The following is a 71052-nucleotide window of genomic DNA, read 5'->3' as shown; positions in this document are numbered from 1 at the left end:
ATTTTTTAATAGAAATGTTTTCTAATGGCTTAGGCCCCCCAAATAGGGTCCCTTGCTCCTTAAAAAGTGTTCAGCTTTTTTTGAAGTAGTTCATATGCTAATAAGAACTACTGACCTCATAATTCCACTGCACTTTCTGATCCGTTCATGTCTAGGTATTCCTGTGTCACTAGAAAAGTCTTCAATGATGGAATTTGGGCTAAGTGTTGAGAAGATACTTCTGTTTTCCTTTAACTTTGGTTAAAAATAGGTCTGCTACTAATGTGCTGTTTTTACAGATGATTTCTTTCTGAATATAGCGTCACAGAGAGTCATAAATTTAGTTCCTAGCTCTCTCTTTCCACACCAGAGAGCCCAGGAGTTGTTGCTATTGTTAAGTTTTGATGTCATGCCTGAGTACTTTGCAGAAAAAGGAGATTGTATTTTTTTGTTTTTAACATTTGCTTTACAAAATAAGGAGACTTTTGGTGAGGAGGAGGTATGCATCGCTTACCGTTTTATTTTTAAAATATTTAAATTCCATTAGAACCGCAAAGCACTATGTATTTGTATATTTCCTTTCCTCTAATAGAGAAACAGAAATAAACACCTTGGGGCCTTTGATGTTATATTTAACTGGCAACACATTTAAAGTTTTGACAAAAGTGTAAACAGAAAAATTGTGTGTGCGTACCAGAGGAGGGTAGAGAAGCAGACATTGTCATGAAGAACCGTGTTTTTGGTCATTGTGGCTTCGAGAAGGAGGAAATGCTGAAAGGCATTGAAAACAAGCACATTCGCCTTCTACCCGGAGCAGCCAGAAAGGAAGTTTGGCTCTAGCGATAAAAAGACGAGGCATTGCCTCGACTCCAGACACTGATTCCAGCCAGGCGATCTCACCTGATGTCTCTTCTGGATGCAAAGTACATGGTTTCTTTGCTGTGTGCTATCTCTAATTTCTGAACCTATTGGCTCCAAACCATAGCCTGGAAGTGGTTAAGAGAACGAGGCTGAGCAGAGACCTCCAGCTTGGCTGCCTTCAGAGCTACGAGGATATTATAGGAGCTGATGACTCAGAACGGTTTTGAACTCTCTGAGGGATTCACGTCTCCACACCTTGCCCTGCGCTTGGCACAGTTAATCAGGCATTGGCTGGAATCGCCATCATGATAATGCGTGGAGAAGTTCCGCATCTCTCCTAGTGACTGCCCTTACAGAGGCATGAGGCAGCACCCGCTTGGTGTGGATTTTGATGCTTCTAGAAATGATTAAACTGAACATAATCCAAAGTTCAAAAGTCATAGGTACAATTTAAGATAATTTTCTTTCTCTCCTTTTCTTTATTTCTGTCTCTCTGTATCTTTCTCTCTCCTTCCTTCCTTCCTTCCTTCCTTCCTTCCTTCCTTCCTTCCTTCCTTCCTTCCTTTCTTCTTTCCTTCCTTCCTTCCTTCCTTCCTTCCTTCCTTCTTCCCTCCCTCCCTCCCTCCCTCCTTTATTTATTTATGTTTAGTTATTTTTCAAGGAAGCCCCATAGGGATCTTTCATAATATTGAACTTTAGACCTGGAAGGAACATTATCGGTTATTTTCTCAAATCTTTTATTTGTGGCATGGAATAAAAAGGCCTGGGATTTAGTAAGTCCCACCACCTGCTAGGTGTGTGTCTTGGTAAAACACCATCCTTTGAGCGCTCATGTTCCCCTCTGTAAAGGGAGCCAGCCCCCCGGGGACAGGATGCCGTTCTCCCGGCCGTCAGCCCGGTGCTCCCTGTGTTTGCTCCAGGAGCCCAGTGCCACCTTCCCATTTGCCTCCAGAGTCCTCCCCCAGGTGTCCTGCTGCAGACCCTGGACCTCCCCCCACCCTGTATCATCCGCGTCCCCTCCAGACCCGTCCCTGTGATGCCAGAAGATAGCTACTCATGTGCCAAGAACCCCCCAAAAACCACTAGAATTTAGTTCTTCTAAGTTAGCAGCAATAAATTTCCTGATTCTCCAATAGGTCTTACACCAGAATAGATATCTTTCTCACTTCCTGCTTCTGTCTCAGGTCCCACCTCCAAGTGGTCAACCCTTATCCTTGCAATGTCTGCAACCATGTCTGGTCATAGGGGAGACTTCTTTGAGCTCTTACATGATCGGGGAGTCCCTACTCTATGACCTTACAGAGCATTATTCCTTCAGGGGACCTTTCACAATGGCCATCAGAAATGCGTGGTCTTTTTTGGCCTTGTCATTGACACACCCCCTTTTTTATAGTGCCTGATTCAGAAAGTCAGAACATATCTCTGTTTGGTTCATCACTGTATCATCAGGACATTGCTTCGAGTCTGTTTTCTCTATAAAAATGTGCTGAATGAGTGAGTGAATGGATTGAACTTTCTGGTGAATTTTTTGTTTTGTTTTTTTACAGAGACAGAGAGAGAGGGATAGATAGGGACAGACAGACAGGAACGGAGAGATGAGAAGCATCAATCATCAGTTTTTCGTTGTGACACCTTAGTTGTTCATTGATTGCTTTCTCATATGTGCCTTGACTGTGGGCCCTCAGCAGACTGAGTAACCCCTTGCTCAAGACAGTGGCCTTGGGTCCAAGCTGGTGAGCTTTGGTCCAAGCTGGTGAGCTTTGTTCAAACCAGATGAGCCTACGCTCAAGCTGGTGACCTCGGGGTCTCGAACCTGGGTCATCCGCATCCCAGTCCGACTCTCTATCCACTGCGCCACCACCTGATAAGGCTCTGGTGAATGTTTTAACAACACTCATCATCTATTGAGAGCATGGTCTGTGTCAGAGCTATAGATTGATTGTTTGGGTCCCCCCCAAATTTAAATATTGTAACCTAATCCCCAAGTGATGGTATTAGGAAGTAGGGGGGGGGTCTTTGGGTGATTAAGTCAAGACTGTGGAGCCCCCAAGAATGGGACTTCCTTTACATAGGAATCCCACAGAGCGCCCTCGCTCCTTCCACCATGTGAGGACACAGCAAAAAGACAGCCTTCTGTGAACCAGGAAGCTTACTCTGACCAGATACTGACTCTGCTAGTGTCTTGATCTTGGATTTTCTTTGCTCCTGAGCTCTGAGAAATAAATGTTTGCTGTTGATAAGCTGCCAGTCTATGGTATTTGAGTATAACAGCCAAAAGGGACTAAGGCACCTGGTTTTAAACTAGGCATTTTACATAACTTAGCTTACCCAATTTTCAAAACAACCTTCTGAAGAAGGTATCACTAGCTGTGTTTTATAGCCAAGGACATTAAAGCCAGTGAAAGCACCAAGAATGGACATTCAACTCAACTTCCAGAGTCATGAAAGGTCTTCCAAAAGGTGACAATGATGACACCCCTCTTAATTCCTTCCAAGTCCTGCTATTAATAAATTTAAGTGGCTGAAATTATCTGGCAACTTAGCATCTCAACCGGGAGCAATCACAGATAGATATCTCACATGTACGATTGCATAACCGATGTTTAGCAAGGTTCTGTTAGCTATGGGAGATACCAGTAAATATGAGGCATAACCATCTGCAGACAGACCCGGGGTAAACTGGCTAACTATGGAGGGTGTGGGGATTTATTCTTTTGCTCTCCCTTCTCTAAGCCACAAATATAACCCCTTTTAAATCAAGAACTGTCCCCTTCTGGCTCTCTTAAGCTACTAAGGCCAATCTGCCAAGCACAGTTTCAGCTGTGTTACAGCCCCAAAGACGTGGATCTCTTTATTATCTCTTCTGTCATACCACAGCATTGTGAGGCCCGTTCTTTCGCTGAATCACACACAAAGCGACACTATGCCCTGATATGAAAAGTCACATTTATCCTCATTCCGGATGCTAGCTCTGTGGGATTATGTAAGTGAATGCCGCTGTCATCCCCACTCGGGCTCAGTCAGCTGAGTTAGAAGGGATTTGTATTTGTTTTATTTTTTATTTTATTTTCCTTTTAAAGAAAAGAGATTAGTGACTATATGCCTGTTTGAAAGCAAATTCCTTTTTGAGCAAAAACACCGGCTCTCTCATCATCCTGTGAGCCCCTGACCAAGGGATGAGAATATTAGATAAGAAAAGGTTTATTTAAGGAAGAATCAGAGATAAAACTCTACAATTCCCTCATGTCACAAATGCACATTTTTCTTCTTCTTTCATGCTCTTGTGTTACATCTTTTTGGAAGCTGTTTTCTCATTCAAACAACCCCTACTGGGCAAGCCTGTCTGGAAGAGCTGCAGGTGTCCCCGGTCTGCTGCATACAAAGCCTACTTGTTAATCAGCCCCATCACGTGTCTTTTGACCCCCTTCCCACCCTGCACTCTCCATGGCTCTCCCAGCCAACCACCAGTGCTACTTCTAAAAGCGAAAAAGCTGAACAGCCAGTTCAAAGAGCTATTATCCTAAAGACTCCTTAACAGGCCCGAGGCTTTCCAGTAAATTATTTCAAGCTCTTGCTCCCATCCCCCTTTCTAGACATGGTGCCCTTTTCCCCCATTCATTGGTTGCTACAAAGCTTGCTGACTGCTACATTCTGTGATCACTGGACAGTCTATCAAGTGTCTCTCTGCGAGCGTCTGAGCCACCACCACTGTATGTCAGAACCAGTCAGGAATGTAAACCCACAGGCAGACCACCCTGACTCCAGCAAGGGCAGCCCTGGCCAGACTGTGCACAACACCCTCTGGGAGTTTACACAGAGGGTCTGGGAGACGGATTCATCTTCTTTCCCCTCCAATCTTTTCTACTTGATTATCAACTGGCTGGACTATGCAGATCACTTTATTGAGATTTACAAGGAGGATATTAATGCTCATGACATTATAGGCTTGGGGAGAAGTCATTTGCTAAGAAAGGTCGGTGTTTGTAGAAGGCTCTGGGCTTGGCATAGATAGGTTATAGATGATCTCTGTCAATTGTGTACTGTGGACCTGAAAGTGAAGGAAGGCTGCCTGTATCTGCAGGTCCTCGATGCGAAGGTTTGTTCGTTCCCATCGGCACCCTGCCCCAACCCATGGAGAAATCAGGCGACATCTGCCCCCTGGTTTCATGCTCTCAGAAACCTGAAAGGAGGAAGCAGGTTACAGTTTTTGTGGTTGTTATTTTGGGGGTTTTTAGGGGAGGGTCAGGAGAGTTTACCATGTGGTATACGTGGAGAGAAAGAAGACATTTCCCCAGAGTTACTTATGCTGTGTCAAAATGGAATGTTACTCCTGGAAAGAGCCAATGCTGATTATTAGTAAAATGCTGTAAGTGTCCAAAAGAGTGTCTTGAGATCCTTTCATGGTATATTTCCTTTGAGAACTGCAATAAAAATAAGCAAAAGAAAAAAAAACCCACCTCACTTCAAGGATGAGTAAACAAGAGAAACACTTTGTTTTTCAACAGGTTTATAAAACTTTACAACAGATGGCCAATGACATGTTCTTTTTTTAGATAAATAGAAACCTTTCTTTTTTCCAGCCATTGAAGAGTCCTCAGTAAAACTTGATTTAGAACCCTGGTTTACCTTTGTGAGTAAAAGCCCCTAAGATATGGTCCATGTAATGACATTCACATGGCTGGGTTTTGGCATACGCTAACTAGGTCTCAGAGGTAACATTACTCAGAAGGCTTCCAGGAGAAGTCAACAAAACAACACAAAGGTCAGGACTCTCGGAAGCCTACTGACCTAGTAAAACCGAAACCACATTTGCTTTGAAGAAGAGGAAGGGAAAGAAACGGGACTGTTGAGCACAGCAAAGCATGTGATGTTCTCTATCCATAATTGATCAGGCAGCAAGAGGCCTGGGGTTTCTGTGATTTTTATAGAAGTATGGATCGATGTACTTCTTACGGGGTTTGATTACAAACGGCCTTTGGAATGACTACGGCTCATTGACCCAAAGAGAACATGAGATTTCTCAGACCCGTTTTGTCTTTCAAAATAGGGGCACTTCACTTACAGAAACATAGGTGGTTTCTCTCTCTGTTTCAGTCGTGAACAAATATGTCTATAACATAAAGCTACCTCTTGAAGGTTTTAAGCGTATAGCTCTGTGGCACTGAGCCGCTGCGATCTTCATTCTTCTCGGAAACTTTCTTTCCAAGCTGACTCTCGGCCATTGAACACTAACTCCCCATTCCCTCTTCCCCTGGGCCCTGGCAACCACCATTCTACTTTCTGTCTCTATGAATTTGATTAGTTTAGGTATCTTATTTAAGAGGCATTCTACAGTATTTGTCCTTTTGTGACCGACTTATTTCTCTCAGTATAACACCATCAAGGTTCGCCCGTGTTGCAGCATGTGTGGGAATTCCTTTCCTTTTCCAGGCTGAATAGTACTCTATTTTTTAACGGACAACTTTATTGAGGCATAATTTACATTCCGTAAAGTTCAACTATTTTAAGTGTACAAGTCAATAATTTTTAGTAAATTTGTCGAGTTGCTCAATCATTGTCACAATCCAATTTTAGAACATTTTTATCATCTCAAAAAGCTCTCTTACGCTTAGTTGCAGTTCATCTTGTTCCCATACCCCATACCCCCTCAGACCTAGGCAACCACTAGTCTACTCTCTGTCTCTAAGTGTTGCCCTGTTTGGATATTTCATATAAATGGATTCAACACATTAAGTAGTCTTTTTGTGTCTGACTTCTTTCACTTAGCATAATATTTTGGGAATCCATCCACGTTTTCACAAGTATCAGTTTTTCAGTATCTCATTCTTTATTAATACTGATAAAATATTCCATTATATAGTTGTATTAACATATTGCTTACCCATTCACCAGTTGATGGATATTTGAGTTGTTTCTACTCTTTAGCTATTATAAATAATGCTGTATGGACTTTTGTGTGCAAGCTTTTGTGTGGCTTCTCTTTAGGGTAACTGAACAGATCTCTCAAATGGGTTTGTTATTTCTTTGTGACCCTTCCTAATGTAAAATATTCTGCTTCTTTCCAACTCTGACCCCAGCTCAGTCAACAAGCCAAGCAGTGGGGCTTATGAATTAAGTCCTCAAATATTTCTCCTTTTCACATCCTTAACACACAGCTGAGTTCACTTTAAAACCAAACAACCTTGAAAGTTCAGAAGAACGGGGCTATAAAATGTCCTATGAGACTTTGGACAAGTCACATTGGTCACTTAAGGCCTCAGCGTCTGCATTTGTCAGTGAAAGAGTTGACCTAGGTGATCTCTAATGTCCACTAACGGCACCTCTGCAAATGCACGTGGGTCCAGAACGACCAGCTGATGGGCTTTGAGATACACCTTAGCTCACACAGCGTGTGTGAGGAGGTAAAGAGGCTGTTAAGTGTGCAAATGCCAGCTCAGTTAAGGAACTGGGACATCTCCCTAACCGTAGACCCCAAAAACTGGAGAAGAGGGAACTCTAGCTGAGAGAATGAGCATTCTCTTCCCAGGGCAGGTTGAAGGGACACTCTGGCCTTACAGCGAACTGTCTGGCACTCCATCCACAGTGGGGGCATCGACTAGCATGTCTCCTGTATGTCACCTTCTTTTGTATCAATTTTTGAAAAACCTTTATTTTCTGTCCAGAACCAATATATCACTCATCGGAACATGTGCATTTCAGTAACTACATCAGTTTCCTAATTATTATATCAGCCACCTTAACAAAGTGCCAAACACTGGATGGCTTAAAACAGCAGCAGTGTATTGTCTCACAGTTTGGACACCACAAGCCCAAAGTCAAGGCATGGGCAAGGGCCCGGCTTTCTCTGACAGCCCCAGGGAAGACTCCTTCCCCGTGTCTCCTTGCTTCTGGCGTAGTCTGACAATTCTCTGCATTCCCTGACTAGTCGATGCTTCTCATCAGTCACGTGCCCCCTCCTTCATTATGTCTCCACGCTGCGTGTCCTCTGTGTATGTCTGTCTCTGGGTCCAAAGTCTCCCGCCTTTTCTAATGACCAGAGTCACACACACAGTTAAAGACCACTTTAATGACCTTATTTTAATTTTACCTCTGTAAAGAGCTTACTTCCAAATAAGGTCACATTCTGAGGTATTGAGGGTTAGGACTTCAATATAGTTTTGTTTGGTAGATGAAGGACACAGTTCCACCCATAACCCGTAACATTTTGGGGAAAAAGAAATGAAGTTCACAATGAGGTATCTATCACTGAATGCACATCTCACTGTAATTATATTATAAAAGGGGCAAAAACTGTTTTCCTTTCTCAACATTTGCCATCTGAGCTCTATGGCACTTGATCCCAAAGAAAGATCATACCAATCTTGAACCCTTGGCCCTCAGTCCCATGCGGTTTGAGATTCTGATATCCTGCAGTTATTTAAACAATAACTTTCAGTTTGGGGAAATAATCTATTTGGTGCTTGGAATGTGATACTGTAAATTATTTAGAATATTTCATCCTGTGGAGAACTGCCCAGGACGAAAGTCAGGGGGAATGGGATGTTGAAAACATTTTCTAAAAGTTTGGGACACAGGACAGGGATTAACCAATAAGATTGCTTGAACTTCCATACTGTGGAGAAGGAAAAGATAAAGCTCTGAAGTGGCAACAAAAAGAGCTGATTTTCACTGGGGGGAGGGGGGGAGGGGGGCTGTGTATGCTTGTAGGACGACCTTTGCTGAGATCACCTTCTAGAAAGAACCCAGAAGGGCTTCTCACAACAAATTTTTAAAAGACCTTTTTCCACTTCTTCCCACACTCCCAATTCTCTCCATGGTGGTTTTGGGGTCCCAGATGCCACCGACACGGGTCCAGCACATGCCCATGGCCTCCAGGTGTTCCATCGCCCCTCCCCCCTGGTTAAAGTCCCCTGGTCCCTACTTGCACCCCTGTCAAGCCCACCTTTCCCATTCCATCTGTCCTCCCTGTACTTTCATCCTTCCATCGGGTCCTTTGGACCCCCCTGCTGTTATAAGCAAAGTCCCCATGAGCTTAAGCTGGTCTCAAACACTCCCCACCTCAGGCAATGAACTGAAGCCTGACTTCCCTGGACAGCCCCTCCCTGCCTAGCCTCTCCGAGACACTGTTTTTCATACCGCTCTGGATTTAAAAGTTTGGAAGAGATGGTCCACATACTCTTTTTCTTCATGGCTTCCTCTAGATTCCTGTGTCCCCCAATTTTTTTACCTCTCCGAATCATCTTTGCTCTTTCTTCACCATACTCCTCCAACCTCTTTCCTTTCTCCTCTGGCTCCAAACACCACACCTGGCAGGAGAACTTCATTGGCTGGCTGGCTCCTGCACACGGCAGACTTAGGAGACCAGACTAAACCCTCTCACTTCCTGGTTTTCCCCAATACCCCATCATTAATGCTGCCAGTCTCTGAGGTAGAGTTCTGCTGGTCACCTTTGATTCCTCCCTCTCCCGCAGTAACAGCACCTACCTCAGAGTTTCTGTGAGGTTTAAGTGAGAGGAGGCATATAAATCATTTAGCACACAAGGCTGAGACAGGGTAAGTGCTCCCTAATGTAAACTAGGATAAATGAATATCTTATTGCTCATAATGAATCAGTACGTACCCAGTCTCCATACCTCCCTCTTCACAGCTTTCAAAACCAGCCCTCCAACATCTGTTCTTCCATGCCCCCTGTCACCTCTCTTATCAGGGCCCCTTACCTCCCATCTGGACCAGAGACAGAAACTCGAAGCCAGTCTCCCTGTCTCCAATTTCTCCGCCCACTTCCTAACCCATCTGAGATATAAGATCTAGATAGAGCTAATGAAAAAACCAACTTGGATAACGTCATTCGGCTGCTCAGAAATGTCAGCGCTCGCCTGTTGGCTCAGTTGGAAAGTAAGCCTGTCCAGTGTCACACTGCATTCCCAGCCTTGTCTCCAAAACCATGCGCCAGCCAGACTGGTTAGCAAATCTCTGAAAAAGTCTCTGCCTCTCCCACGTCCATTCCATGGTAGATACCATTCGCTCAGTCTGGAAAGTCCCCATTGTCCACAAATTAAAATCCTTCTCATCTTTCTAAGTCCCCTTCCTTCATGAAACTACTGTTTGTCTTTCTGCCTTTTAACTCCCTTTCCTAGAGCTTATATTTGGTCTCTTACTCATGCTTTTTCTCTCCCTATAGGACCTCATCCACGGCTTCATAAGTAGAAGGCACTCAATAAATGTTTGCTAACTAAAATTGACCACCTTTCTTACTTTAAGGTGAGAGACTCCTCTATATTTTTTGAGTACTAGTGCCCAACTGGGGACATATCATGCATGGGATCACTTTGGTTCATTCTTCACTCTGTCTAAACCTTCAAATATCCCAGCTAGCATTTTCTCAGTATAGTCATGCGCCACTTAACAATGTTGATGTATTCTGAGAAATGCGTTGTTAGGTGATTTAATCATGTGAACGCCACAGAGTACACTTAGGCAAACCTAGATGTTACAGCCTACACACTTAGTCTACATGGTCTAGAGCCTACTGCTCCTTGGCTACAAGCCTGTACAGCAGGTTACTCTACAAAACAACACGAGATTAAATCAAGCTCTAGAGAAAATGATGCAATCGAGAGATCGTTTGGTAAATATGATGTGCATGAGGAATAACACAGCATACTGTTTTACAGCAAAACTTTTTTAGCAGTAGAAAGAGTATACCCTAAAACAGCAATTTTCAAGCTTTTTCTTCTCATCGCACACATACACTAATTACTAAAATCCTGCAGCCAACCAAAAATTGTATATTTTGCCAATCTGACAAAAAAAAAGGTATAACATTGATTCATTGATGCCAGATGCTTATTGTTGTATTGGCTGTTGTAATTTTTTTATTAATTTAAATTTATTGTGCTCACATGGATTCAATTGTCCCACTGAATATAACACCCTCACTCCCCACTCCCATGGCCCCATTTGGCTGTTGTAATTTTTTTTATTTGACAATCTAAGGAAAAAGAAGTCAATGCCCCTGACTAAATAGTCAGGTATTGCTTGTTTTAAAAATTCCTATAGACACCAACATTCCTGCCTTGGCACGCTGGTTGAAAATCACTGATCCAAAATAATGATAAATAGCATAGTATAGTAGATGTGTAAATCAGCAATTTAGTTACTTATCACCATTATTGAACACTATGTATGTACTTACATGTGCTAGACTTTCATATCACTGGCAATGCATAAGTTTGTTATGTCAGCCAGGCCACAGACACACAAGTAATGCGCTGCCCTCACATTACGATGGCTACAATGTCACTAGGCTATAGGAGTTTTTCAGCTCCCTGATCATCTTGTGGGACCACTGTCACCTAGGTGGTCTGTCCTTGACAGAAAGGTGGCTGTTATACATACAGCACATGACTATGATTTAATGCTGTGCATTTCCTCATTCTGCTTGTTGCCTTTCTAATTCTGAACAACTTTACCTTCCCCACACCCAAGCCCCACTTGTCCCAGCCTGTGTCCTTATTTCCTGAAATGTGACTGCTCTCTTGTACGGTATGGTTGCTGCTCATGGACTAAAACCCCGAAGGGAATCAGTCTTCTTCGAGATCTGATCTGGATCAGGGAACCCACGCCCTGCAGTAAAAAGTGTCATGAAAATGGACTGATAAGCAGGTAGAAGCAAAATGCTTTGTATACACAAATTGCACTGCATTGCAGGGTGCAGTTTGGAAGTTCAAGCCAGAACTGTTTATTAAAATGCATGAGCTTACTGTCGCTTTACTGAAGAGATAACATACTTAACGGCCACTGGTGGAGGACTGCATAAAGAAACGGGCATTTTATGTGGATCTAAGGAATCCTTGGGAAGTTTTTTTTTTTCTTTAGGCAAGATAAAGCCATCCTAAGGCCACATTGCTGGCATAAAAATATGCACATTACACGTCAGCAACTACAGGATAATGCATTTATTTTGTGTGAGCACAGCAAAACACTTGAGAGCAGTTTATTTTGCAGAAAACTGAATTAACTCTTCAACTGCTGTTCCATGTCACAAAACCACCAATCTTGTCACACTAGCAAGCTTTTGCTTCTTATGAGGACATTCTTTAGCCTGTGCGTGTACGAAGGATAAATCAGGTAAAGAGAAGAAAATAAAATGGGAAGGTGAGTGCTTCCTACATGATCAACCCTGTCAGGTGGGTATTCCCACGGGGGCCTCACACAGGGAGAACTGACATCTCTATCCTGAACCATGGGAACCTGGAACTTCTCAAACACGTGGATTTGCCCTCTCACATTGCAACTGAATTGCTTGTCCGGCTGATATCATTTATTTCTCCAGCACAGGTCACTTTGTACCTACCTCTCTGCTGGGTGTTGGTAAATGAGTGGACTGGATTGAACCCTTTAGCTTGTTGGATACTGATGGAGCCTAACCGGGTCTTCTTTCATGTTTGGTCAAATGGTTTTCCTTCCAATTGGAAAGAAAGAAAAACAAGGCTGGACTCCCGGGACTTGGAGAGGGCAGTGTGGCAGAGTGGACTTGCCCACCAGTGGAGCCAGACAGCTCTGGGTTCCAATCCCAGTGCTACCACTTTTCAGCTGATGGGCTCTGATCAGCTGTGGTCCTTTGGTATTGTTTTACTTTTATAACATGGGGATGATGGCCCTCTTATGGGGTTGCTTGGCAAAGGGAAAGTACTTGACAAATGTCAGTTCCACTTCCATTTCTCCACACCTTCCCCCAAATTCTATTCATACTGGGAGAAATCAGAGACGTGGGAGCATGAGGAAGTATTCTCCCTGTTCCTTCTACCTTTCTCCTTTTTTCACAGAAACCAAATATCAAAAACATGTCTTCTCCCTCTCTCTCCTCCACCTACCCCCTCAACCCTCAAGCCCTGCTCTGTCAAACCAGGTTACCAGGAACCAGCCTTTCTTTTCTCAAGAGGGTGGGGGCTCAGAGGCCATCCTGATAGGACCCTAGATGGAATTACAATTCACTGCCTCCCTGGCAAGGCTGGGAGCCGAAAGGAGGCTGCAGGTCTTTTTAAGGAGTCTTCTTCCCTATCCATTTCACCATATTCCCCCAACTCAAGCAGGCGAAAGGTTCGAGCCACCTTGGCGCTAGCTGTGGCAGACACACCCAGGGTCAAGGTGTGAGCCTGTCTTAGGCAGCAACAGGAAGGGAGGGGACTGACTGGGCCGGAGTCCTGCCATAGTCACAGTGAAAAGATTTTTACCCGGAGGACTACCTCGAACTCAACTCATTCCATCTCGGTGAATGAGTCACTTGATGGTAACGGTGTAGACACAGGTGTAATACTGGCCTGCGGAAGACCTTACAGCCCCACGGTCCTGGAAGCTCAGCCATCCCCAGTCCAACCTTTACAGTCCACAGCCACAAAAGTAAAATTCAGAGATTAAGCAATATGCCTGAGGCCTCGAATCAGTCCTGGGACTGAGCAGAACCTGGAACCCGCCATCGGGATTCCCAGCCCTGCTCTGTCTGGCGCCACCCTCCTCCCAAGGGCAACAGTCATTGACGATCAAGGTGCCCACGCAACTTTCGGGTCCCACCTCGGATCCTGACCTCATCATTCCGGTCGCGACCCCTCGTGATTCTGGTCCCCCCCGCCCCAGAGCTGGTGTTTTACCGTCCCTGTCCCTTCCCCAGCACCCCCGCAGAGCCACCTGGATGCAGGAACACCTATGCACACATCAGGGAGGGCTGCGAACACCGAACCTTGGCCCTGCAGAACCAGGCAGAGCCATCCAGGAGGGGTGCAGATGGGGGTTTGGCTAGGGGTCAGGCGGCGCCAGGTCTGGGGCGGAGCCTCACGGTCGGGAGCCGGAGGAGGGGCCGGGCTTGGCGAGTTAGGAGGGCTCTGCCGCGGAGCCGGAGCCCGCGGGGGAGGGAGCCGGAGGTGTGCGGGACCCAGGGGCACGCGCCGGCGGGCAGCGAGGCGGTGCGGCGGGCCCGGCGCGCGGCGTCACCGGAGGCGGAGGGGGCGGAGCCGCGCTCGCAGCTGCTACCCGGCCGCCCGGCTCCGCAGAAGACACCCGCCCGCGGCCGGGCACGCACCGCGCGCGCACTCTCTCCGAACAATGCTCCGAGGCGCCCGGCGGGGCGGCTGGCAGCTCGGCGACCGACGGCGAGGCCGCGAGAGCGCGGCCCCGAGGTGAGCCTACGACGCTTTCTCCAAACTCGGCCTCTTTTTGTCTGGCGAACGTGGCCGCAGAGGGGAGCGGAGAGGAGCGCTGCGCTGCGGGCGCCCGGCGGGCGAGCCCGCGTCGGCGTCCCCGGGGGTGACAGGCGGCCGTTGGGGAGGGTGGAGCGCCGGGACCGCGTGCGCCCGGGCTTGTGCCCGAGGTGGAGGCGCCGATCCTGGAAGACACGGGAGCCGGAGGGGTGTTTTCTATTCATTGGAAAATTGCGCTCACGAAAACGAGGAAACTTTCCTTGGAGTTCCGGGTGGGGAACCGACTCTTCTGCGGGTCTCGCTGGTCCCGCTGCTGTTTGGGGCACGACTGAAGAGCTCTGGGATTGCTGGTGTGGAGACTCCTTTCCGCCGCCGCAGTCTTGTCCAAGGAGAGGAGAGCGAGAGGCTGCCCGGGCTGCCTGGACCAGGACCCCGGAGGGGATGGCTTGGGGCTCCAGGGTCGTAGGTACCCCCTTAAGCGGCACCGCGTTAGATGCCAGCCTCGGAGTTTCCGGGGGAACCGAGATGATGCTTTTCCCCTGAGCCACAGCTGAGCTGCTGAAAGGCATGCCATGGGCCGTTCTTAACCTTTGCGTCTGCTGACCCCTTCCCAGCCGGGGCAGACACGCACAAAATAGGACCTCTCTACTTTCGGGTCCTGTGAATGGGAATGGAGGCAAGGCCAGCCAACTGTGTAACCGTATCATTCTCTCAGGTAAAGCCGAGCCAGCAAGCACATGGCTTTGGAGAGCCGATTGGATAGCAAAGCCCAAAGGTCTAGGGGAGAGGCGTTTTGCAACGAGTCTGGTCCAGAGTTAGGTTCGGGCGACCTTACTGATCACTGGCCTGAACTGATGTTAACAGCCTTTTCCTTTTTTAAAACGGAAATTGGACAGGAAGGCCTGGGGAATTCTGCAGTTATTTTCTTATTCTGGGATTTTGTGGAACTCAGGAATCCTTCTCACTGGTTCAGACTGTAGGGGGTCTAACCCAGAAGAACACATTACTTCTGAGATTAGATTACATCGCAATGGATGAGGAAAGAATAAAATATGTAGAAAGTTGGGTGAATATCATGACTTCCTGTGTGTGTGTGTGTGTGTGTGTGTGTGTGTGTGTGTGTGTGTGTGTTAAGGTTGTCACTTTCTCCTCTCTGTCCCGGCAGCCCCTGCCAATGGATTGTTGGAAACCAGACCCTTTCCATACATATTTTCCTCTTCTTACGTTGCATTAATTTTATTGTAACATACGTAAATTTTGTAGAGGAGTGGTTGCTGGTACTCTGTCATTCCAGGATAAGGCATAAATGATTTTTGATGCAAGTTTGAGGGGCAATATTCTGAGCCAAAATAGTTAGTTTTATGACTCTGGGTCTGGCCAGCATTCTTCATTCTTCGTATTCTTTTTAGAAGGAGGTGGGAATGCATCTGACAGCTTCCGTCTTGCAAACTGTAGCCACAAGTCTAGTGCACAAGTTTGCAGAGGCAAAGATCTTTTATCATGACTTGGATCAGAAGGAATGCTGAAATCTTTTTCTAGTCTCACACTGCTGCCTCCCACAGAAATGAGGGAATTTGCATAATTCTGGGGGCCGCCTCCCTCAGAGGTAAGGAATGTGGGCTGGGAAGGTGCCATTCCCAGGCTGTGTGGAGAGCTGGCAGGCAAGGCGTGGCTCTCCATTTGTGAGTGCCACTTGAATCTTTCACTGTCCTTTACTTTACAACAAATGGAGATCCTTCCAGGCCCTCTCTAGACAGATAGAACTGGAAAAGAATCTTTTCTAGCTTGACCTGGTAGATTGTTTGCTGCAACTGATAAACAAGTTTTTAAGAAGGTTCAGTGAGTCAGGGATGGTGAGAAGCCCCAGGCCTTGTTAACCTCTGCGTCTCTGAGTGGGTGTGTTGGTGACAGTTGTGGCCATTGACAGGAATTTCAGAAGCTTGGATTGGAGCGAAGAGAGTGCTCATAAACTAAGGGGTTCTGAAGGGAGCTTCCCCCGTGTTGGTAATCCAGAACCAGCTAGGAGTCCCAGGGCTGCAGTGGGCCACGGTCTACAAAGGACAGAGACCTCTGGCAGCAAACAACCGTGACAAGGTTGTGCTCTCGGTTGCCTATTGCGGAGAGAGATGTGGCCGCCTCAGACTGCTTCTTTGTAGACCTGTGGTAGCTCTGACAAAGCAGGTAGGAGTCCATGAGGCTGAGAGGCCGCAGGAATGTGAGGAGCCCACACTGAGCTGGGTTCCAAGCTCTCCTCCTCCAGCCCACGGAGGGGTTCCGGAGCCTCGGCCTGCGGTTCGGGGCCTTCCCTTTGAGGCAGGCTTCATCAGCGCCCGAGAAAGAACCCGCTCCCCACCTCGGGACAGCACTGTGGACACGGGCCCTACTGAACACCACAATGCTTCGTCCACTTCTCTCCTCTTCCAGAACTTAGTGGCAGACCTCAGGCTCTCCGCAGCCTGAGATTATAGGAGAAAGCCAAATCCGTGCTATCCTCCTCTGCTTGTTGAAGCTTAGTGACCTCTTCTGGGCAAGTTGGCAAGGGATGAACCTGTTACTTGGGCGTACTTGGGGAGAAGAGCCTAGCCTGCAATCGTCTCAAAGGGAGGGATGCCTGCGATCCTGACTACGGTTGCTGAAAGGCAAATATTTGTCTTTGATTTCAGACTGTTCATCTAGCGGAGAGATGCGGTGGCTTCAAGGTCAGCTTGGAAAGGGGGAAAATTTAGCTTCAGCACTTGTTGAGTAAGCCCTCCTGTCTGTGAATGTGGGAGATCAGAATGCTAGCACTTTCCACAAAGATTCTGGAATGATCTTTGGGATAGCTGGTTCATTCTGCCTGCTTAGTCCTGTGGATAGTTTAGAGAGCACCAGCCTCAAAGCCAATTCTCATGGGAAGAAAATGGTGAGCAAACCCTAGGGCAAAACCCTCCCTGTTTGATGAGAATCTGTTCACTTGAGGTTCTTAAAGACTGTTTTCTCATGAACAGTCTCCTTAACAGGGAAGTCAGTTTATTTAAACGAGGAAAAAAGAGCTTTCAGTCTAACCCAGTGATTTTCAACCTTTTTTTTTTATCTCACGGCACACATAAACTAATTACTAAAATACTGCAGTACCCCCCAAAAAAATTTTTAAAAAGGTATAATTTTGATTAATTCACACCAGACAGCTACTGTTGTGTTGACTGTTGTCATTTTCCCCCTCAATCTAAGGGAAAAAGAGGTCAGTGCCCTGACTAGTCAGGTATTGCATATTTTTTAAATTCTTGTGGCATACCTGTATGCCTGTCACAGCAAAGCTGTCAGACAACACTGGTCCAGCCGTGAAACGGTGAGATGATGAGCTACCTGTAAAGTTGGCTTCTCTTTCCAGAACCGCCAGACTCTCTGTGTCTATAGACAGGTCTTAGCTCCCGTGGTGGTTGCCATTGTTTTCCCATCTACCAAAAGGGGATGAAGCTGCCAGGCTGGGTGTCATTCAGGTTAACTGGTTAATGACCCTTAGAGCTCCACCCCAGGGGTGAGTTTACTAGGTTCTGTGGCGCAGACTCTCTGCTTTCAGTTTTACTGTCAGAGGCAGCTAGCTTTCAGCCTGAGGACTGCCTTACCTCCAGGGCTGTCACTGGGAAAGTTACTGTGTGACCCTCTCCTCCCTCGCCTGTACCCTCTCCTGCCACCCGTCGAGCACAGCACTGTGGGGCTTCCGCGTTTCTGTCTGTCCTCCCCTTGGCTGCAGCTGCAGCTGACCTCACTGAGCAGCCGACTGAACGATGTATACGACGCAGGGGGAGGGAGGTCAATTCCCAGGATGCCAGACCTGCCGACAAGGGTCCCCGTGGGTCTCTCCCCTTTCTCACCCCCTCCGCCTCTGCCTGGTCTCAAGTAGGGATGGCAGCGCTGGTTTCGGGGCCCAGGCTTGCCTCCCCACTCACATAATTCTTGGTTAGAGATGAGAGCTTATCCTCCGGAAGCCACCGTTTTTATTCGCTGTCTACTCCTTCGTTATTGCTGCTGTGGAGCAGTGTCCCAGGCTCTAGAGCCCCAGTGGCATGGTTTGCATGGAGGAGATAACGGGCTTCTCATCTGTATGATTTCCTCCTGTCAGCCGCCCCCGAGCCTCCCAGGATTTTCAGACACTGAAATGTCTTTTATGCTCTCTATTCCCGTAATAGAGTTGTGTTTAGTTTTTATAGCTTCTGATAAGGCCCACCATGAGAGAGTGATTAAGAGCCTTATGGGCAATGGGTGTGGGCCTAGGAATAAACAGAATGCTATTTTTTTCCCTCCTCCTAACCCCTGTTCACTTCTCCCCAAACAATCGGACCCTAAAGTGACAATGCACTTGTCCTCCGGTGGGAAGATCTCTGATCAGGCCAGTGTACTTCCTTTCCAGGAAGCCGCTCTGTGACCCACATCTGCCTCCCACCAGGCCACGCCGGAGAGCCCAGTGCAGGATGCGTGAGCGCGCTGACCACCCAAGATGCACCAGACCATCCGACTGAACCCCGAGAACCTGAAAATGTCTGCGTGCACTGACTTTGTGGAGCACATCTGGAAGCCCGGGTCCTGCAAGAACTGCTTCTGCCTGCGGAGTGACCACCCGCTGTCGCCCGGCTGTCCCCAGCCCAGAGCAGGCAGCCTGCCCCCTCCTCCTCGCCTGCCCCCCAGGCCTGAGTACTGCCGCCTGGAAGATGAAGGTGTGAACGGCTCGCCCTACTCCAAGCCCACCATCGCCGTGAAGCCCACCATGCTGAACTCCGATGCCTCCGACGCGTGGACAGAGGCAAACCTGAGTGCTGACATGTCGCAGGTGAGCCTGAGTCACCCCTGTGGTATTTTTACAGGGGCTGCTCCTGTTGTAACGCTTGGGGACTGGCTGGCAGCCAGGAGGGCCTATTAGAGCAAGACTCCCACAGGGTGGCTGCCTGTCAGCTTGCCCCAAGCCCGCTCCTTCCTGACTGTCACCATCCTTTCTATCTGTTCCTTTAGACCGAGGACCATTAATCCACTCCCTCAAAGTTTGTCTGGGGACTGTATTCATCATTTATTTGGATAAATATCACGGCACACAAAATGAATCTTTTTTTAAAAGTTTTTTAAGTTTTCTAATCAATACTTTTTTTTTTCCAGACACAGAAAGAGAGTCAGAGAGAGGGACAGACAGACAGGGACGGAGAAAGATGAGAAGCATCAATCATTAGTTTTTCGTTGCGACACCTTAGTTGTTCATTGATTGCTTTCTCATATGTGCCTTGACCGTGGGCCTTCAGCAGACCGAGTAACCCCTTATTCGAGCCAGCGACCTTGGGTCCAAGCTGATGAGCCTTGCTTAAACCAGATGAACCCGCGCTCAAGCTGGTGACCTCGGGGTCTCGAACCTAGGTCCTCCACATCCCAATCCAACACTCCATCCACTGCGCCACCGCCTGGTCAGGCTAATCAATACTTTTAAATACATATACAAGTAGCAATATTGTGGGATGAACTCCATGTATCCACCATGCTTTAGCATGTGTCAACAACCTACTCATGACCAGTCATGTTAATCTCTGCTCCCCTCCCCCACCACTCTCCCTTTCCCCGGATTTTAAAGCAAACCCAGTCATTTCATTATTTTGGTACATCTTTTAAAAAAATAATAAAGTCTTTTAAAAATTTTATTATTTTTTTTTGATAACCACAGTACCATTATTGCACTTACCTGTATTATCAGTAATTCCTTAATATCATCCCATCCCTGGCCAGTGTTCATATTTCCCATTGTGAAGCCTGGGTTTTATCAGCTTTGACTTAGGATCGCTAACTGGAACAGTTACTTTTTACACAGGGGGCCAGTTCACTGTCCCTCAGACCATTGGAGGGCTGCCAAATACAGTGGTCCTCTCACTGACCACCAATGAAAGAGGTGCCCCTTCCAGAAGTGCAGTGGGGGCCGGATAAATGGCCTCAGGGGGCCGCATTGCGGCCCGCAGGCCGTAGTTTGGGGACGCCTGCAGAGAGTAGACCATTCCGCTCATCCCACAGGTAACGCTCACAAAGGCATAACTATTCAAAGCGCACTGAGAGCCTGCTGCCTCCAGACGTATCTCGGACCTGTACGTCTGGGACACAGTCTGAGAACTGCTTGCGACCTCTTGGACCTGTTTGCCTGTGCTAGTTTTCCCAGACCGTCACAGTGAGTGGGTCAGGAAGGGTGTGCGAGCTTATGTGCAATCGGAGGTCGATGTTATGTTAGGGGAGGCTCAGTTGAGAAGAGGCATCTCTTAGGGTTGCCCTAAGCTCCAGGTCCGCTCAGGGCTGCTCCGTTTTCTGGTAAGCTGGTTACATCCACTCAGCGCTCACTGGTCAGTCTTCACAGACATAAGCCAGGGACGCTCTCTGTTCAGCATCATCTTGGACAGGAGCCCCATCAGGGCCTACTTTGATGCTGCTGCTGAAAGTGGGGGTCGGGGGAGGTTTAGAAGGGGAGAAGGGACGGACAGGGACTTCAGTGAGGAGAACGGCCACTTCACGTCTCTGTTTCGTGGCCCCTCTGCTCCAGCCTCTTATGCAGACCCAGGCTGAGGTCACTGCCGGTAACAGGAGGAAGAGCAGCTCTTTGGCCGTGTCCAGCCACAAAGCAGCCCTCACCCTCCTGCCCGGCCCGCCATTCTCCCAAGGTGTTCTTAAAAGCCTATGATTTTGGTTGCTTCTAGAATGTACCATGACACGGTTATCAAAAGACTAACAAACCCAAAACAAAAATTAAACAAAACCCCAAACTCTATTTTCAAAGCCCATAGAAGAACTTATGTCATCTGGCAGTTTCAAGGGAGAAGGCAAAATGTTCTTTTTTTAGAGTGATTTTCCCCCTACTTCACAGACCTCAGCCGAAAGAATGACAGAGGAGGGTGGCAAGGGCAGGTCCCGTCTGAGACAAGGCTGCAGGTGATCAGAGGGCAGGGCGCTGCCCAGCCTTCGCCTTGCAGCACGGGGACAGTTTGTGTTGTCATGGTGCTTCCCTCTCACTTTTCCTCTCTCCCTTTTTTTCCCCTGACAAGGTCTAATGTAAATCTTTTCACCTTGGGGCTGTGTAGGTCATGTGGAGACGGCCCCCCAGCAAGCTGCCCCTCCCGAAGCAGGAAGACCTGCCGATGGTTTATCTGAGCAGCTTCCGCGGCGTCCCGAAGCCGGCCGGGCCCCCTGTCCCAGTCCCCGCAGACAGCCACCCTCGCTGCGCCCTGGTGGGCCTGCACAGCCCCGAGGCGCGTGGGGACCATGGCACCGCCGTCCCCCCGCTGAGCCTCCCCGAAGAGAAGGCTGGGCGAGAAGACAGGTCCAAGCTGCCCTACCAAGAGCCACCCACCACTCAGGAGAGCTTCCGCCAGAAGCTAGCTGCCTTCGGAGGGATGACAGCTGGCTGTCACAGGGGCCCTGGGCTCTACCCCTCCCCACAGCCCCTGCGGGAGTCCCTGCCCTCAGAGGATGACAGCGATCAAAGGTGCTCTCCCTCCGGGGACAGTGAAGGGGGAGAGTATTGCTCCATCCTGGACTGTTGCCCCGGGAGCCCCGCTGCCAAGGACGCCGCACAGGCCAAGGGCCCCCCGCGCAGGTCTGGCGGAGGGTACTGCTCCCCGACCTGCTGGGAGCCGGGAGTGTGTGGGGGGCCGGCCGAGGGCTTCCGCAGGGAGTGCCGCGGCCAGGGCCCCGCAGAGGTCCTGTCCAGCCTGGGCCCCCAGAAGCTGTCTCTTCCGGCGGAGGCCGCCAGCTCCTCCGACGGCCTCTCCAGCGACAGCGCCAGCAGCGGCGCCAGCAGCCCCTTCGCCCCGGCCCCGGAGAACGACTACTGCGCCCTCACGAAGGAGCCCGTGCCGGCAAAGCCGCAGGACTCCGGCTGCCAGGTGGGGGCCGCTAGCCGGTGCCTGGGGCCCCCTGGGGAGCCCCAGCCCCCAGCCCACCCCAGGGAGGCGGTGCAGCCCGAACCCATCTATGCCGAGAGCACCAAGAGGAAGAAAGTGGTTCCAGTGCCTTCCAGGCCACAGGCCAAGGCAGAGCAGGCGGCAGTGGCCCCCGGCCAGGGCCACGGCCACGGCCAGGTACGGACCGCTAACACCTGGGCTCAGAAAACAGCCTCCGGCTGGGGCCGGGACAGGGAAGGCCCAGACATGGCCCCCCAGGTGGCGGCCACTATCACCGTCATGGCAGCCCACCCCAAAGAGGACCACCGGACCATCTACCTGAGCAGCCCGGACTCCGCCGTGGGCGTGCAGTGGCCACGCCAGCCTGTGAGCCAGGACGCGGACGCGGGTGCCCAGGAGACTGCAGCCGGGCCAGGGCCGGGCTCCAGGGAAGGCGGTCGTCACACTGCCAGTGAGAGCGTCCCCCACGGGAGGCCTGCCATCCCTCCCAAGCTGTCCAGGAGTAGCCCGGGAGGGTCCCCGGTGTCCCCGTCCGCCTCCACGCTGTCCGACCTCAGCGAAGGGAGCTCGGGGGGCGGCCCTGGGCCCCAGCCTCCAGCCCGGTGCCCCCCTGACCCGGCTTCTTCCTGCCGGGCCAACGGGGTCGCCCACCGGGACTCTGTCAAGTGTCCCCCATCTGCCACTGCTGCCTCAGCCTTGGACCAGCGGCGGCCCCGGTACCAGACTGGGGCCTGGAGCCATCAGTGCCCGATCGAGGAGGAGGTGGAGCAGGACTTTCCGAGTCAAGGCTGGGGACGAGAGACAGAACACGGCCCCACGGACTCCCCCGGCTCCTCCACCTGGCACCGTCTCTGCCCGGCCGACGGCTCCTCTGGGCAGAGCGACAAAGCTGGGGCCGGGATGAGCAAATCGGCCTCTTTTGCCTTCGAGTTTCCCAAGGACAGAAATGGGATTGAGGCCTTCTCACCTCCTCCGCCACCTCCAAAGTCAAGGTGAGTGCGAATGTCTGCGTGTGTCTCGGGGCTCGCCCAGCAGGCAGGACGGAGGGCTCTTCCCGACACCTTTCCCACCTGCCCTGACAGCCCCCGGCCCAGGCTCTGCCCGGCCCTCGGGTCTTTCTGGGAGCTGCGGCTCCTGTTTGTGGGCGCCAGACGGACCGACCAGCAGTGCCCTGCTTGGGGTTGGCCCTTTGGAGTCGAGCTGTCACTCTTTCCTGGTGCCCGTCATTTTCTTCTCTGGTCTTCTTTTCTTCCCTATCTCTCTGAAACACCTTCACCAGGCTTTTTCAAGAGCCTGAAATTCTTTGTTTAGTGAAGCATGCAAAGAAGGCGGCTACGCTCCAGAATTTGGAGAAGGCCAAGGGGCAGTGCTGCCTGGGCGCGGCAGGAATGCTCACCCCGGTGGGGGTGAGGTCCGGGGGCCAAAAGCAGAAGTCTAGGAGGCTCTGCACATGGGTAGTAGCCTTCATATGTGGTTTTTTAAAGAAAAAACAAGATGTAGTTTTGTTTTTGGTGTGCTGAAACTCACAGCTTTCTCCGTGGCTTTGCTGTTAGCTCCTGCCACTTCAAAGTACCTTCCCAAGGCCCAAGACAAATAAATGCGTTTTGTAAGGTCCTGAGTTGTTCACGGAATTTAAATTCCGGGGGAAATAACATCCCTTCTATGAAAGCAAATCCGACTCCTCTCAGGAAAAGGAGAAAGCTGCTGTGTCTCCTTTTAGAAGGACCTTTAGAGAGAGCCTTTCTGCACGTTCTCCAGCCCTGTCATTGCCAGTGGGTCTGTTTCAGCCCACGTGCCTCTGGGTTGGCGTCAGAAGCAGGGGCTTGACCACAGAGAGAAGCCGCTGTGACACCTGACTTAGAACAAGAAGGTATCAGAGGCTGGGAGGCGCTCTACCGTGGACTTTTTTCGCGACCGCTGCTCTGTTCTGCTGTTGTTGCCTCGGCCACCCGCCATGCGAGGTAGACATCCTCCAGGTCCTCAGGGGATCAGTGACTCTCTTTGGTTTCAGTTTTAACTCCCTAAATGAATGAGGGGTTCAGCAGCTAAGAGGAGCTCCCAAGTCCGTGGCACTCTCTGGGGTCTGGGAGTTGATGTATTAACTCATTTGATCCTCAGAACAGCCCTAGGAGGTAGGAATTACCACCCAATTTACAGATGACAAAACAGATAGAGCTGAAGTAAGATGCCCAGGTCACGCAGCTGTCCCGGGCAGTCCGGCTCCAGAGTCGGTTCCGAAACACGGAGGGCACACTAGCAGGCAGGGGGAGTGAGAGGAAAACATGGGTGTAACCTGTCTGCCTCAGCCCCGGGCAGAGGAGAAGCACAGGCTGTCGCATCAGCAATCAAGTTCATATTGCATTTATCTCCGCCACAGGCTGAAGGATCTTGAACAAGCCACTCGCCATGACTGAGCCTCCAAGTAACTGTTCTCTAAAACAGGGTGACAGTAATAGTACTTTTCTAACACCACTGATTGAAAGGCTCACGTGAGATGAGCAGGCTTCGATGCAGAGGTTACTTACTATGTGGGCAGAAGCTGCTGCCTGTGGCCGGGACACCCACACCTCTAGAGAACCAGCCTCGCCCAGTCCCAGAAACACCACCAGAGCTTTGGAGAAGGAACTAAAAGGTTCTCGTTTAAGAATCAAAGGGTTTGCCTGATCAGGCGGTGGCGCAGTGGATAGAGCGTCGGACTGGGATGCAGAGGACCCAGGTTCAAGACCCCGAGGTCACCAGCTTGAGCGCGGGCTCATCTGGTTTGAGCAAAGCTCACCAGCTTGGACCCAAGGTCGCTGGCTCGAGCAAGGGGTCACTCGGTCTGCTGAAGGCCCACGGTCAAGGCACATATGAGAAAGCAATCAATGAACTAAGGTGTCACAACAAAAAACTAATGATTGATGCTTCTCATCTCTTTCCGTTCCTGTCTGTCCATCTGTCCCTCTCTCTCTGACTCTTTCTGTCTCTGTAAAAAAAAAAAAAAAAAAAGAATTGAAGAGCTTGACAAAACCCTTGTCACCATTGCAATGTGTTAAAGAACAAAAATTGAGCCAAGTAAAGTTAACGATCTAATTGGCTTTATGAGATAATTCATGAATCAGGCAGCATCCCATCTAACAAACAGGGAATGGTATCAATGGAATGCCTTTATAGGCAGAAACAGGCTGAGACAAAGGAGTTAAAAGATCAGACAAAATCACCCTTCCTTGGGGGAGGCAGATTGCCTCACTAAGGTTGACCACAAATGCCAAATTGATTCTTGGGAGAGGCTAAACTTACAATTAGATTAGGTATTAAGTCTTGGTGGGTCTTACCAAAAATGACTCCATTTTGGACCTTTTTTTTTTTTTTTTAACAATTCCTCCCTTTTGACCAAATTCTCAGTGTGAGAGATGTGATAAAAACTTAAGGCATCAACGCCACTCACAGCTACTACTCTGTAGTAGTTCTCGAAACTTTCGTTGATCTTTTTCATTTCTTTATTTATTTTTGCTGAATCTCTCTGGTATTCACAGGTTACAACTTCAGGCTCACATGTTCTTAAGGTAAGCCCTGTCGGGCACAAACCTCTTCCACCGAGGTGGCATTGTTAATGAATTCATTTGCAGGAATTGTTGCATTTGCCCGTTCATGCTAGGAGTCAGGTAGGTTTCTCCTAGCCTGAAGTAAGTGTTTTTCTGAGTTCCAGAGGTTATCCACCTCAGCAGTGGGCTGGGAGATACAGGTGATGGCACTAGCTTCCCTTTGGCCAGTGCCAGAGTAAAGAAAAGACAGAAAAGAAGGAAGGGTTTCATTTCTAGCTGAATAGGAAGGTTTGATCCGGCACCTTGGGCAGAAGCAGTCCTCAACAGTGTCAGCCGCTTCTCTTTTCAGTGCAGCGTTTGGATAAAATTCAGTTCCATATAATCCTGCTTTTTTTGAATCCCGGTTTTATTTTTATCTTTATATTTATTTATTTATTTATCTTTTTAGTGAGAGACAGACAGGAAGGGAGAGAGATGGGAAGCATCAACTCATAGTTGCAGCACTTTCGTTGTTCATTGATTGCTTTTCATATGTGCCTTGACGGGGCGAGGGGGGGGGGTTCTTCAGCTGAGCCAGTGACCCCTTGCTCAAGCCAGCGACCTTGGGTTCAAGCCAGCGACCTTGGACTTCATGCCAGCAACCTTTGGGCTCAAGCCAGCAACCATGGGGTCATGTCTATGATCCCACACTCAAGCTGGCGACCTCAGGGTTTCGAACCTGAGTCCTCAGCATCCCTGGCCGACACTCTATCCACTGTGCCACCACCTGGTCAGGCTTGGTGTTTATTTTCTTTTTTTAAATTCTGGAAATTTTAACCTAGCTCTGCTCCGTGATTTCAAAGTCATTAGAAATCTGCACTTGTCATAAGTCCTTTCTATGAATCTCCTTGAAAATAAAGCACTTTTTAGGAACACTTCAGTAAACCACCAGAGTAAAAACATGACTATAAGTGACAAAAGATTTGAAAATACCCACTGTTAAAGATCTGATACGAGTTTATTATAATAGACTTGACAAGGAAATTTGGTCATTCCTATAGTGTGTAACATTTTATAATATTATACCAGAGCATACTACACTATAGGAATTTCATACAATTTCTTATACTTATACTTATCCTAATACAACATAAAGAAAGTTGAGTATTACTTTTTATTTGACAATACTTCCCATGTATTTTAACATATCAGATAAGCCTAATGAGTTTAACATTTTTCTTTTTACGATGAGAGAGAAAAAAATCTTTTGAGATATTCCAGGAGCCTTCTAGAAAATCCAAGTTATTCAAGGTCAGAAAGACTTCATTTAGAATTTGTTTGGGGGAAGTTTGTTAAAAATAGCAAAAGGTTTTAAAAACATTTAGTCAAGTAAGATCAGAGGTTAATGTGAATAATACTCAGTTATTCATTCAACACCAAAGTGACAGTTAAAATTTTACAGGCAAATATAAAAGCTTACATAGTTCTGAGCAAAACTTAGCTCTTTTATTATCAAGAAGAATAGGTTTACCAAAAACCCGTATCTTACTTTCCTGCATACAAACTTGTCTTCCTATTTATTCCTAGTAGTTTTAATTACATATATACAAATACTTTATCCTCAAAAACCTTTCATTTCTAGTGAAAACTAAGAAGTAAATCATTGTAAACTTTTTTTTCCATTAGCATTCTGTGGCTCAGTAGACTTACAAATACTTTTTTATAATTTTTAGAAACATACGCTTTCTCATAGAAAATTTCTCAGCGTGGCACAAAATATGTTTACTAATAATAGGTCCAAATAGCTTTAGTTCCTCTGTAAAAGGAAGCCACAGTGGAAAACCTTATGTTCAGTAATTAATGACTCATTATTTCAATCATCTAGATATTTAATTAATTTCTGTTATTTAGCTTAACCTTAGCAAAACTTTAAAGTTTCAACTTACCAAAAGATTTTGGGGGAACTATTTAAAAAGTTCACCTAAAAACTTTTTAATTCAACTTACAGTTACTTAATTTACTTGTCTTTATGTTTAGATTACTTATGAAAGTTTTCCAAGGTGGAAAAATGTTGGAAGGTCTTTGGACAACACATAAGGTTAACTTCACGTCTTCACTTGGGCCATCTGTTAAATGGGTTCTGTTTCTAAGCATCAGCTTCCCCTGCGACAAAGCTAGTGAATCTCCTGATGTGTATTATGGTCACTCAGAGCTCTGGGGAAAGGGGTTGTTTGATGCAGGGCAGAGTTACTTACACTTACTGAGATCCAACTGCTCTCTAGGGCCATTATGAAAGAACAGAGAATGATTTGGGGTTTGCCTGTGGTCCTGTTCTACAAAACTGACTCTGATTTCAAAGAAAAAAAAAAGTGATGTTGAGAACGACTTGGCTTTCCTGTGGTCTTGTTTTGAATGTTTGGCAGTCGCTTATCTGTCTGTCTGAGATACTGTCCTCAGTAAACTCCCACTGGGGTCCTGAGGAACCTCTTACTGCAATGCCATGGAAGACAAAGGCTTTCAACGCCCATTGGATGTGCTCACAGTGCCTTAGTTTTAGAGGCGTTGAAGCCTGTGCCCAGCCCTGCTCCTGGGCAGGTGAGGGAGAGCCTGGGTCCTTCCTTCCATGCTGCTTGCCAGGCCACCTCCTGCAGACACGGGCTCGTACCTCCTCAGAGTGAAGGACCCCACCGAGTCTCTGGGTCTCCCCGTCCCAATTTCAGGCAGAGTTAGAAGGTGCGGAGAGACGAGTACTGCTGGTTAGGAAACCAGAACGCACAGGAAAGAAGTGCAGACTTGTTAGTTTAAATGTCACGTTCAAGACTTAAGGCAATTTAATGAGAGCAGGAGAGCCGAGGGAAATAATTAAAATGCAAAAGAATCAAGTTTATTTCTGCCTTTTATTCTTCGCAGATGCCAACCTGTTTCTAAATAACTTATGGCTTTTGAGCGACAAGGTCAGTTGCAGGAGAATCGTCTGATTAGAGCAAAAACCCCAAATCAGGAAGATAGGCCCGACCTCGGAGGGGGAACTGCCGGGGACAGGTGAACGAGAAATGAGACAAGGCCGCACGGCTGTGGTTTCCTGACAGTCTGGCCCCAGTGAGGCCGAGCCAAAGAAAGAAGAGTTCCACCAGGAAAGCGAGGGATGACTTTGCTTTGCGGTTGTCACTCGTGTGAATGATCATGTTCGCCCACGGCTCACCTACGCTCTCCCCCTCTGTGGGGATCCTGCACAGCAGAGATGGAATCTGCCCTTGGGCTTTGGGTCCCTCTTAATTTTCCTCTCTCCCTTCCACATTGCTTCTCAACAGACAGGTGGTGGCAGTGTCCCAGCTGCAGCTGCTTTCTGTCCCCGGAAGTGGCCCCTGTGCTGACCAACCCGGTGTGGTGTCTCACGGACATGGCCTCCCGGTGTGAGCCCTGGCAGGAAACAGAGCGACTGAGATGGGCGTTGGCCTTCGAGACCCCGTGTCCAATCTGATTAAAGCTCCAAATGCTGCTTTTTTTTTTCTCTCTCTCAACTCTGTGGCTCCTTTTGTGGCAGTGCATGGATTACAGAGGGCCTGCAGCAGTTTACAAGGAAACCTCATAGTCTTGATGCATAATGGGATTTTTCTTGTGGCAGTCTGAAAATCACGCTTCGCATTAGAAAGCCCTCCCTGACGACGCTTAACTTTTTTGACAGAACTGAATTTAGTCGGAGGAGGCCCAGTTGGTCCAGGAGAGAATGAATACTGTGCGTGCTTCAGGGGCATAATTCTCCCCCTTCCCCTTTCACGGAGTTTGGCAAACAGAACAAAGCGCATGTATCAGCAATGCAAGTTTATGTTCTGTTCTGCGCCAGGGGCAAATTAATACTTGGCCTCTTCCCATGGGCTTGTGGAAAGAGTCTAAAAAACCCCTGGACATCTGATGATGCCATAGTGCTGAGAATTAAAATTGATTCCTATCTTTCTATTCTGTCATTTTTTTAAAAAAAAATCAGAGTTGACTAGTAGTATCTATAAACTATACATGGCATTCTCCCCATTTTTGAGCATGCATCCGTGGCTAAGGCTACAGATTAGAGCTTCTTTAATTCATCAACTTCTTTTCCTCACTTTCTACTAATTCCTCACTTTCTTTTATGCCTTGGCAGGGTGTTAAAAAACCAGTGACTTCCCTTTAAGGCCCGATAGGGCTGCGCTGACACGATTAGATCAGCAGGTATGCGATATGAGCGCCCGAAGCTCACCCCTGCTTGGCTTCCCTGTGAGGAGACTATCTCTCAGAGCATCTGGATTGTGCCACATGCTGTGTTCTTCTGATCAGTAGTGCAGGGTGAACTCAGCCTGGTGCCCAGGAGAAGTCCTTCCTTCACTGTCTGTCTACTGACCTGATCCGAGATCGAGATCAAGCTTAGTACACGCATAAAAATAACCATGGATTAAAGAAAAAAAAATGCCAGATGCTCCTTAAAGATAAAGAGCATGCTTAGTCATCTGTACGTCTATGATATCTTGTTTGGTGCCTGGCACAAAATAGATGTTCAAGGAATATTGGCTAAAGGGAACTTGTAGGCAGAGACCACTCCCTGTTCATTTCAGTTCCTCCAAAAGCACCCAGTCCTGTGCTTTGCACATCAAAGAATGCTGGAGAAAGGAGCGGTTACTTTAAGTACTCGGATCAGAGTATCTCTCTGAAACCCAGCCTCCTGACGGTGCCGGTGCTGTGTTCAGGCCTCTGTTCTGGCAGGGAACCCAGCGTGCCTTGCACCGTGTGAAACTGGATCCACGTCTGTGTCTCCTAAAGCGTTTGTAAATTCCTTGGTGTGCAGGGACCATGTCTCATACTTTTCTTACTTTCCTACAGGATACCTTAGTACGGTGTCTGGGATACAGTAGGTATTTAATGAAGGATTGATACATTAGAAAAAAGAGGTCAGCGTGAACTACAAAGTTTTTACTGGACACCCCATTATAATTATGTTGCTAGACTTGCTCAAAAGAACATTGTCACCTTCAGTGACAGAAACCAAGGTTAATAATTATTAATGCTTCAAGGTGGGTAAAGGCCTTGTGGGCACAATGCATCCTTTCATGGATTAATTACTCCCCAATGATCGTACATTTCACCTTTGTTGCTGGGCTCTCTTTCTTGGCTCTCTCTCACTCTCTCATTTTTTTTTTTTTTAAGCTGAGCAGGTGAGTGGAGCCAGCCCTTTCTTGCCACAGAATGTTCCTTTCAGGTATAATCACCTAAGGACTTTCCCCCTACCAGTGAATTGCAAGAAATTCCAGGGTGTGGTTTTGCTTCTCTGAGAGTAGATTTTCTGTGCTTTCTGAGGCAGGTTGTAAAACACACACCTGGGCCGTATGATCAAGCCCCTTTTGTCCTCAAGTGATCAGAGGGACTTTGTTCCTGGAATGGCAAGCCTACTTTTTGGGTGTGGAACTCACCGACTGGTAAAAAATTCGCTTCGTGTCACTAAAGATTTGTTGCGGTTTTGGAATCTGTAACGCGCTCACGAAAGGATTTGCATTTCTTTCTATCAGGGTTGATAGGCCAACTACAAAGAATAGTCAACAGCCCTTTCTGCAGGTGGTGACGTTTAGAGTTTAAGACCAGAGTCTTCATCCTCTGGGCTGAAATTATTCCATATGTCTTTATTGACTTTTGGACAGATCCTTGAAAATGTTGGACATTAAGGGTGTTTGTGCTGTTTCCATACAACTCGGTAAAATTCCCTGCTCCAGTTAGCTTCTGTCTGATGCCCTGGAAAGCTCATTCTCTGTGCTTCTCTAACGGGCGGACTCACGTTCTTCTTTGGGGGAGAAGGGGAACTTGCTGATCAAAGAGTACTAGAGGAAAAATCCTTTCCTTTTTACTCAGATATTTTACTCTCCGGTTAATTTTAGTATCTATCACTATCAAATGACCTCCCTGACTTCCTGGTAGTTTGGTTCTTAGACATTTCATGCCCACTAACGCACGTTCTATATAAAAACTAAGGCCTGACACCCAGGCAGGTAACTGGCTGCGTTGCCATTATATGGGCCTGAGCTCTAGAAAGCCCTGCAGAATGGCACCTGCTCTTCAGAAGCTCCATACAACAGTCAGACGAACAAAAATACAACTACATTGGGTAAATGCAAGAATAGCTGAGACAAATTGACATATTAATAAGTAACGAGACTTTAAAGAAAGAAGGGGTTTCGGAATTTTAAAATTAGGCATAATGGGTGGTCCCTTAAATCGTTCTGATTCATACGTGCAGGTGGAAGCAGGATTTCATGATTGCTCGTTTTTGAACCATGAGGGCAGTTAGGTGGCATCCTCCACACCAAGTCCGACCAGTTGGAGTGGCAGTCTGGGGCTCCACGTGGAGCACAAGGAGGCCATGTGTCCACCCTGCAGGAAAGCTTGTCATCAACCAGCAGGCTTCAGGTTATGCGAGAAGGGAGTGCAGATGTGTGCTGGCTATTTGCCAACCCAGGTTTAAACTCTGAAATTTACCATCTATAAGGCAGAATCATTGGTGCTCAGTAACTGCGCCCTATACTTATTTAAGAGCTCCATACCTGGTTGGGGTGGCCTGGCCAGGTGGCCCTAAACCAAATGTTTGGCAGAAGGTGTTCATTCTTTTTGATTACAGCTTCAGATTTCGGACTGTAATGCCAAAATGTTTCCTCTTAATGAGTAATTATGAATACTTCATGAATTTTAATGGGTGATTATGACTAGCTCATGAAGTTTTGGAATTCAGTATTTTAGTAAATAACAGTGACCATGAAACCTATCATCCATTATTTTAACTCTTATTTCTCTTTACTTTTATTGACTTAAATGTACTTTTTCGGTCCTTAAATCTTGTTAAATAATGTGTGTTCACTCAGCCTTACTGACGTTGGCTTGTACCACTGACTTTCTATGTCCCGGATTGGAGGGTGAGGAGGTAGGGGCTGGAGGTTTGTCAGAATCTTTTAGAGTAGTAGTTTGATAATAGAAATTACGTATTATAATATAAATTTTAAAAATAAAAACAAAACTACTCTTTTCATAATACGTAGTTACAGGGGTCAGGAACCAATGGCTTGCGAGCCAGATGTGGCTCTTTTGATGGCTGCATCTGGCTCGCAGACAAATCTTTAATAAAAAATAATAATAACGTTAAAAATATGAAACATTCTCACATATTACAATCCATTTATTTCCTAGTGCTCATGTTCATGGTTGCAGGTGGCTGGAACCAATCACAGCTGTCCTCTGGGACACCACCAAATTTTTATTGGATAATGTGTAATGTACACAAGTTGTTATATGGCTCTCGCGGAATTACATTTTAAAATATGTGGCGTTCATGGCTCTCTTAGCCAAAAAGGTTCCCGACCCCTGACCTAGTATGTCTTGACCGGTGAAGTTAGGCCATTATTTTTATAGACTTGGGGACAAGGCGGGTCTTCCTAGGAGAAAGTAGGAAACCAAGTTTTTATGATTTGTTATGTTTACCTGGTGACCTCCCTCCCAAATCTCTCAAAATGCCTTCTCTGTATTCATGTCCCCTCCAAAACTCGAAGCAGAGGAATTATCTGTAGAGTGACTCCTGAATCCAGCCCCGGAACCTTCTGCTTCCCATCCTACTTTCAGTGCTTGTCCATGTTTCCTACAACAGCAGACAAAAGCAGTGAAAGACGTTCTTTGCACAGCTCAGAGCCTAAAACTTTCTTGGTCTTGGCAGTCATTTAATCACTGAGGACTTAGTGTAGGCGGAGCCAATATATAATACATTGCCAAGTAAAATTAGGTATTAGACTACACCAAGGGTCCCCAAACTACGGCCCGCGGGCCACATGTGGCCCCCTGAGGCCATTTATCCGGCCCCCGCCGCACTTCTGGAAGGGGCACCTCTTTCATTGGTAGTCAGTGAGAGGAGCATAGTTCCCATTGAAATACTGGTCAGTTTGTTGATTTATATTTACTTGTTCTTTATTTTAAATATTGTATTTGTTCCCGTTTTTGTTTTTTTTTTACTTTAAAATAAGATATGTGCAGTGTGCATAGGGATTTGTTCATAGTTTTTTTTATAGTCCGGCCCTCCAACGGTCTGAGGGTCAGTGAACTGGCCCCCTGTGTAAAAAGTTTGGGAACCCCTGGACTACACTGTGCCCCACAATCTTTATTCCTGACTGTAAACCTCAGAGAAACACACACACAGGTCAAGAAGGGGACACATACGATGAAGATTATTACAACACTGTTTGAAACGGGTAGCTGGGGCAAACCCAAGCGTCCATCTCTAGGGAAACAGAGAAGTAAAAGGTAGTGAATATAAAATGAAATACTTAATAGCCATCAGGAACTATGGACTAGATGCACATGCAGAAACATCATGGGCCTTAAACTGGTATTGTGTGAAATAAACTAAGAAACAGAACAAGATCTGTATGTAACACAGTGTAATAATCAATATAAATTTAAAACACACATACTAACACTACATACTTTTGAAAGATAGATCCAAGGGATGTCTTCAAGGAAATATAGTGTAAGCGCCTGGGAGCGGGAAGTGGGCCGAGTCAAGGATTGGAGGTGGGGAGGAAGAGAAAAATTTTAAAAATGCAAGTTAACCTGAAAGTGTGTAGGTAATTGGGACACATGGTTATCTCACCTCTCTGCACTTAAAGTAAAGAATATGAAGAGAGACTGTGAAAAATGGAGAGTTAGAGGATTTTCTTGAGAGAGGCAAGAATTAAGAACTTCAAGAAAAGTGATGGCTGTTTGGAATAGCGGCTTTGGAAAATGGCAGGTCAAGTGCAAGCGTGGCCAGGGAACCCCGAGAGCTACCTGAAGAGGGGAAGCGTATTAACCGTGGGCAGGTCAAGTGCAAGGGTGGCCAGGGAGCCCCGAGAGCTACCTGAAGAGGGGAAGCGTGATTAACTGTGGGCAGGTCAAGTGCAAGGGAGGCCAGGGAGCCCCGAGAGCTACCTGAAGAGGGGAAGCGTGATTAACCGTGGGCAGGTCAAGTGCAAGGGAGGCTAGGGAGCCCCGAGAGCTACCTGAAGAGGGGAAGCGTATTAACCGTGGGCAGGTCAAGTGCAAGGGAGGCTAGGGAGCCCCGAGAGCTACCTGAAGAGGGGAAACGTGATTAACCGTGGGCAGGCCAAGTGCAAGGGTGGCCAGGGAGCCCCGAGAGCTACCAGAAGAGGGGAAGCATGATTAACCGTGGGCAGGCCAAGTGCAAGGGAGGCCAGGGAGCACCGAGAGCTACCTGAAGAGGGGAAGCCTGATTAACCGTGGCCCCAGGCTGCATGGTGGGTCCTTTCCTAGAGAAGCTCTGGACTGCCTGCTGTAAGAGTGAAGATGGAAGGTGTTTGGAGTTACCAGGGTGATACTGTGCTTTATAATAAGAAATACATAGTCGGTCTTCCTCCCTAGTTCTAGCACAGAAATCCTAAAACGATTAGAATTTCCTAAGTGCTGAATTTCCCAAGAGCCATGAAGATGTCTTTTATTATGCTCAGGAGGTGATTTTGGGGAACCCACCTGCAAAAGGAACGGGTTGCCTGGGGAAGCAGCCACTGTGATGAGAGGTGAACTTTCAGTCCACCCACGCCCCTCCTGGAGGGGAGGAGGACACATTCAGCCCACCCCACACCCCTCCTGGAGGGGAGGAGGACACTTTCAGTCCACCCCACGCCCCTCCTGGAGGGGAGGAGGACACATTCAGCCCACCCCACACCCCTCCTGGAGGGGAGGAGGACACATTCAGCCCACCCCGCACCCCTCCTGGAGGGGAGGAGGACACTTTCAGCCCACCCCACGCCCCTCCTGGAGGGGAGGAGGACACATTCAGTCCACCCCGCACCCCTCCTGGAGGGGAGGAGGACACTTTCAGGCCACCTCATACCCCTCCTGGAGGGGAGGAGGACACTTTCAGGCCACCCCGCACCCCTCCTGGAGGGGAGGAGGACACTTTCAGGCCACCCCGCACCCCTCCTGGAGGGGAGGAGGACACTTTCAGTCCACCTCATACCCCTCCTGGAGGGGAGGAGGACACTTTCAGGCCACCCCACGCCCCTCCTGGAGGGGAGGAGGACACTTTCAGGCCACCCCGCACCCCTCCTGGAGGGGAGGAGGACACTTTCAGGCCACCCCGCACCCCTCCTGGAGAGGAGGAGGACACTTTCAGCCCACCCCGCACCCCTCCTGGAGGGGAGGAGGACACTTTCAGCCCACCCCACGCCCCTCCTGGAGGGGAGGAGGACTAGAGGCCAAGGCCTTTGCCAGTGGTCGATGATTACTCAGCCATGCCTGTGTGACGGAGACTCCCTGCGGACCCGGAAGGCCAGGGTTGGGAGAGCTTCCAGGTTGGTGAACAGGTGGCAGTACAGCGAGGGGGACACAACTCGGAGAGGGCGTGGGAGGCCCGCACCCTGCCCCCATGCCTTGCCCTCTGCCCTCTTCCATCGGGCTGTTCCTGAGATCTATCCTCCTAAGAAAATCGTTTCTCTGAGTTCTGAAAGCCACTCTAGCACAGTAATTGAACTCAAGGAGGGGCTTTTTGGAACCTCCAGCCTATAGAGTTGATCAACCAGAAGCACAGGTGACAACCTAGACTTGAGTTTGGCATCCGCAGTAGAGGGCAGTCTTGGGGGACTAAGGCCCGCACCTGCGGGATCTAATGCTGTCTCTGCATAGATAGCGTCAGAACGGAGGTGAATGGTAAGACACCCAGCTGGTGTGGAAGAATCGGTGGTGTGGGAACACCCGCCCATGTTGGATTTGGGTGACCAGAGCCCTTGTGTAGGGTGGGGAGGTTTCAACCAAGACTCAGGAGAGGGAGAGGGAGCTGCTGAGGAGCAGGGAGGACGGCGCTGGAAAACTAGCCGGGGAGTGGGGAGGGGACCTCAGTGTTACTGGGCAACAGGCGGGACCAGAGCGGGAGTGGAGAAGCAGATCATCCTAGTAACTTTGTTACGACTAGCCTGGATCTCCCAGGCCGGGAGGGTGGAAATGAAGTATAACAGGGGTCCCCAAACTTTTTACACAGGGGGCCAGTTCACTGTCCCTCAGACCATTGGAGGGCCGGACTATAAAAAAAAAACTATGAACAAATTCCTATGCACACTGCACATATCTTATTTTAAAGTAAAAAAACAAAACGGGAACAAATACAATATTTAAAATAAAGAACAAGTAAATTTAAATCAACAAACTGACCAGTATTTCAATGGGAACTATGCTCCTCTCACTGACCACCAGTGAAAGAGGTGCCCTTCCAGAAGTGCGGCAGGGGCCGGATAAATGGCCTCAGGGGGCCGCATGTGGCCCGCGGGCCGTAGTTTGGGGACCCCTGAAGTATAATGTAAGTAAGCATGTGTTTCTGAAGCCAAATAGTTGCGCTCAAGATCTAGGTCAACAAGGTGAGCTTGAAGCATTTGCTGAATCAAGAGAAGGAGAGAGAGATGATTCCCAAAGCGCGGTTGCCAAAACCAATAGTCTGAAAACAAAAAGATGTGGTAAGGCACAGATCATCTTGGTGGACGGATTCCAACAAGAATAGGTCAGGACTAGAACAGCAGCGCGTCCCCCGGGGGTGAAGAGCAACTCCACTGTCGGTCTACTCAGGACTAGAACAGCAGCACGTCCCCCCGGTGGTGAAGAGCAACTCCACTGTTTCGGTCTACTCAGGACTAGAACAGCAGCACGTCCCCCGGGGGTGAAGAGCAACTCCACGGTTTCGGTCTACTCAGGACTAGAACAGCAGCACGTCCCCCGGGGGTGAAGAGCAACTCCACTGTTGGTCTACTCAGGACTAGAACAGCAGCACGTCCCCCGGGGGTGAAGAACAACTCCACTGTTGGTCTGCTCAGGACTAGAACAGCAGCGCGTCCCCCGGGGGTGAAGAGCAACTCCACTGTTTCGGTCTACTCAGGACTAGAACAGCAGCACGTCCCCCGGTGGTGAAGAGCAACTCCACTGTTTCAGTCTACTCAGGACTAGAACAGCAGCACGTCCCCTGGGGGTGAAGAGCAACTCCACTGTTTCGGTCTACTCAGGACTAGAACAGCAGCACGTCCCCCGGGGGTGAAGAACAACTCCACGGTTTCGGTCTACTCAGGACTAGAACAGCAGCACGTCCCCCGGGGGTGAAGAACAACTCCACTGTTTCGGTCTACTCAGGACTGGAACAGCAGCGCGTCCCCCGGGGGTGAAGAACAACTCCACTGTTTCGGTCTACTCAGGACTGGAACAGCAGCGCGTCCCCCGGGGGTGAAGAACAACTCCACTGTTGGTCTGCTCAGGACTGGAACAGCAGCACGTCCCCCGGGGGTGAAGAACAACTCCACTGTTTCGGTCTGCTCAGGACTGGAACAGCAGCACATCCCCCGGGGGTGAAGAACAACTCCACGGTTTCGGTCTGCTCAGGACTGGAACAGCAGCACGTCCCCCGGGGGTGAAGAGCAACTCCACTGTTTCGGTTTGCTCAGGACTAGAACAGCAGCACGTCCCCCGGGGGTGAAGAACAACTCCACGGTTTCGGTCTGCTCTAGTCAATCCCAGAGTCCTCTGTGTGTCGGCGGAGAGGGTGGGGGCTGGAGCAGCTGTCACAACTCAGAGAACCATGGGAGGCTCTTTTTATGTGGGGGGAGGCAAGCCAATATAAAAGAGGTTCTCCTGTTTCTAAATTGTTATATACTGGATCTAAGCAACCTGGTCATCTGAGGAGTGTATCAGCCCCAGAATCTGGAGCTGCACAGAAAATGATCAAGTTCTTGTATATGTAGCTTCAAAGTGCAATCTGGTTGAGAGACATATCGACTCTTCCTAGTTATTTTAGAATAATGCATGTGATCAAAGCATCGCCTTGGTTCACATTTTTCTTTGAGTTGCTTTAAAGATATCATGAAAGTAGAGGTATCAGGAAAAGATGGAATCTCTAGCCCATCTACTATTTTGTGCTTCTATCCAGGAAGCAAGAAAATTATGGGTTTATTGGAAGCTGCAGAAGTCTTCTCTCTGTCTCTGCCTTTCTGTGGTTCTGTTTCTGTTTATCTCTCTTTCTTTCCATTTGACCAACCATCCGTTCATCCATCCATCCATCCATCCATCCATCCATCCATCCATCCATCTATCCATCCACCCACGCACCTACCCATCCACCCATCCTCGTTTATTTTTCTATATAACTTAACACTATCTATGTACCTGGTGCTGTTTGTAATGCTTGTTAAATATTAAGTCAACGAACTTTTCTATCAGCCTTATGAGATAAGTGTTATTGTGGTCCACATTTGATAGACGGGAAACCGAAGCACAGAGAGATTAAGAGCCTTTTCCAAGGCACACAGCCGGTTCAAGCAGTGGAGCCAGGACCCACACCCTGGCAGAGCCTCAGTGCTCACACTGTTAACCAGCACATCCGTGGGCTTCCTAGGTGACTTGAAATCCATCTGGGATGTTATTCAAGTGCTTGCATGGCTGTTCTTCGGAGGGGCCTCCCACACAGGACTGGCCCTGGGCTAGGCAGCTAGCGGGAGGTGCCCCTCTGTGGACTGCAGCTGCTCTGTCTTTACCTCCATTTGTGATTCATCTCTTTCTTTTCATCTCTTCCCATCTGCCCCTTGTGTGAACAGATGAAAGAGCTTCCTCGACTTTACAGGCCAGGAGTTGGGAACTCACGTTTCTTAAGCGATTGTGCTGGAGATGTGAGTGTAGTGGATGGGGTGATGGGAGCCAGCTGCCGGGGGTTCTGCACTGTCTTACCGACTCCTCAGCAGCTGGCTCTCCCTGTCCTCAGCCTTAGCTGAAACCGCTCCATGCCAGGTAACCCTGACCATCTGCTGTCCACTCTCCTGCCCTGGGCAACCCAGAGCTGCTGAAGGAAAGAACATAACCATGCAGGCTGGGGCCACAAATGAGCAACGCTGATTTTCTGAGACCAGAAAGGTCATTGTTTAAAAATGGTATCTCTCAATACCAAAGTATATCTGTCAGGCATATGACTGCAAATTTCTATTTGACTAATATAAGCATTTTTATCTTTGACCAAAACCAACTAGTAACCTAAATATGTGTGCATCTTTCTATCTTTAAAAATAAGTATGGCTGTAGTCCTGTTTTTAAATGGTTTCCACTGAATGCAGAGTGTATTCATCTTCAGGCTGAGCCAAAGGGCTCTTCGGCTTTACAGCGCTGCAGTCACTAGTGCATTAACTGAAAATGCAAATTGATAGGCCTGCACCCTGTAGGTCAGATGACCAACGATGAAACCGACTTCCTATCTTTGCACATGCTGATAGATCAGTGGGGAAAACATGCCCCCAGAGCAGACCTGACTCATTAGTCCTTTCAAGTGGCACTTAGACACTTGCTAAATAATTCCCTTAGCATTTTCATCCAAGAGCACCAAAGATAAAAGCAATGAAAACCTTCCCAGCTTAGTGAGCTGCCTTCTTCATCCCGTGTCCCAGAAAACAACAACAATGCAATAGCCACGAGCTTTGTGCAAATTCAGGATATTCTGGGACTATTGTAGGTTATAGATATGAGAAAGGTCCAGCTATTGAATCCAGCCTTCCTGAGGGTTGTGGTTTGCTCAGTGTTCCTACCTTTTGCAAGTTCTGCTGGGCAAGTATAATTTTTTTCTTAAAGGAAACATTTGTCCTCCCAGATGCCAATAAGTTACTGAAACAGAGGCAGATAAACTTACTCAAGAAGCATTTAATAATGACTCTGTGTTCCAGCATGTCCTGACCGTGACACAGCTCCTCAGACAGTGTATATAATTCCACATGAGACAATTAGCATCATCTGCCCAGGATTATAACCCAATGCTCAGAGATGTGAATCGGGCTCCGTTCGGTAGTCAGAAGGCTGAAATGGTTTGGAAGGGATCCTGGGGCTGGGTCTTGAGAATGGAAGTGGTTTGAAGGGGAGAGAGAAATGTTTCCTTTGAGTCAGCTTCGGGAGGGGAGAGGGACCCAGCGTGCTTTAGGGGCAATGAGAGACTCCCCCTATTGGAATGAAGAATTTACAAGGGAGAGTAGTAGCATATTAACCAAACTGGGCATCATTTTTTGCCAAACAAGAAATCTAGGCATGTGTTCTAATGTATAAACCGTGGGGGAGGGGGCGGTACTGAAAGCGAGATTGTCAAAGGAAACCTGGACTGTGTGTTTCTGTCACCTCCGCATACCTGAGTTGATCCAGGACGGTGGCCTGGATCAGGAGTTCTGTGTGGGACTCCTCACAGTCGGCCGTCATCGTGAGAGCAGAGCTTTAGAAAGGTTTTGCATCAGGATGTTGTTCCGAGGCTGCAACCCTTTTCTGAAGCCGTGGAATGAACCCTCTGTATACTTTTCCAGGTGCTTGACAAGTAAGAGGGGATGCTGTCGGCTCCACCCACTTCACATCCCTGGCACTTAACACTGGTGCTCGGCACACAGTGGGTAGCCAGTATTTATTTGTTGAAAAATTTGGAAATGGTATTCAGGATGGGACAGGATGCGGGACACACTACGGGTAATACAGCCATAAGTTTAAAACAGGTGCTCTTATTCACCAAGCAAACCTGGTGCTTCAGCTTGAATGGTTTAGGGATTTTGGCTTGAGGACGTGGCTAAATCGTAGAGAGTAAGTGGGGGGAACTTAGTGTGTTCTTGAGGGTGTTTGAATTGCTTCTAGAGACAGAGCCCAGTAAGACAATTGCAGTGGTGCAGCGGGTCCCAGAGGCCGAGCCTTCCCTGCTTCCCTGCGCCGGGGCAGGAAGTGCAGTTCATAGAAAAGTCAGAGAGGAACCAAGCGGGTGGTTCACAGCGGGCTGACAAGGCACTGCGGGCCACCTCGCCTCGGAAGCTGGCCCCTCATCCTCGGGGCTGCCACATAGGACCCTGCGGGCCCTGCCCGGCCCGTCACCGGGCTCAGGGAGGTCAGGCTGATGAGGACAGCACCACGGGCTGGAGTCTAGGATGGTAAGACGTTCTCATTCTTTGACTTAGACATGACTTGATTTATTTGCATCTAAACCCGTTCTGTGTTCTTCTTGGTAGTTTTTTTAAATGTCTATAGCCTTTTCCAACCTGCGTGACTAGCCTTAGCAGTGAATTTGACCATCTAAAGACTTGGTGGTGGGAATGTGTACGGAGTCTGGAGAGCTAGTCTAAAACTGCACGCTAGCATTCTTTGAGTGTTCATATACTTTGCTCCAGAGTCAAAAGGTGCTCAATGACATGTTTGTGGACTGAACCCAAGTGAGGGCCTTGGAAACGAACATTTGCCTCCATCACACTTGAAATTGGGCTCTTGAGTGAGGATCCTAGCAGCCGTGGAAAGTTTGACATCCAGTCTCTGCCGCACGCTGGGGCCCAGCGTCTATTAAGAATTTCGGACACGATGAAAGCTCACGGGTATTTTTAGAAGAGGCTTGTTCCTACAAATGAGGAAGTCTGGCAGATGGCTCTTCCGCCTGGATTATTTTTTCTAGTTTTCTACCGTTAGGGTAGGGAGAAAACTCCGGCCAGGCTTCTTTCTCTAAGGACAATGAGGGGAAAAGCCATTCTAAAAACACCGGTCGGCAGCTGCGGGGCTCAGTCTCCAAGGACGCTGTGCCACTGGCTGTGTGTGTCACCCTCCTGTCCTGTGACTGTGTCTAATCAACGGGGGGAGGCAGGGAAGGAAGTCTGAGCAAGAACGAGTCATTTATCACACTGCGTGAGCAAAGACATCTGTGCAGGGCTGTGTTCTCCCTGCCCCGATAAGAGTGTTATTCACCACCCAAAGAGGAAAGACGAGGCTGTGCGGTGTTAGCCTACTGAAACCACTTCCTTAAAGGACGTGACATCAGATTTCATCTTATAGATGGTTTGCGCCGGTTTAATGAAAGACAGACCATCATTAATGAGGGAAAAGTGCCCTTAAAGAAGTAAGCAGGGTCTTCTTCTGTGTTGTTGCGTGTATTGGGATTGCTGTTTGGCATAAGGCTGACAGAGGAATCTATGAGGACCCGGAAGAGTCACCTTTGGAATATTAAACCCTTTCCTGGGATTTTTAAGAAATCTGGGCCCTGGCCAGTTGGCTCAGTGGTGGAGCGTCGGCCTGGCGTGCAGAAGTCCCAGGTTCGATTCCTGGCCAGGGCACACAGGAGAAGCACCCATCTGCTTCTCCACCCCTCCCCCTCTCCTTCCTCTCTGTCTCTCTCTTCCCCTCCCACAGCCGAGGCTCCATTGGAGCAAAGATGGCCCGGGCGCTGGGGATGGCTCCTTGGCCTCTGCCCCAGGCGCTAGAGTGGCTCTGGTCATGGCAGAGCGACGCCCCGGTGGGGCAGAGCATCGCCCCCTGGTGGGAAGAGCGTTGCCCATGGTGGGCGTGCCGGGTGGATCCCGGTCGGGTGCATGCGGGAGTCTGTCTGACTGTCTCTCCCCGTTTCCAGCTTCAGAAAAATACAAAAAAAAAAAAAAAAAAGAAATCTGTTGCACGCACACAGACTGAAGACACAAAAATGACGTGATGATCAGTCTTGACCGTGGTGGCAAGCTTCTCCCTGCATGTTTAAATCTCCTGTGGGCTTGCTCATTCTCTGATTAAAGTGGCTGTTGTTAGTGCAGTTCACACAGGTTTCCAGGGCGGAAGATTCCTGACACCTTGCGTACAAGAGTCATCACCCCAAGGTTTTACTTTTAAGAGAAAGGGTCACATTGTTCCCTCCCCATTTACACCTGAGCATTCCAAATGCCTATTGGGTTTTAGTTACCCGATGGGAACTTGGGCTTCTTGAGCCTTTCTTAGTAGAGAAACAGCAGTAATGTTGCTAGAAACCATGACAACATGAAATTGTGGCTTAGATACTAAGATTTACCAATGTGTGCTATAAGAGGATCCCTACTTCCCTACAGACTCCACACACACACACACACACACACACACACACACACACTCTGCAGAGAATTTATCCTGCTGTCGTAGGAATACTCTGATCTTGTCTACATTCACTTAGTAAGTATTCAAAACTGTGACTTTTCCCTCACAGTCACTAGATGCAGAAGAATTAACCCCGAGTCTTAGAATAGTTGTCAGGTCCAAGAAATAGCTTGTTCATCCCCAAGGCTGTCCCGTGGTGGAATGAACCCTCATTCAGCCTGCCTGTCCCACTGTGGGGCCTCATGGAAATGCCACTGGATCATGCCTTGTGGTCCAAGCCTGTAGGAGGCTCACCAGCTGCTCAACAGGGTAGGCATCCCCGGGCTCATTCAGACCCTAGTGATTTTCATTCCTTCTAGAAATCTTCATTTTCAGTTTACCCAATATTTCAAGCATACAATAAAGTTCAAAAATAATTGAACTGACTTTCATGTATCTCCCTAAGATTTTTCAAGTATTAACATTTTGCCATTTTTTTTTTTTTAGATTTCTAAGATAAAATATTACAGGTACAGTGGAAGATCCCTCCTTATCTAATTTCCATTTCAATTTCCCATTGCTACCCAGAGTAATTACTATCTTGAAGTTGATGGGTATTATTTCCACTTTACTACCTATATGCGATATACAAACAATAATAACACTGTTGTTTTAAATATATATATGTACTTAATACCACTTTTATGCTGTACTTGAGTCTTTTGAAAGCTACTCATAATATTCATTTTAAGAATCATTTTCATATTGGTACATTAAAATCGAAGTTCATTTACTTTTTAAATGCTATGTAATATTCCATTAGAATATTATACCACAATAGATCCATTTCTTTATAATGGACACTAGACTGCTTACAGTTTTGTTTGTGCTAGTAACACTGTGAGAGCTTCTCTAGATCTGCTCTGTATAGTAAGGTAGCCACTATTGTAAAAATGTAGCTTGTCTAAACTGCACTGTGCTATAAATGTAAAATACATGGTGGATTTGGAAGACTTAGAATGAAGAAAGATGTAGAATATATTATTAATAACATATTCATTACATGTTGAAATGGTAATATTTTTATATATTTTGTTACCTAAAACATATTCTTTAAATAATTTCACCTATAATTTTTCAACTAAAAAATTTAAAACTATAGCTATTACTTGCATTATATTTCCATTAGACAAGACCGTTCTAGATCAAGAATTGATAATCTACCACCCACGGGCCAACCATCTGTGTTCATGAGTAAAGTTTTATTGGAAAACATGCCCACATATTATCTATGGCTGCTCTCCTGCTACAACAGCAAGGCTGAGGAGTCACATCAGAGATTATATGACCCATGAGCCTAACATATTTACCATCCAGCCCATTAAGGAAAAGTCTGTTGAACCCAATTCTAGAGCAATGATTTTTAACCTTTTAAAACCAGGACTCACAAAAGAAATAAATATATTGAATACTATAATCTATCAGACTTACTCTTGAAACTACAGTTTTATAGAACAAAGTTTCACAAATTCTTACTATATAATTTTATATTTTCTGGTCTGTTCTATTTTTTTTTAAATAAATTACTGGTCAATAAACTTCCATAGCTCACTAAATTCACTTAGACAATTCATTTACCATTAGTCATTTGAATATCATTGCTCAAAGAAGTATACCTAAAAATAAAATTACTTCATTATAGGAATATTCCTAATCAATTTTATAAGATTCATCAAAGTATTATTCAAAGTATCTGTGTATGTGTGTAACAATCTTCACTTCCATAAAGAGTACAAGAAAGTTCCCATTTTCTCTCATCTTTAACAGTATCTGATGTCTCCAGACTGATCTGATAAGTGTGAAATGCAATCTACTTTGATTTATAATCTGATTACTAGTAAGTTTGATCATCTATTCATTTGTCAATTAACTTTTCATGTTTTTTTCATTTTTAAATTTATTTTCACATTCATTGCCCTTTTATTTAATGAAGGTCATTTGTTTGTCTCTCACATTCTTCGTATATTCTGGATACCAACACTTGATCAGTTGTATAGATTCCATATGTGTGTTGCCTACTCCTAGGTTCAGTTTTTTCACTTTCTTTATAGAATCTTATTTTATCAGACAGAAGTTTTAAATTTAAGTAATCAAATTTGTCTATCTTTTTTCTGTGGTTCTATATTATTTTTCCATCTCATTTAAGAGATCCTCCCCTCTCTGGTATTTTCTTATAACAGATTTTAAGTCTTGGGGTGTTTTTCCGTCAAAACTTCATATTTGTACATGGTATAAGATATAGCTTCACTTTCTTTCATTTCTTGTCCTGTTTAAAGTTGGCATATGCGTACCATGAACTGACTTGTTCACCTACTTGTCACTGATGCACGCTGTATTGAGCACATAGCCAATTCCTATAGACAAAGATCTCTCTTTCGGATCTCTCTCCACATAATTATGGTCCCAGATAGATGAAAACAAATCTTTACTGCACTTGTACTATAACCAGGTCTCTAGATGGTTTTACAGACAAGTTTTATTAATCTTTCAAAGAACACGTAATCTCTATCATATACAAACTACATAAAATTCATTGAAAAAGAGAAAAAGTTACCCAATTCATTTTAAGACTCTGATTTAACCTTTATTCCAAAACTAGACAAGAACAGGACAAGGAAGAAAAATTACAGGCTAATGTAGTTTCACGTCACATTTAAATGTAAATATAAAAATCCAAAGTTAAATATTAGTGAAGCTGAATCCAGCCATGTGTAGTAAATTAAGTTCATGCCAAGTGTGCAAGTTATTAATGTAACCCATCACATTCACAGAAGGAGGAAAACAGTGATTTTTGTGTAGATGTAGAAAAAACATTTGATACAATTCAGTAACAATAAATGACTTAAGAATAAAACACTTAGAAAACTTGAAATAGAACAAACACTTCCTTAACCTGATAAAGAGAACACCTACCAAAACCCACAGCCAGCGTGCACGTGGTGTTGAAGCTCACCTTGTCACGCTCTGGCATCGAGCGCCCTCTTTGCATCTGGCGCCTGAGAGCTTTTCTTTCTTTCCGTGTTCTGTTACTTTAAGTAATTGTATGTGTGTGTGTGTGTGTGTGTGTGTGTGTGTGTGTGTGTGTGTGTGTGTGTGTGTGAGTGTGTACTCATCCACACATTTGTGTACTTTTTAGTTTTATCTGTTTATACACATGTCATCAAGTGTTTCTGTAAGTTTGCAGCACAGGGAACCGTGCCAGCCAAGCAGCTCCGGTGCTGGAATTTCTCCCTTGGCAATTTTCTGCTCCCGAAGACCCGAGGGACGGCAGAGCCCACTCTAGAGGGGGCGGAGCAGTTGGATTGCCATAGCACTGGCTCCTCTCCTAGACTGAGGAGTTGTCGCTATGCACAACTTCAGATTTTTGGCTTCATCTGAGAAGCATTCCTGATGGGTCTCTGATGAGAATAAGAATATTTTTATGAAACTTCTATGGTTATATTTTGCCATAGCCCTTCCTAAGGATTTGATGTTTCTAAGATCCTTACAGTGACTTTGAAATATAAAAACACTGCTAATCGTAATATCGCCATCCCTGTTACACTTCCACTGAACGGCTTAAACCATTTTTCACGGTGGTTCTAAGGGTTGGAGAGGTATAGAGATGTTTCTAGAAAGCACTTTTCGTGGTAGCAAACAAACTTTCTCTCAACTTTTGTGTTAATGAACAAGAGATTCCAGTGACTGTGAATACCAGTACAGGGCCTGCCATGCTGAGCACAGAGAACAATCAATGCCTTCTCGACGCTAAGGTCATGTGCATTAAATAAGGCAGTTCTGATGCCAAATCAATACCGTATTGTATATTTCCTACAGCGGACACTGAGATATATAGATCTGCTGTCGGGGGAACAGGAATGTCATCAGGAAATAATCAGTCTAGACAAATCTGGGTTACCACCAACAGGGAAGGAGCTGGATTGATTGTGGTTGGTTTCAGTTTGTGGTGAAAATGTCAGGTCCGAGTGAATATTCATGTAGTCTCTTGGAAAAGGAGAAGGAGAAATCAATAAGCTTAAACACTCTGCCTAGTAATGGAACTGTTTTCTCCAAGACTGACTTCTTTGTTCTGGAACTTGGTACACTTGTCCCTGATTGGTGGCAGTGCTGTCGAGATGCAACACAAAGACTTCATAGAAAGCCTGAGGGCAGGTTTATTCCATGGTTCTGGAATAAGGGTTATGTTAACATGATTCTATCTGGGTGTTGTACTGGAAGTCTGGTTAAAATTTAAATAAAGTTTCCCCTAATTCCAAAGAACAACCTAGACCAGTGGTTTTCAACCACCGGTCCCGGGACACCAGAAATTTCACAGACTGGCACAAAATTTCTGACGGATCAGCACCTGTTCGTGGACTGGTGGTTGAAAACCACTGACCTAGACTCTTTGAAGTTATGTCGAGAGAGTAGCAAGTGAAAAAAAAAATCCTGTGTGTTTAGTCTTGATTTGTAATTCACTTGTTTTGTGATCTTGCAAAAACTATCCAGTCTCTGTATATCTCTATACATTGGATTGTGGGATAATATTCAATGTTTCTTTGTAGAGATGTTATACAGGATGTAATAGATGACACAAATGTTTTAACAGGCGGGACCAGAATATGAAGGCAGTTGTTCCCAAATGATGGTTTTGGCATTTGTATAAATTTAATAGACTCGCTTCTCTTAGCCACACTCAGGAAATCTTCTACTTTACTATTTATGTGCCTAAGTTTTCAAAAGAGCCCCTGTTCTCTCTTCCCAAAAGCATTTTTTTTCAAAACCTGCTGGCATGGGTCGGGTTTTAAGAGCATAGTAGGTTCATGGTCAACCGGCCTGGTTGTTTGACTAGAAACCAAATTAATCCCTTTCATTCTTTGTTCCAAAATTTTCAGGCACCTTTTAAAAATGAACAAGAGCAGCTCTGATTTGGAAAAAGTGAGCCAGGGCTCCGCGGAGAGCCTCAGCCCGTCCTTCAGGAGCGCCCACGTGAGCTTCACCACGGGCTCCACCGACAGCCTGGCCTCGGACTCCAGGACCGGCAGCGATGGAGGTAACGGGCGTGGCCCGGGCAGAGAGGCGTGGCTTCTCCTGAGTCTGCAAGGCCAGTCCCGGGTTACTACCAGGATTCAGAAGGGCGGAGGCACACCTGCTCTCCAGGCCCTGCTCCCCACGTGAAGTAGACGCCGCGGAGGAGCAGGTGACGCTAGCTCCCTGGTGACGCTAAGGCAGAGTGCCGCGTCCCATACTGCGCTCTCCGGTTACACACCGGGCATTGGCATGGCAACAGGGCGGGGGAGGCGGAGGTTGAAAGCGTGTTGAAAGGCTCCTGATTCCTTGGGTAGTGAGCCATCTATGTGTGGGTCTGCTCTCCATTCTGTCCTCGCGATTAGTCCTCAGGGGACTGGGCACGTGCCAACCACAAGTTTTCACTGTTGCTCGCTCCCTCCCTCCCCATGTTCTCTCATGTGCATGCATGTATACACACATGTGTACACATGCACACACTTGGACACAGCCAGTGTTTACATAAAAGTTTATTGAATGAAAAGCATGCGTGCTAGCTTCATTAGGCCACCATCCATCCCACTATGCATGAAGCTGTAAGGCATAATATGTGGGTGTGTCCTATTGGGTATAGTCCTGAAAAGGAAGTCATGGTTTTTTTTTATAGTTGTGACAGCTAGTATTAAATCCTCTCACCCTTTCAGCATCCGTGTGTGTGTGTGTCTCCTGCGTTTCTCTTGGACTTGGCTGTAGCATGTTAGCTTGCGACGTGTGCTAACATGACTTCCTGTCTCCTGTGGAAGTCGTCCTTCTCAGGAGGCAATTGCAGAGTAGAGGGTTCCATTGGAAATTTACTGTCACCAACATTCTTCCATCTAAAAGATGAGTACCGCTAAGACAAAAACATATGTTCTAAGTCAGTCTGTGGTGTGTTCTGATGGGAAACTTCTGATAGCTGTAACTGAAAAACAGGAAATATCTTAGCCTTGATTCGGGTGGGATGTGGCCAAAGAGGATTTTCTTTTTTTTTTTTTTTTTTTTTTTTTTTTTTTTGCAGATCTTCCTGGGCTTCTATCTTTTTCCTTTTCCCATCCCATTGTGCAAACATTCCACAAGACAGATTATTCCGTAGAGGGCCGGGCCCGGCCCGTGAACCGTTAGTCGCTGTGCTCGTCAGCCCTGGCCCGTTCTCTTGGGATTGTGGCCGATTCTGAGGGAGCAGTCTACGGTGGGGCCTCCGTCGGCCACCGGCCAGCTGGCGTTGACCACAGCTGAACTTAAATGCCTCAGCACTTTTCTTCTCTGAACCAGCAAATCGTGGTGTCTGCTCTCAGAGCTCGTAAAGTCTATCTAGGAAGATAAGGGTAAAACACGTGACACACAGGGGAGGGAATAAGCTAGGAAATTGGGTGGCCCGGGACATGAGTGCTTATAAAAGCTTCCGGAAGAAGGAGAAATCAATGGCAGCTGAAGGAAGGTCAGGGAGAAGACACGAGTTCAGCTCCTGTCTGAAGTGTGGTTGGAATAGAGGAGGAACGGGCTCTGCAGGCTACAGAGACACTAAAGGGGAACAGAGGCTCCGGGTTAGTGCACACTGGGAAGGGGAAAGGCCAGCCTGCCACACCTCACTGGGAGCAGGGCAGAGAGGGGCGTCAGGTGGGTGGGAAGTGGCGGCTGGGTTGTACAAGGCCCCAGAGACCGATTTGTGGAGGTCTCTGGGGACAGGGAGTCTCTGGGGGCTGATGAGTATAATGATGACACCTAACCTAGACATTTTTGAACTACATGTTGCATTTTGATGGTTATTTCTTTATCATGGCCTAGTTATTCAGTGGAAATGCATGTCAAAATTTGGGTTCCCAGATGCACAAGAAGGTATAGAACCTGTTTCAGACTCGGAATCCTTAGAGCAAACTGTTTCTAACTACTGCTCCTTTGTACACTCTGTACCCGGAACCATGCTTTAAAACTCGCAAGAGACCAAAGAGGGCTTTCACTCTCTCCCCTCCCCCCCTCTTTAACATCTCTTAAACATTGATCTAGAGAATACCTGGAGCCACTGGCCATCAAATGTGAGAAACCCTTCATTCAGCTTCTCATCATGAACCCAGGCCGCTTGTTACAGATCTGTTATTGAATAATTATCTTCCAGTCCCATGAATCTTGACTCACTTCTACTCTGTAGCCAAAATATCACCCTTCCTGCCTTCTGTTACTGTTTGTCATCCAGCAGTGAAGCCGAGAGAAGGGCGCAGAATAAGGGAGGTAGAATTAGCTCAAGCTGAAGCTCCTTGAAACCAGAATGTAGTCTCTACCTCTAATAGTACATAGGGACGTAATACACCTGTAGACTCGGCGCTTACTTTGCGAGCAGGGATTCGGCAGTGAGAACGATGCGTTGACTTGTTGCACCCGCGGCGTAGCCTGGCCACGGTGAGGTGAGGACAGGAGGACAGCAGCCTTCCAGGGCGTATCCTAAGAGGAGCTTGTGGAAACTTCTTGGAAACTCATCAGGATTCATGGTTCAAGTTAGGTTTCTCCTATTGTGGTTTTATGACACAAAGAAAAGGACAAGTTCATAAGAAAAAGAAACATAATTGTAATCGATAACTTTGTTGCTTTTTTAAGAACAAGTTTGTCTAAAGTGTATGTTTACAAAATATCATTTTTGTATCTATTACTTTTATGTTTTTATGCTTGTATCCCATTTCCTGCTCCTCAAAGCACATCTGTTATCCCATTTGTCCATGTGGGCAGTTCAATTGAACAGTGAGTCAACTCAGCGAAAGGAAGAATGCGTCTAAGCAGTTGTTTCAGCTTGGTGTGGGAGGGACGAAGTGCATGTGTCCGGACAGGTCTGTGACTGCTGCCAGGGAGAAGCTTATCTGCAGCGAGTAGATGGATGGATGCGAGGGGACATGATCATGGGCCAAATGGAATAATCGTCAGAAGACTCTCTTGCTTTAAACGGTTACTTTTCAATATACAAACCTCTTGTCCTTTTATGATGATTTTTACCTTTTGGTTTAGCATAACAAAAATCAGATCAGCAGTTTAAAAAGCCTCTATGGATACCAGGTCCCCATAGGACAGGAGATTAAAACGTGCTTCATTGAGCTGAAGCTGTTGGCTCAAACACTAGATTAGAGGTCTAAGTACACAGTGATCATAGGTATTCATCGTGTGAAGATATGTACTAAAAATACAGAAAGTTAATTAAATATCTTGATAGTAGTCAGCTTGTTTTTCTCAATAATAATGCCAGATTGGTTTCTAAAATAGATACATTCATTCAATCGTTGACTTGCTAAATTTTTGTTGAATGTAAACTACATGCTGGGTACAATCCCAAAGGTTGAAGATACAACAGTGACAAAAAAAGAAAAAAATGCCCAGTCCCTTCTTTTGTGGAGCTCGCATTCTAGTGGGGAGAGGTGGACAGTGAGGAAGATAAAAGAGTGGAGTAGCCATGTGTCAGACGGCAGTAGGTGCTACAGGGAAAATCGAGCCGGGGAGGTGGCGGGGGTGGGGGGAGGGGGGAGGACCTGTCAAGAGGAGAGACAGTAAGGCCACAAAGATCAGACAGCAGTCAGAATAAGTGACAGCCTGACCTTCACGGAGCCTTTGCTCCCCACTCAGGCTGTTACCTGACACTCTGTAAGAAGAAATAGTACTTTTTTAAAGACAGTCTTGAAAAGGGCAGCTGAAACTCCCTACCTGAAAATAGTGTGTTTTTCTGACTATTCAATAGGCTGGGTGAGGCACTTGATCCAAAATGGATGGGTTCGGTCTAATATACTGCTCACAAAATGAAGATGAAACGATTAAAAAGCCCTCACTTCTGTGAGCGGTGTCTGTTGCATTGAGTCGTGGGCTCTATTCTGGGACGGCTGTCACTGAAGGAGGAAGAAGATAGAGGAAAAAATACCAGTTTTTAATATTGTCTGTGGCCTGAGTCCTCACAACAAGGTCACTACAGTGAGGCTTCATCTTTTTGAAACTATTTTCATTCAAACCGAATCTGAAATACATATAATTACTTTTGGTGAAGTAATGATATGTATGTTCCCACAGCTAGGGTAAAGAAAAAGAAATTCAAACAATGGAGAAAGGTATGAAACGGAAAGTCACAGTCTCCAGACACCCGCATCACGGTTCTTACCACCACTCGGAACATTTTTTTTTCTGTATTATCTCAGAAATTTGTATCCATAGTTTAAATAACAGAAATTTTATTCCTATGCATTTTTATTCTTGATCTACCTTGAAGTCTTTTGAATCACAACCTCTAGATCTGCCTCATTTTTCTAACGCTGCCTAGTTTTTCATGGTGTCCGTTGGTTAAACCCTTCTCCTACCAGTGATGTTTACGTTATCTTCCTTACAAGTCTCCAGTAAGATCCCGTGACATACAGTGAAGTCATCTTGTGGGCATCTCTGTAAGATACATTCATTCTTAGAAGTGGAAATTGATGTGTCAGAATCTACGTGTGTGTGTTTTAAATGCATGATAGATACCAAACTATCCTGAGATATCAATTTATGCCTCCATCAAAATAGCATGTAAAAGTGCTTTGAGCTAACTTTGCACTTGACTGTTAATTTGAAAGAAAACCCGTAATGATGGTGTTAGAAGAGGGAATTGGAAGGTCACGATTCCTGAAGTGCACTTGGGCTGTAGGCACGGAATGTTTTCCACAAGTCTTTTTTCCAAACTGAGACATTGTGTCTCTTTTGCATGTAAATCGCATTCATGTCTTGATTATTGTTTCTCGGGATGATTAAGTGGTCCAGAGGGACTCCTCACCAATGCCACATTTTCCATCCAGTTGCAAAATGCTAATAACATGCTTCCATTTTCAGACCACATTTACCTTCTTGAAAAACAAGAATTCCTTTTGAAGGAATGCTTTGTTGCTTTTTTTTTTTTTTCAAGTGCTCAGCGTTGACTGTTCAGACAGACTGTGGGACCAAACAAGAGATTGCACAATTTTCCTTTGGAGGAAAAAGTTACACGTGAGGCTAGAACATTCCCTTGCCCCAGCCCTTCACATCTTCTGGGGGCGGGGAAAAGGCTTTGGCAGAAACCTGCAAGACTGCTACTTCCTGTGGGAAACTGGCAAGGTGCCTGCGCAGATGGCTTTAGTTTTCACACCTTTAACAGGAGGGGATTGAAGGAGCCGCAGGGCCTGGGTGAGGTTTTCTCCATCTGCTTTGTTCCCAGTGCCTTTCATTTAGTAGGTGCTCAAGAAATACTGACTGAATGAATGGATAAATCGATACAGCCATTTCCAGTTATACAATCTATTATCCTCATAAAGAGAGAGAGGGAGGGAAGGAGGGAGGGAGGGAGAGAGGGAAGTCTAAGTTTTTTAAGCGAAGAAAATTATATTTGCTTTACTTTATTGGAAGTTAGAGAATAGTCCGTCACAAAAGCTGGTTTGGGGCTTGGGGACTCTTGGCTGGGACTCTGCCCTTTGAGTCCACACTTGCTGTGGCCCAGCTGTTACCAGAAGGCAGAGCTGTGGGCCCAAGGAGCCTGACAGTGTTCATTCATACGGCTCAAAACTGGACTGACCACTTCCTCCTCGAGCTTAGCTCTCATTTTGTCTGCAGAGAACAATGAAAGTGCCTATTAAAACCCAGCAAGAAAAGGACTCTATAATAAGGCAAACCTCACAAAACTACTAGGTTTGAGCGTTTGGCTTGTGTTTCTGCACAGGGGTTAAGCTCTTTTTCCTGATCGTTGAAACCCTGACTTCTCTCTAAATACCATAGCACTGACTGGTGTCCCCTCCATTGGGTCCTTTTAAAATCCCACCCAGCGCACCATGTGTGATGTGTAGTTTCCCACTGGAAGCACTCCCGGGAAGCACACGCCCTCAAGCTGCACAGGTGTTGTTCTCTGTTGTCACTACTGGCTTGACATGCAGAATTGGGAATTCGGAGGAAAACTTAGGAGCTGGGATTTGGAGCTTTGGCCCAATTAGCATGCAGAATCATTTTTTAAAACCTGCATTGGTGTAACTGTGATGTAGGCAGACTTCCCAGAAAAGTATTTTCCATTCTCACCCCTTGTATATACCTTAATTATAAGCCAGGGTTTGGAAATGGAGTGATCTCACGCCAGCAGAATACCGCCGGGATGTAGACAGACAGCGTTTCACTTTATTGTGCTTCAAGATGTTGCGTTTCTTACAAAGGGAAGGCCAGACCCTCCACCTGCACAAAGATGACAGCTCCCTCTATTGCCATTCTCGCTGCATCACGGTGGTCTGGGGCCGAACCGCAGCCTCTGGAGGTACACCTGTTTGAATTCGTCTCCTGGGCCACTGGACTGAGTCCATTGAATATGGGCTGTTGACCCAAGTTGCTCAGGATGTCTTTAGGCACAGTTTTCTGAACCAGTGGTTTGCCTGCAAACTCTAAAACTATTTTGAGTGTCAAAGCATATGTGTTCCCTCTGCTTTTTGGCTCTTCTAAGTGCAGAGTGTGGCAGCTCTGCAAATAGTAAGGACCTAGCTGCCGCAATTGGGAGGCGGCTGCCCACGTCAGAGTAAGAAAATGACAGTCAGCGTGGGTCTGTTGGGGCGCCCCGGTCCCACAGAAGACAGCTCCTGCTTGACTTGTGATGGAGAGATCAGTTTCATCGAGAAAGGCCGCATGTTGGCATCTGTTTCAGAGTAGCCCTAAGAATATTCACAACGGAAGTGTCATACGGTCCTAAGGTGACTGGGGGCTGTCAGCGCATTCTGCTCTTCTGCCCACTCTTGTTCCACGTTCTGGAGAACAGCTTCACGGACCCACAGGTTCTGAGGGATGCCTCAGGTCGGAAGGTGGTGTGCCTGTTAGAGAACTAGGCAGGGCTTTCTTTCTGGCTACACAAAGCACAATCTGCCTACGGAATGCCCCGTTGGACGGGTCAAGTGCACACTTCACAGGAGCTGTGAGCACTTCACCCTGTGAGGTCCCTGTAAGTAGTCCTTGACACCCGCTGGGGAAGTGCGTGGTGGAGGAGAGTCCTTCTGCAGTGCCTCTTCTAAGTAGTATGGGCTTCATGCGGGGATTGTTGGGTGATAAACACATACATCTAAGAAATAAAGGAAAACGAACCAGCCCATGCTCTGATCCTTGAGGCCATGCCTCCTAATACCCAGGACTCCTTGCAAGAGGTTATGGGATATGGGTCTGACCAAAGCCACTGACCAGCACAGTCCCCACCGTCCCCAGGAAAGCTGGGGGAAGTCATTTCCTTCCCACTGCCTGAACACACGGGTCATCTTCTCATTCTGAAGCAGAACCGCTCGATTTTCTTTGGTAGTCTGTGGAATAAAAGTGCACAGATTTTTATTCTAAGGTTCTTGCTGTCGTTATGGATTGGGAAGTTCACCATCGGCAGCTGTGGGAAGAGCTAGGGGGCGTGAAAAGGTTGGAGCAGCATAACCATCTGCCGAGAGGTATTTTATTTCAGGAGCAGCTTTGAGACAAAATCCATGTTTGGAGAAGTCGAAAATGGAGGGAGCGGCTGAAATTATAGACTATTAGTGCTGGGAGGGGCATGAACCATGATGCCCTCCGGTCAGTTTTTAAACAAGGAAACTTGACCAGGGAGGTCGACCGCTGGTTATGGGTTCATCCCTCAGAGCAGAGCAGAGAGGGCTGTGTTGGAGGCATTGGGGGGAACCTTACAAGGAAGGCAAAGCGGAAACACTGATACGATTGGGAGAAAAAATAAGCACAAGGCTCACAGAGGATCAGGAACTGCTTTGTCAGAACGCCCCAGCCTCTGGACTGGGAAGCGGAGGTCCTGACCAGAGGCAGCTGTCCCTGTCGCTGGGAGCTCTCTGATCCATGCCTTTATCAGGGATGCTCATCACACCCCACTCTCTCTCCTTCTCCCCCATCTTCCGCGTCTCGATAATAAATAAACGGAGAGGCCAGCAGCCCAGTGGGGCCGGCTTCTGCTCTCTGGAATGCAGAAAGGCAGGGCCGCCCGCACGTTCGCCACCTGGGTGCTTGGCAGCGTAGGCTTCTTCGTGTCCTTTGAGAGTTCCTGCTCCTCCCTTTTGTAGCCTAGGAGCTAGTAAGTGATCCTCCCCCTCTCTCAGCCTGTGCTTCGAGGAGGAGGAAGGAAGTGACTCACCACCCAGCCTTCATCTGTTCCCATTGCTGACCAAGCCTTTTGGGGAAGAAAAGCTTCTTCCTGGGAAGCCTGGGGTGGGGGCCCTATAGACTCCGGGCGTCAGCCTGCTCGATCCACCAGGATAGGTCCCCCACCCCCACCCCCAGGAAGCTGGCTGCCTTCGTGTGCCCCCATTCTGACCATGGCGGGGAGGAGGCGCATAGGACTGCCCTCTGCGCCCCTGCTGCTTGACTTATAATGAACCCGGGCCTCTGGGAAGGGCTAAACATCCCACTGCCTCGGCCTTGCTGCAGATGCCCCGCCCACTAGTAGCCTGTGGGGCCAGGTAGGTAGGGGAACTTTCTGCGCTCTGGATAAGCCACCAGGAAGCAGGAGTGGCAGCCTCCTGCAGGTGTAGGAGCGTGGGAAGCGTCACGCTTCCTCCTGAGGCTGCTGGCGGGTTGCAGGGCCCGGGATGGCGCCATGAGAGTGGGTCCTGCCAGCCACCTCCCCTGCACGGGGCTTCTCCGGGCACAGACCTGTCGGTTCCCAGCCCTCGCTGTTCTATACGCTGTGTGTGCTGGCTGTGTCCTCCTGTGAGCTTGGCATTCTGGGTGTACTGAGCAGGAGGCCCCTGCTGTCACACACCCTCAGTGTGTGTCCAGTGGCCGTGCGGCTGGGGCATAGATGTCAGCACCCACCGTGCCCCGGGCAAGGTGAGTGTTGGGCAGATAAAATATATTATGCTCACTTTGTTAAAGATGGCACTGCCCACGTGCATATTAATGTATGTTGGGGGTGGGCTGTGGGCAGGCAGGATTCTTGTAGTCTGGGATTTGGTTTTGGGACTAAGCCTTTCCCACCCTTTTTGATGTGGGGTGGTGCAATCCCATCATGCCTCAGATAAGTGACTTTGTATCAGAGACTTCCTTGTTTGTATATTGGATTAAAGGTTTGGATTTCTAACTGTAAAGTGGGGCAGACTGGGAGCTTGTTCTCTCGGTTCCTGAGATTAGCATTAGAGAAGAGAGCAGAGAAAGGCCACATGGAGGAGACCAGGAGAAGCAGCCAAGATGGTGGAGTGTTGAAGAAGAAGCCAGTTTGTGCAGAGAGAAGGAGATGGGGAACAGAGGTAAATAAGGCTGGTGAGGTAGAAACCTTTGATTCTAGGAAACTCGGATAAGTCAGTAGCTTTGTGAGTGCTGAATGAGTGGGTTTTGGAGCCCAGTGTGTGTTTTTACTTGCCCACTGGGTGCAAGCTAGGATTAAAGGTAATGGCCCACCAGTTCTTGGCTCCATTGTTTCATTACCATCTGTCTGAATCTAATGCGCTCCTGCATGGGCCAGGCGGCTGTGATGGTGGCCGTGGATACTGGCCTTACAGTGAGCACTAAGGATGTGGTCATTCACCTAAGAGGGTCCTTCCTCTGTAGGGAGCGTCCCAAGTGAGGAGGCCCCGTGTTGGTCTGAGGGGCTTGATGCCCGTACTTGTCCTTTGGGGCCCATTCCGTCCCCGTTTGGGTTGGAGAAAGCAGACAGGGACTCCATCTGGGCATGCAGGGTTATTAACGCTTCAGGAGCAGCTCTAAGAGGCCATGTACCTCTGAGTGAGGTGACACAAAACAGACAGTTCGCTTCCTTGAGGGCCTCTCGCCACGCGCTGCGGACCTATGTGTCTGTTGTGCCTCCTCTCTCGCCGTTCCGCTGAGGCACGAGTGGAGCAGCACCGTATGCCATGCCCTGCCCTGCCCTGCCCTGCCCTGCCCTGCCCTGCCATGCCCTGCCCTGCCCTGCCCTGCCCTGCCCTGCCCTGCGCTGCCCTGCCATGCCCTGCCCTGCCCTGCCCTGCCCTGCCCTGCAGGGGCCGAAATGACGGGTGCGTCACAGAAGTACCGATTCCCTTGCATCTAAGACCCATGCTTCTTTCACAGTTTAACCTTCGGGGTTATAGGATACATTTCCAACCTATGAATACAGTCAATGTTTTTCCTTTATCCTAACAGCTGTTATTAAAATAATAGGGACATCTTCCAGTCAGTTCTTAGAATGAAAGAAATGAGTATTTCAATTTGCCCTTTCCTGTTTCCAATACCCATAACTTTTTCTCACCTATTTTATTACCTGACTTCTTGTTTTCCTTTAAAACCTCCATTTTATACACTGATACAGAGAGTGAAGTGCGGTCTCCGTCCTGTTTAGATTAGCTCTTCCCCTCATCATCCAGGAATGTTTCTGAATGTCCCCATGCTCTGTGGAGACCTGTCGCCACGGGGAACCTTCCCCAATCAGAATCGGTGTCCATGGGCCCACTCTGGGACGGCTGGACTCAGGAAAGACTCGCTTTCCCTGAAGATCTGTTTTTTCTTTAATAAAATCAATAAGTGTTTGTCAAAACTCATTGAACTACACAGTAAAGGAGAATTTTTCTGCAGGTGCCCTCTATAAACTTGACTTATTAACAAAACCAGCCAAACTACACACGTTCCGGTTTGTGGTTGCTGTTGCAACGTTGTTTGCAAAATATCAGAAGCAACCTCAGTGTCCACCAAGAGGGGACTGGAAAAATGAATTATGGTATTTTCATATTTTGATATATAATGGGATAGCTGTGAAAGGAACCAGATAGGTCTGTGCACCTGCTGTGAAATATCTCCAACATGTCACATCAGGTGAAGAAAAGCAGTATTCCAGACAGTGAGCAAGCTTGCTCTCCTTCGTGTGGATGTATCCGTGGCACAGGCTGGTTTGTTCAGAGTATCTCTAGGAGGATGGGTGAGCAGCTGCCGCTGTGGCTTCCTAAATGAGAGGGCGTGGGCGCTGAGGGCCAGGGTAGAAGGAAGGCTTTGTCGGCACTGTACACCATTTGGCACTTAAACTTTTTTCATTGTGCATATATTGTCACTTCAAGAGATAAATAAAAATAAAATGAATTGCTTTGGAATGGATGGATGGACAGATGGATGGATGGATGAATAGATAGATAGATACATAGATTCATGATAGATAGGTAGGTGCAAGCCCACGGGGGCCCCTGGAACTGAAGAGCGTTGACCACCAGCCTGATTGGTTCTGTTTCTCATTTTCAGGCCCATCATCCGAGCCGACTCACTCGCCGACCAACAGCGGGAAGAAGCTCTTTGCTCCCGTTCCGTTCCCTCTGGGCTCCACTGAGGACGTGTCCCACGGCGGCTCCCTACAGCCCCCGCCCCTCCCCCAGAAGAAGTTAGTGAGCCGGGCGGCCTCTTCACCAGATGGCTTCTTCTGGACCCAGGGCTCCCCCAAGCCAAGGACAGCAAGCCCCAAGCTGAACCTCAGCCACTCGGAAGTTAACATCAGTGCGCACGAGGAGTCCCACTTCAGCTTCCCCTCGAGCCCCGGGAGCCGTCCCCATCATGCCTTCTCTTCTGAGCCTCTGGAGAAGACTTTCAAAGGCAACGGCCCGTGGGTCCCCGCGCGAGGGCTGGCAGGCGGCAGGAGCAGCAGCCCCCAGGGCAAAGGGGTGCCCTCGGCCTCCTCCTCCCAGCTGAGCGTGGCCAGCCAGGCCTCCACCGGCAGCACCCAGCTGCAGCTCCACAGCCTCCTGAGCAGCATCGGCAGCAAGGAGGGCACCCACACCAAGCTGGTGGGGCTCTACGCCCAGTCCCTGGTCCGCCTCGTGGCCAAGTGCGAGGACCTCTTCATGGGTGGCCAGAAGAAGGAGATGCATTTCAATGAGAACAACTGGTCGCTCTTCAAGCTGACCTGCAACAGGCCTTGTTGTGACTCGGGAGATGCCATTTACTACTGTGCCACCTGCTCCGAGGACCCGGGCAGCACCTACGCTGTGAAAGTAGGTACCACCCCTCCTATTCTGTAGCACAACCAGCTGGCCCCGGCTTTGGCGGAATTGTGACTTGAGCAATTCCAGGAGGAGGGCTGAGTCCTAAGGTTCCTTTTAACACTTATGGCTCAGTGATCTTCCTCTCGACCTGGCACGGGACACGGTGCAATGAGATTTGCATCATGAATAGATGATTCACTCTGGGCTTTGAGGCAGGAACTTATGTGATCTAGTTGGATCAAGAAAACAGTTGCCTTTTTTTTTTTTTTTTTTTTTGTATTTTTCTGAAGCTGGAAATGGGGAGAGACAGTCAGACAGACTCCTGCATGCGCCCGACCGGGATCCACCCGGCATGCCCACCAGGGGTGACACTCTGCCCCTCTTGGGGGTCGCTCTGCCACGACCAGAGCCACTCTAGCGCCTGGGGCAGAGGCCAAGGAGCCATCCCCAGTGCCCGGGCCATCTTTGCTCCAATGGAGCCTCGGCTGCGGGAGGGGAAGAGAGAGACAGAGAGGAAGGAGGGGGGGTGGAGGAGCAAATGGGCGCTTCTCCTGTGTGCCCTGGCCGAGAATCGAACCCGGGTCCCCCGCACGCCAGGCTGACGCTCTACCGCTGAGCCAACAGGCCAGGGCCAACAGTTGCCTTTTTAAGGCCACAGAGAGTTCCTTCATTTATTCTGTGGGTTTTTACTGAGCGCCTACTGTATGCCAGGTGTTTGGACCAAGTCTGAGAATAGAGAGGTGAACACAGTTCCTGTGGAGCTTACAGTCTAGTGCAGAAGATGGACAGTTAGGGTATTGTTCTTCAGATAGAGCCAGAAGGACAGGTAGACCTTGGCATCGTCTTGCACAGTAAGAGTAAGAGCATTGATTGAGCATGGACGACTATTAACTACATGACCTTGAATCCTCACAGGATAGAGAGGTTTTACAGATGAGGAACCTGAAGCTCGAATGATTAAGAAATTTGTCCATAGCTAGCTGGTGGCTGAAACGGATTTGTTGAACCCTGCTTTGTCTTGTCTCCAAAACCTATGCTACCATCATGCCAGTTACGAAAAATAAAGTTCGGGGAAGTTAAGTGATTAGTCCAAGGTAACACAGTCCTTTAGTCTTTGCCTCGGGACCAGGGCCGTGGCTACCGCACCCCACTGCTCTCTCAGGGTGTGGTTCTGAGCCCCTTGGTCGAACATCTACACACGTCTGGCCACTCTGATCTTGGCCACTGTCTCAAGTCTTTCCATGTGACCCTTGAATATCTGATGGGTCTGTGGCCCTTCTATAAATGCAGGCTTTTGTTGGGAATGAGGAGGGGAGCCCCGAACTCCCTTTTGCCATCATCTATCCCAAGATACTGTATTTTCAGTTAGAAAAAGTGTAAATAGTGTGGGGAGCAGTAAAAGTGTACATAGTAATGGGAAATGGCCTTGGTGGAGTAGCCTTCTACTGATTAATGAAATTATTCCTCTTAAGACTTCAACTATTTACCGAGGAAAATTGCAATGAATTTTACTTTGAGATTTTTTTTTTCTTTTAAGAAATTGGTGACACCACCATAAAATATAGATTGGGAACCGCTGATTTCTATGTTCAAGGAACTATTTATAATTACTTGCTGCCTTGTGATTAAAAAACTAGGGAGAGGGTGGCTACGAGGAGGATCCTGTTGTACGGAAATCAAGGCCCCGAAACGCTTCAGTATGACCAAGACGGCAGGCCCTCGTCGGAAAAAAAACACAAACACCCAGAACGAGAGTCTGTGGACTTCCTGAACTTCGTCGCCTCTTTATATCTAAACCCAGCAGAGACTATTGGTCAAGTCCCTTCCCTTCCACTCCCCCAACTGTGATTTACAAAAGGAAAGGAACAATCCCAGCATTCGCCTTCCCATTAGGTGGCGCTGTATCCAGCGGAGGGAGAAGTGTGTGGACCCTCCAGGGAGCTGAACCTGATTAGCCCATTATCACTCGCAGCCCAGAACCAGGGCTCTGTATCCATCCAATGAAAGGAACGTAGATTTGAGAAACTTGGAAGTCAAGGGGATGGAGGCACCTTACGAAGTTCATTTTTTGTCAGTCCCAGTGAATCTGAGAAAGGGAGCTGTCAGTCATCCCTCGGCATCTGCCCTCCCGTGTTCGAGTGCATCGGTCATCCTCACTCCTCTTGTCCCAGACCTCGGGCTCATTCGGTGTCAGGAGCCTGTTGACGTCTCCATTTTGAGGGGGGAAAGAGCTGGTGGAACAGGCTTAGTCCCTCTTGCCTGTGGGGTGGGGACCCTACTGCAAAGAACCGGGGGGTCACCCGGCACACGATCTGCCCGGGTCTGGGGTTGTATACACCTGAGTGATCGTGATGTGCCGCCTGCATCCTAGAACCTCCTATGATAATGAAGAATCAGCTACATCCTCTGAAGAACAATGCAGAAAATTCAGCTTGCCCAGAGGATGTTAAAAGCAAGCATGCTTCTTATTTCAGTAGCAATGTAAACCATAGGGAGACTGGAAGATAAACCTTGGTGCGCGGAGGAAAAGGGGCCTAGGGCGCTCCCATCTGGTCTGGCCAGACACGTGGCCGCTCAAGGATTATCCCTGTGCCGTTGAAGAGGAAATGGGGAGAAGAGATTGAAATGTTTAGAGTCTGGGGAACAACACTATCAACTTGCACATGTGCCGGGCCTGGTAATGGGGGACCGGAGCGGAGCGTGGGGCAGCATTTCGCACGTGCAGCTGTTCCGCTTCATTAGCTTCGCAGTCTAGACGGAGTACAGTCATCTGGAATCCGAGGAGGGGGAGCAGGTCTCCCTTCCGAAGCCTGTCTGTCGCCGAGCAAGCTCGTTTCATCTGCGCCTGGGAAGCAGGAGGCCTGGTTGCGAGTCGGGTGAACAAAGGCAGGCTCGCACCTGCTCCCACTGATGCGGGGTCCTGGCTCGCGGGCTCGGCATCCGCAGCAGCCGGGGAGAGAGAGAGAGAGAGTGCCGGGGCTGTAGCCGGCTCCACGAGTCCATGGCAGGAAAAAAATCAGCAGCTGCGTGTGAGGTTTCGAAATCTGTATCATTCCTCAGTCAACTAGCGCTCCAGTTGAGTAATTTTAGGGACCTGTGTTGAGCCGGCTGGACTTTTTTTTATTTAAGAGACATGACTTTGCCCTGATATTCAACTGTGAATGAGACCCAGGCTACAAAGTTTAAAGTGAGACTTGGCTCCACAGAACATTTCAAACTGGAGCTGAATCGAAGGTTTGTTGTGAGGGTCTTGAGCCAAAGCCCAAATGCAGACCCCCTGAAAATGAAATGAGGGGGTGGAGGGAGGTGGGGATGGAAGGGAAGCCTCCTGTCCCCCACTTCCTATCTGTCCCCATCCCTCCCCTCCATCCAGCAGTTTGTGCAGCCGGGGACCAGCTCGCTGATTCTGAACCACATGCAGCCCAGCTGCCATTTATTCCGCTCCTTCATTTGCATCTCTGTGCAGAGGGCAGCGGCTCCCCGGGAGTGTCTGCTGGGCCCAGGCCTGGATACCCTTGAGAAAAGGCATCCTTGGAAACCCGTCCCAGGCCCCGGGCAGCCGCTCTCTCCGGGTGGGTACAGTAACCTCCGAGCCAGCTCTGGAACTGCACTGAGCATGGCATAGCCAAGCCTGCCAGAGCAGTCACCATAGCAACCTTTCTCGGTGACAGCTCACCTGAGCTAGGCGCTGTGCTGGAAGCCACACCTGTGTTGGGTCGTTTAATGCTCCCGGTGGCCTTCTGGGGAAGGAGCAACAGCTGCTCTTGATACACAGGGGAGAAAGCAGACTTAGAGATAAATACAGTCAATCCTCATTATTTGTGAATTCCGTGCCAGGAATTCACTGCTAATATTTACTTGTAACCAAAATCAATACTAGTGGCATTTTTTTGTGGTCATTTCTGACATGCATGGGGGGAGGGGTGGGGGAGTTGAGTCAGCCAACATACAAATTCCCAGGTGAGGCAGCACAAGGGGGCGCTCTGCCTGCTTCAGCTCACACTGTCAACAGTGTCCCTTCTGTGGTCTAGTTAGTGCCTCATTCTTCACATTTTTGTGCTTAGTGATGATGAGTTTACTGTTTAAGTGGCCAAGCCGAGCGCTGAGGTCCTTGTCTGGTGTTCCTAAGTGCAGGGAGGCTGCGGTGTGCCTTTGGGAGACTATTCCGTCAGCTTCGTTCAGGCATGAGCTACAGCGGTGGCGGCCATGAGTTCCTGTGAATGAATCAACAGTATCTGTTAATGAGGCATCTTTAAACAGAAACCCACATAAAGCAAGGTTATATATCGCCCAGGTGATGAAAACGCTGTAACCCGAGGCTTGCAAGATCTTCCCACTGCCTCTCCCCTGGGAGCAGTGGTTCAGTGTGCACTAATGCCGTTCTGTGGCTATTCCACGGAACACAACTACCGCGGGTAACCACACTGGATTGTAACTAGTCAGTATTCGCAGTGTTTATATTTAAACCAAGGTCTTTTGCACTCCAAAGCCCATGCTTTGACTCCTCAAATACTTCCGGGTTGGAAGATCCTGAGCAAAGAATTTAACCCCTTGGACCGTCAGTTTCCTCTGTAATCCTATCTACTTGTTCCGGTGGTGTGAGATTTAATAAGACACTGTGAATGCAGAGTGGGCACGGCGCCGCACACGCGCAAGAGTTCCGTAGGTGTCTGTGTGTGTGTGGGGGGGGGGGAGGAGCCTCCCTGGAGGGATGTGACCCCGACACCAACAGTGCTTTCCCACATACCCACCGATGATGGCACAGCAGACGGGGCCGAACACAGTGGACCATCTGTGCAACCCTCCCTGAAAAAATGTCCTTTAGTTTAGCAGTGTTCCAGAAGCTGGCCGTTGAAAAGGTAAAGACAGTTGCGTGGGCTAGAATAAGAAAGAGCCGTCAACAATGCCCTTTAGATATATATTCCAAAATCACGTTTGCTGGTGTAACCAGAACCGAGGTCTAGGACATACGCACTTCCCTTTTTATTTCTATTCTACTTCTATAATAGAGAGATTGCTAGATTAACGTGTTATCTCCCCCACCATCCAATTACCTTGCTGAGAGGCTGAACTCTTTTATCCCAGGTTTCGTGCTGGGAAGGTTTGTATAGCTGCAGTATAAATAAATCTCTGTGAAAAGGTGCTTGCTATGGCACTTCTAAAAACAGCACCTGTGAGCATTGTGGTGCGTCAGGACCGCTGCTGTAGCCATCTGAGTGCTGCGCACAGCAGCCCGAAGGGTTATTTTGGGATTGTTTGCAGGATGATGTTTCCTAGGTAGGTGCGAGGTGTCTTTCTTCCTGGGATTACAAGTTGATCCTTCCTTTCTATAATGCATGGCTGCGGCTGCACAATAGCCTTTGCGAGAGGAGACCACAGACCATCCTCAGTCCCTTCCAGTGTAATTAAAGGGACTTTGAGGCCCACGGTGTCTGGCTGAGGACTCCAGTTTTGTGGTGCCCAGTGAGGATTAGTGCCGCCGAAGATCTCTGGTGGCTGGCGCTGTAGTTAGTCCAAGAAGATGTGTAAGAGGCGGGAAGGAGCGGGGTGTGGGAATTCCCCAGAGGAGCATGAGATCACCTGTTTGTTTATTCCTTCTTGCGGCTCAGAGGGTGCCTTTGCCCTTGGCTTCCCTGACCCTGGAGAGCTTTCTGTTTCCTTTCAGTGTTCTGACTCACATAGCAGTTTCCACATCACAGTTTCAGTAAAAGCAGCTGTACAGGTGATGCCAGCTAGTAGGCATTGCATATTTACCTGGATCTAGAAACTAGGGCAACCTCAGAGAACGTGGCCAAGGCCTAGAGGCTTAGGGCCTGCATCTGTCCCTAACTAAGGCTTCCCCAGAAGGGTGCACCCCAGAAGTCAAGCACATCTCCTGTCAGGTAGCAGCCGATTCAGATGTGAGACGTGGGCAGCGAGGCGACTGCCTGTGTCAGCTCTCTGATCGGGCTGACTGAGACTTTGTCCAGGGCACACTATGGGCAGAGTGAGGTCTTCCTGCCAATACAAGGAGGCCACGCTGTGTGCTGTTGTTCAGGGACCCCAGTCTTGCTGGGTTGTGTGATAATTCTATGTTTTAACTTCTTAAGAAATTGCCAAACCGTGTTCCAAAATGACTGTACCGCTTTACAAAGTGTTCCCATTTCTCCACACGCTCACAGATACTTCTATTGCCATGTTTCTTGTAGCCATTCAGTGGGCGGCAGCTAGTGTTTTATTGTGGGTTTGGTTTGCATTTCCCTAATGATTCATGATCTTCAACATCTTTTCATGTGCACACGTCATTTACATATTTTTTTGGTGAAATGCCTATTAACCTTTGCCTCACTTTTTGATTGGCAACTTTATCCTATTACTGAGTTGCAAGAGTTTTTCTCGTGAACTCTGGCTACAAATCACTTATCAGGTATGCATTTAACACATATTTTCTCCCAGTCTATTATTACTTGCCTTTCTATTTTCTTAAAAGTATATTTTGAAGCACAAAAGTTTTGAATTTTGATGGGGTCAAGTTTATCAAATGCTTTATTTAAGGACCATACTTTTGATTTGGTGTCAGAAATCTTTGTTCAACCCAAAAACTCAGAGATTCTCGCCTCTGTTTTCTTCTGGAATTTGTCTGTTTGGGCTCTCACACCTAAGTCTACGTGATTCATGTTGAGTTCATTTGTGAGTATGGTGTGTGGAAAGGGTTGCAGTTCACCTTTTCGCGTGTTGAACAGAATGGTGGATCCCACTCACGACCTCACTTCTCCTTTTCCCCACAGATCTGCAAAACGCCTGAGCCCAAAATGGCCTCATACTGCAGCCCTTCGGTGCCCGTGCACTTCAACATCCAGCAGGACTGTGGCCACTTTGTGGCGTCGGTGCCCTCCAGCATGCTAGCCTCTCCTGACGTGCCCAAGGCCCCTCTGCCTGCCCCGCCGCCTAACCCCCCTGCCCAGGAGCAGGACTGCGTGGTGGTCATCACCCGCGAGGTGCCCCACCAGACTGCCGCTGACTTTGTGCGGGACTCGGCCAGCAGCCATCAGTCTGAGCCCGAGGCTTACGAGCGACGCGTGTGCTTCCTGCTTCTGCAGCTCTGCAACGGGCTGGAGCATCTGAAGGAGCATCGTGTCATCCACCGAGACCTGTGCCTGGAGAACCTGCTGCTGGTGCACTGCGCCCCCCAGGCCGCCCCCGGCCCTTCCTCCACCGCCCCCGCGCCCCCTGTCTCCCCTGCAGCCTCGGGCGCCCCTCCCTCCACCGCGGCCTCTGCCCCTGCTGCTACGCCCTCTCCCTGTCCCTCTGCCACCCTACCAGCCAGTGTCACCCCCAGCCCCCTGATGGCCCCCGCCTGTCAAGGGGTGCCCAGGGAGAAGCACCTACCCCGGCTCATTATCAGCAACTTCCTGAAGGCCAAGCAGAAGCCGGGCGGCACCACCAACCTGCAGCAGAAGAAGAGCCAGGCCCGGCTGGCCCCCGAGATCGTGTCTGCCTCCCAGTACAGCAAGTTCGACGAGTTCCAGACAGGCATCCTCATCTACGAGCTGCTGCACCAGCCCAACCCGTTCGAGGAGCGGGCCCAGCAGTGGGAGCCGGGCTACCGGCAGGAGGACCTGCCGCCGCTGCCCGCGCTGTCGCTCTACTCCCCGGGCCTGCAGCAGCTGGCGCACCTGCTGCTGGAGGCCGACCCCGTGCGGCGCATCCGCATCGGCGAGGCCAAGCGCGTGCTGCAGTGCCTGCTGTGGGGGCCGCGGCGGGAGCTGGTGCAGCAGCAGGGCGGCTCGGAGGAGGCGCTGTGCGGCACGCTGCACAACTGGATCGACATGAAGCGCGCGCTGATGATGATGAAGTTCGCCGAGAAGGCGGTGGACCGCCGGCGCGGGGTGGAGCTGGAGGACTGGCTCTGCTGCCAGTACCTGGCCGCTGCGGAGCCCCGGGCCCTCTTACAGTCGCTCAAGCTCCTGCGGCTTCTGTGACACAGCGCCCAGTCCTGCACTTTAGCTGCCCCCATCCCCTGCCTGCCTCGGAAACATTCGTGTCTCCCTGGGAAATGGTACAAATGACTGACAGACTTGGATGTAATATATATACATATATATATAAAGTATATAAATATAAACGGCCGAGGATGCCACTGCCCACTCAGGTCTCCTCCGCGCCCCGGGTTCTCCCAGTTCTCCCGCAATTATGCACACTTCTAGCTCAGAGCAAGGTCCCGAGGACAGTCCCGCCAACAGAAGGAAGCCTGGATTCCGGCCTCACTGCCCACCATGTGATCTCTTCACCTTCCTCTCAAATGGTTATTAATAAAAAAATAAAAATAAGTCATCTAAAAAAGTGTTGATTGAGTCATGAGCAAAGCTCTTTTATTCCCAAATGCCCAAGTACATTAGTCTCTTTGGTGGGTAATATTGCGGATATAAGCTTCTGAAGCAGTGACGGGACCACTCGACGTGTCCTTGGTTTTACAGGTCTTGTAAATTGAACAGCAGGCCCCTAGAGCCCACCTTGCCGGTGCCCGTTAATCTTCCCTGCTTCTCTGCCCACCTGGAAGTCTCAGAAAGAATCCAGACCCGCTGGTGTGGTCCTGCAGGTTGGGAATTCAGTCTTGCTCCAAAGCATTTCCAGTGCGTTAATGCTGGTTACCATTTGTGTCAGTCCCAGGCTGGCTGAACATGAAATCCACCGCAGATGGTTCAAAGGTAACAAACTATAGAAATGATCCCTGAAAGTATAGTCTTAGATGGTTCAAAGGTAAAACCTTAACAGGAGGACCACTTAGGAAAGTGTGGGCGGGGTTAAGAGAAAAAGCAAGGATGAGGCAAAAGCAAGGGCTGGCATGGGACAGTCACTTGTTCACGTTGTTTTCCATGTGTCATCTCCAGGCCAAGACCAATGAAACACCTGCCCTGGGCAGGATCAGCCTCCAGGAGCAGAGAAAGGGGAGGAACGGATGGGGTCCCGGTGGGCAAACAGCGCACTCACTGTTCCTGCACTCGACAGCGCAGTGCAGAAATAGAACTCGACCATTCCCCCGCCCCGACCAGTACTCTCGTTCTAAACTCCTGGTTTCCTGTTGTAAAACTTCGTACATTTAACAGACTTGTTGGCCCTGCTCTCTCCCACAGCTGATGTTTGTTGCCACACCTGTAAGGTGCACAGAGAATGAGGAAGCAGCAGAGCATTCCTCCTCAAAACGACACACATGCACAAAGTCAACAATTGCTCGTTTGAAGGGAAACAGCCCCCAAGACCCTTGTATTTTTATCTCAAGGATAATCTTCCAGTTTGTGAGCTAATTCATTTCTAACACTCTGTTGATAATTATGGACAATTTGAAACACGTGCAAAGATGTTACTGGCTGTCCTAAAAATCTGGGAATGTGGTTAGTAACCAGGCAGGGTGAGGAAATGTCCTGGGTCACCTTCTGCATGTTCTGCATGTTAACGTCAGAGTTTTTACAAGCTCTGCCTGCCTGCTTGGGACCATAGGTACACATGCACGTTTCCATGCATCCTGGGTGAAGAATGGGCCTGTGGGGTACAGGGCTTATTTCCATTGTAAATTGAGCATTCAGAAAAGAGCTGGCTAAAACCAGCTTCCAACCACGTACAAGAGAGAGTCTTTGAACACTGAAATCGTAATTCTCCACAGTACCTATCTGAGTTTCAGAGGGTGCTATTTTTGTCAGTTGCTTGTTCCTGAGAGTTTTCCAGGCAAACCCTCCACCTTGGATTTGCTGTCTTGCTTTCTTGACATTCTCACTTCAGGTACATAAACAACACAGAGGGAGGAAACAAATACTCTGCCAAGAGACTGCAGTGCCATTTGGAAACTTGTCTCAAGAGGCACATTTTAAATCTCTGAATTAATTGCATCTTTTTATATGCTACCCACTTCAGGGGGAAAAATCAGGTTGTAGAAAATGATTTTTTTGTTGTTGTTGTTTTGTGGCAGAGACAAAGAGAGTCAGAGAGAGGGACAGATAGGGACAGACAGGAAGGGAGAGAGATAAGAAACATCAACTCTTTGTTACAGTTCCCTAGTTGTTCATTGATTTCTCACATGTGCCTTGACCGGGGGCTACAGCAGACCGAGTAACCCCTTGCTCGAGCCAGCAACCTTGGGCTCAAGCTGGTGAGCCCCGCTCAAACCAGATGAGCCCACGCTCAAGCTGGTGACCTCGGGGTCTTGAAACTGGGTCCTCCGCATCCCAGTCCAATGCACTATCCACTGCACCACCGCCTGGTTAGGCTAGAAAATGTTTTGAAGAACAAAAATGAACCAAAAAGTAAAAATAGGGGGGGAAACCCAATAGCAATAAATTCTGATTGAAAAGAATGATAGCAATCAAACATAAAACATACCTCTGAGCTTTCCACCAACATGGAAAATGTAGAAAAATGGCTGGTTACAGAATTCTTTGTGTAATATTAGGAAACAGTTCAGTTCATCAGGGGAAAGAAACCTATTTCCAATGCTTTGTTCTAAAGAGAATTTGTCAAGGAGTTATTCATTTAAACACATTTTTTTAGGTAACACCATTTTTTTCTTTTTCTTTCTTTCTATCTTTAACTTTTACTGATTTTTCAAGAGAGTGGAAGGGAGAGAGAAAGAGAGAGAAACACCCATTTGCTGTTCCACTTATTTATGGACTCACTGGTAGACTCTCGTATGTGCCCTGACCAGGAATCAATCCCACAACCTTGACATAGTGGGATGACACTACAACCAGCTGAGTTGCCCAGCCAGGGCAGTAGAGCCATT

The 71052-nt window shown here is 48.1% G+C and overlaps 1 protein-coding gene and 1 pseudogene across 3 annotated transcripts; one reads left to right on the top strand and one right to left on the bottom strand.

The window, feature by feature from the left end:
* The first annotated feature begins 13755 nt into the window (after positions 1-13755).
* On the top strand, positions 13756-68608 carry PRAG1 (PEAK1 related, kinase-activating pseudokinase 1). Of its 3 annotated transcripts, none has more exons than XM_066380263.1 (6): positions 13756-14015; positions 18463-18843; positions 21110-22923; positions 48246-48403; positions 59566-60308; positions 67067-68608. In XM_066380263.1, exons 2-6 carry the CDS (start codon positions 18514-18516, stop codon positions 68258-68260), a joined length of 4239 nt encoding a protein of 1412 aa, XP_066236360.1. In that variant the 5' UTR covers positions 13756-14015; positions 18463-18513; the 3' UTR covers positions 68261-68608. The 3 variants fall into 3 exon arrangements, with proteins under 3 accessions (XP_066236360.1, XP_066236358.1, XP_066236359.1); XM_066380261.1 differs by having other exon boundaries at positions 18427-18843; XM_066380262.1 differs by having other exon boundaries at positions 18365-18843.
* A 320-nt stretch (positions 68609-68928) lies between these two features.
* LOC136404570 (small nucleolar RNA U3) lies at positions 68929-69025 on the bottom strand (annotated as a pseudogene).
* Positions 69026-71052: the final 2027 nt, after the last annotated feature.

The sequence above is a fragment of the Saccopteryx leptura genome, chromosome 4 (assembly GCF_036850995.1).
Source record: "Saccopteryx leptura isolate mSacLep1 chromosome 4, mSacLep1_pri_phased_curated, whole genome shotgun sequence".
In the NCBI taxonomy this organism is placed as follows: Eukaryota; Metazoa; Chordata; class Mammalia; order Chiroptera; family Emballonuridae; genus Saccopteryx; species Saccopteryx leptura.
This window is presented reverse-complemented; position numbering and strand designations above follow the sequence as displayed.

What these genes read in the sequence shown, in the direction of transcription:
- PRAG1 (XM_066380263.1), top strand. Translation starts at nt 18,514, where the DNA reads ATGCACCAGACCATCCGACTGAACCCCGAGAACCTGAAAATGTCTGCG. An exon ending in TGAGTGCTGACATGTCGCAG is followed by an intron (nt 18,844 to 21,109) that starts GTGAGCCTGAGT and finishes GGGGCTGTGTAG; the next exon opens with GTCATGTGGAGACGGCCCCC. An exon ending in CAGGACCGGCAGCGATGGAG is followed by an intron (nt 48,404 to 59,565) that starts GTAACGGGCGTG and finishes TCTCATTTTCAG; the next exon opens with GCCCATCATCCGAGCCGACT.